At 40.5% G+C, this 58,373-nt stretch overlaps 2 protein-coding genes and 1 long non-coding RNA gene across 6 annotated transcripts; 1 reads left to right on the top strand and 2 right to left on the bottom strand.

Moving 5' to 3' along the window:
- Positions 1–10,285: 10,285 nt before the first annotated feature.
- Positions 10,286–36,011, bottom strand: LOC111933551 (uncharacterized). Of its 4 annotated transcripts, none has more exons than XR_015286480.1 (4): positions 21,576–21,707; positions 18,668–18,825; positions 17,325–17,489; positions 10,286–10,358 (listed from the first exon to the last, which is right to left on the bottom strand). It is a non-coding gene; the product is annotated as an uncharacterized LOC111933551 (long non-coding RNA). The 4 variants fall into 4 exon arrangements; XR_015286478.1 differs by lacking the exons at positions 10,286–10,358; positions 21,576–21,707 and adding exons at positions 15,198–16,649; positions 35,230–36,011; XR_015286477.1 differs by lacking the exon at positions 10,286–10,358 and adding an exon at positions 15,198–16,649.
- Positions 36,012–37,651: 1,640 nt separating this feature from the next.
- On the bottom strand, positions 37,652–40,594 carry BTG1 (BTG anti-proliferation factor 1). Its single transcript, XM_086887770.1, has 2 exons — positions 40,111–40,594; positions 37,652–38,932 (listed from the first exon to the last, which is right to left on the bottom strand). Exons 1-2 carry the CDS (start codon positions 40,256–40,258, stop codon positions 38,568–38,570), a joined length of 513 nt encoding a protein of 170 aa, XP_086743896.1. The 5' UTR covers positions 40,259–40,594; the 3' UTR covers positions 37,652–38,567.
- On the top strand, positions 40,565–46,801 carry LOC111933572 (uncharacterized). Its single transcript, XM_086886288.1, has 3 exons — positions 40,565–41,600; positions 43,822–44,001; positions 44,626–46,801. The coding sequence occupies exons 1-2, from the start codon at positions 40,565–40,567 to the stop codon at positions 43,833–43,835; spliced, it is 1,050 nt and encodes a 349-aa protein (XP_086742414.1). The 3' UTR covers positions 43,836–44,001; positions 44,626–46,801.
- The last annotated feature ends 11,572 nt before the right edge of the window (positions 46,802–58,373 follow it).

The raw sequence follows: 58,373 nt of genomic DNA, 5'->3' as shown, positions 1-58,373 counted from the left end.
AAACCATTCCTCCCCTTCTTTTCCCTTTTACCACCAGCACCTGCCTTGTCGGGATTTGAGAGCCAAGGAGACAGCAAGCCCAGCTGTCACCAAGGAGACGGAGCGTTCATCCAAGGACAGACAGAGCACAACTGCCCCTCTCCCAGCGACGCTGCACAGCCCTGCAGATGGGCAGATCACAGCACACAGGGGATGTCCCCAGGGGCAGCACAGCCAACCCACACACTCTGGAGATAACTCTTTTCCCCCCTAAGTAACCTGAAATCATGGATTGTGGATTATTAGTTCAGTTCCATCTTTAAAACTGGGCTAAAATAATTCATTTAGAAAGATACCTGCATAGAAGTGTGGGTATTACACCAATCTAAAAGAGAAAATTACTGGTTACAGAGAGGAGGAATTAAAGCAGAAAGGAATGAGAACAGGGAAATCTTAGATCAGCTTTGCTCCTGTCCTCCTCAACCTCCTGCTTCTTGTGAGCATCTGTAGTCGCTGTTCCAGGTTAGAAGTTACCCTGCACCCTTCTTTCAGTAGATGGTGGTTTCCTGCTGCAGGAAGTTACAGTTCCCCTTTGACTTCACCAAAATTAATTACCTCTTGTTCTTCACCTGTTTTTAACAAAACAGAAAAATTTTAATCTTGTGGGTATTTTGCTTAACAAAATGGTAGATAGAAATGCTGCCCCTACATTGGGCTGTTTTATCTCCCATGCCATGTAAACAGCAGAAAGAAGAAAGACCAGAAACTCACCAAAAGCAGAGCAGAGTTTTCCTCTTCACCATCTGTTGTGCTCTGCAGTGAGATGGCAGCTGCTGCCCCACTGCTGCAGAGAACAAACCCTCTTGGTATGGGGAAATGCCATAAGGAACTGAAACAGCTTATTCCACTCCAAGTGAATGATCCCACTTTTTTGTGTGTGTTTGGTTGGTTTTGTTTTACTTTCATAGTCTCACAATCCACATATTTAAGCTTAAACTTCACATTCAGATAAACCCTCAGATCCTTTTCATGAAATTTTCTGTTAGATGACAAAATTTATACATTTTCTTCTGATCCAGCTTTATTAGTCACTCCATGCCTCAAGTTTCAATGTCTTGCAAAAGTTCAGAAAATCCAGATTTTTTAATGTCTAGTGAACTGTCTTGGCTTTCAGTTTGATGAGGGGAGATGCACATACTGCAAGCTGAGATTTCCTCACTGCTGTGCCCAGGGCAAATTTGCAGCCCTGAGAATGGCACCCAAGAGCAGGTCCCAAGCTTATGCTTGTTGACAGTGGGAGAAGGCAGTTTTTAGAACTTCAGTAGAATAGCCCAGTCTGAAGCATTAGATTTCCTCTACAAAACTGAAAGCAAGAGCAGTCATAAGAACTAGAAAAGGAACCAATACCATGCTTTGTCCACTTTAGCCATATTATTTACAAAAATGAATATCTTAAGATCAATCAAGTGCCCCATAAATGACCAAATAAAATTGTGTCAGAGAGCAGAGGTGTTCTTAGCCTGATGTTGCCTCAAAATCATTCAGAGAGCCCAAAAGAGGAAATCCCTTCCAAAAGCACCCAAGTTTACTGGTCAGCCATGTCTTCTGTCAGAAACACTGGCATGAGCAGATAAGCAATGGATGCAGTAGTTTTGTCCTGGTGGAATGTGGTTCTCATCAGTAGATGTTTCCCATCAGTAGATCAAAGTCAGTCTATGCCAGGAGTCTCCAACCACATTCTAGGTGAGTCAGTGAGGGCATGTGACATCTGGGGTTGGGAGAGAGGAAAGGGAAAGTATTGCACAGCACCACAGTGTTGTGGCTATTCAGTTGAAACACGTGACAGCTTTGGGGGTTTCACTGAGCTGTTTAAAGGGAGGAAAACAAAAAAGAAAGAAAAAGAAATAAAAATACAAATGGTTTTGATACCTGTATCATGGACATTGTGTAAGAAAACGATTTGATAAAGAGACTGTGCTCTGAAGAGTACCAGACTATGGCAACCACACCAAACTAGAGTGCTCTAAGGGCAGCAGAGATGCCAAACAGACAAGAGCAAGGGAACTCCTCCACAGTTATGCATATAAAGAGCTGTTAGCAAGAGCTCAGGGATGTTTCCTTAGCAAAACAAAATATGAATACCACCCAAACTGAAATACATGACAGTATTTTTCATTCTCACAAGCATGAAAACAAAGGGGTTGGGAGTGGAATAGCCAAGGACATGGAGATGCTTCATAGCCCTGATAAAGGGAGGGCTGGAGAGAGGTGGAGGTGCTGGACAAAAAAAAGCACAACACTGTTGGATTTCTGCTCTGCCCCCAGACTGTTCTCAGTGTGTTGTGAGGAGCTGATGTCTTTACATATGCACGCATTTGGCAGGATGCAAGCATAAATGTTTGGTTTCCAAAAAGAGATACACACTAATTTTGATGTAGATATCTAGGTTAAGCAGTATGAGGTGCGTATTGGTTTTATGGGGACACTAAAGAGAATGCTTAAGCCACAGATCCCATTTTTAGATTGTTAAATTTCAGGCTGGGGAACTCATCTTTAGGAGACCTTATATCTGTCCTATCCCATTAGTGTACTGATAACCTGCAACCTGTTAACATGCCCTCAGGGCATCTCATACGAGGTTTTCAGCTCAGACATGGGGTATTTCAGCTCATGCATTTCTTTGAAATACCCTTCCCTGCAGCTGTCCACAGCCCCAAAAAGCTCAAATTAAACATTGCCTTGGGCCTGGCATGAGCAAGTAATGGTTTCAGCAAGTAAACTTACATGGATTCACAAGACTAGGAGGAACTTACACCAAGCTTATCACTGTTTCTGTACACCCTAAATGCTATGGGCTCCCAGGTGCTGTGCTGCCAGCCCTCCCTTTGCTGCACCTCTCACCATCTGCTCCTCCTGCAGCAGGAGCTGCCAAGTCCTGCGGTGGAGCCTGTGAGGAAGGCAGGCAAGAAGAGTCCACTGCACATGGAGCCCTCAGCAAGGAGAGTATGGTGGTGCATGAAATTACATTGTTCTCTAAACATGTGACCTAATCATATCAGCATGTATCCCACTGCAACAATCTCTTCCTGTTCTTACAGCTCTTAATGCTGCCAGCACTCTGTGCTGGTTTATGGTGGCTGTGATAACACCTGAGGAAGGACTTGAGACAGAACAGTGGTATTCACCCACCAGAAATGGGAAGGAGGCTTGCTCCCTTTTAACTGTAGTTATTGCTTCACCATTGTCTACCCTATTCTTCCTTGAATAGGAATTTAAAAGCAGAACTGAATTTTTTTATACATAAACATTTGTGGTAAGCAATGAGCCACAATAATGTCGCAACCAAAACACAGTTGTTCAACGGCACCTGCTAGTGCAATTACTTTGACACAAAATGTGTTCTTTGCTGTTGTCTACAGGGAAAACCAGCAGCAGCCTGTTACCCTGCAGCTCCAGCTGGCAAAAGAATTGTTACCTTGATCTTGCATCTTATTGCAGCTGAAAATAACAGAATTCCAGTGATTAAACTTGTTTTTCACTTATGAAGTGCATGCTATACCCTGCAACAAGATAACCTTGAGAGGCAAGACTAAACCAAGATGCTAATTTACAGATAAACATTTCCATGGGACATGACTATATGCATAAGGGAAAGCGTGCCTGAGGGCATATTTTTTCCTTTATTTTTCTCCTTGGCTGAATTAGTTCTAGAGAGAAGGCAGAGTCTTAACTATAGTTATCTGTTTCTTTGAATGTTCTCACAAACCCTACCACAGTCCTAAGACGGGGAAACTTCAAAGAAGTGGCTAAAGACAAAAGAACAACTATAAAATTAGAATCTGATCAGAACTCATGGCAAGTTTCACCTAAAATAACTGTCACTGCAGAATGCACAGTGCAGATGTTACCTATATATTCAGGATTCAAGATTAAGGGTTATTTTAAAGAGGTTTGTGGAAAATAACTGAAGTAAGAAAGAACATTCCAGGGAGGTTCTAATTCACTGAAACAGTGAATGGTGGGAAAGATGTACAGGACCATAAATTTACAAGATAGACAGTTTTACGTTGGTTAGCATGGAAGATCAAAAACACCCATCTTCTTAGCAGGTCTACAGGGATCTTGATCCATAGGGACCATGTGAAACTGAAACACTTCTCCACAGTGGGCAGCTGGAGCTGATTTTTATATATGTACAAGAAGCAACAAAAGGAAATAGTCTGGTAGGCATGAACATCTTCCATGTAGAAATGCAGCACAAGAATGGTAATTTGGCTCTGAAGGTGTCTCCACAGTTTTGACACCATTACAGCAATTAGTATAGTGCCTTACAGTCTATACAGCCATGGTAAAGCCAACTCTGTTTTTTTGAATAAAAACACAGAGAAAAGTTGGGAAGCAAGCAGATGGAAGGATATCTGTGAAATTAAAAAGAATGAAAAAGATGCTAAAGTTTTCATGGACAGTTTTTATTATCATGTTATGACTTCAGAGTGATGGACCAAATACTTAAAGTCAATATTCAAAATAAACATGGTTTAAATGTTCTTCTCATAGGACATGTTCAATGACCCACAAGATAAGGTCTTATTTTATGAACTATGATGGAGTGAGGTCTGCAGAGAAAGGGCTCATCCTACCATTTAACAGAAATGCTGGCACTGGTACAATTTGGGTTGCATTCCACAAAATCAAGGCAAATAGCATGAAAGCAGTGTGCTGCAACAGATCTAAAGGAGTATCAAAAGAAATGGCATCTGAGAAGCCTGAAAGTTGACACAAATCTATGTTTAACATTTATTCATGGCAGTAAGTAGTAGACTGAAAAAGACCTCTAAGCTTGTTAATTTTTATATTTTTGTCTATTCTTTTTACCTTTCAGATTGGAGAAGAATCTCAAAAAAAAGGAGCAAAATGCAGAAAAAAGTGACACCTGAGGGGAAAAGATTGTTCTTTGCAATTCGCAAAGCTAACCTTGTCTAACAACAGGTGGGATAAATGTCGAAAAACCCAAAAACATTGTGTACAATGCTAGCAAAAGGGCATTACTCACAGCCTGGTATAAACAAGTAACAACTCTCATCTGGCAACAAAAGCCTTTGCGAAGGGAAATACACTGAAACTCCTGCCATTGATAACTGAGGCCTGTTATGGGAAGTGCCTGCAGGATCCAATTGTGATTGCAGCAGAAGGAAGGGAAATGACATGCTCACGTACAAAAAAGCTTGGAGTCTGAGAATATTTGAGGTACTTCAAAATAGCACATGCTCAGAAATGAAAAGTGAGTAAAAGTGGACAGTGGGTACTGAGCAATTCAGCCACTGAGCTCTGAGATTGCTCCTTACCCCTGACATTTTCATGGCAAAGCATCCACCTTACCATCAAACCTAACACCCCTTTCAGAGGAGGGAAGAGCCAAATCAGGCAATGGTGGTTCAAACAGAAAAAACATAGGTAAAACACTTTGGCAAAATCATAAAAGTCATAAGTTCTTTTTTTTTTTTTTTTCCATAATTCCTGAAAAGGAACTGTCATTCATACAGAGCTTAAGCCACAGCCTACTGAGGCCGAAAGCAGCCTTGCTGAGAGACTCAGTGGGCTTTGGCTCATGTCCATCAGCTAAACACTTTCTCTGGCAAGTCTACACAGTGATTCAGCCCCAAACTGCTCAGCATAGCCAATTTCAAAACTCCTATTCATATTCTAAAAAAGGCAATTGGACGTCATTCCCCAGTCCCAGTTGCACAATTGTCTCCAAACAGGTGGCAGAAACAACATCCGTCACTGGCCAGAAAAAAAGAGAAGGTCTGGAGTCCGTGCTAGAACAAGATTTTACATCTAACATTCATACTATAGAACCAATTTGATGTTTTCCATTGAGATTACTCTCTCTTACTTTAAAGCACTGGTCAGGCTTTTCTCTGGTTTGGTTTTGTTGTTGGGTTTTTTTTTTCCCTCTCGATTTCACTGCAGAACAAATATATTCATCTCCTCTTACAGGAAACCACATTAGCATGTGGAACTGATACAGCAAGCAGTAGCAGGCATGGTAATATACTTGAGGGGCTTTCCATTATGGCAGGAAGAAAGATTCACAGAAATTAAATTAGCATTTTTAGATAAAGGTATTAGTAATAGTATTTTGGATAAAGGAGATTGGAGTACATCTCACAGAATAGAAATTTCTGTGGAAAAAAAGCAGATATTTTTACAGCTTACCCAGGAAGGATGTAAACCAATAGGCATAAAAACACATTATTTGGCCCATTTTTTTGCAAACAGAGCTTTTTAAAAAGATTCTGTCTCCCAACAACTCCCAGGCAATTTAAGGGAAGGAAATAAATCCATATTTTACGAATCTGACAGGGGAAGAGATCAAAAATTAACAGGAAAACATTTAAATAGTGACTATTGACATTACTATTACGATATTTTTAAAACTGAAAAGCTTGTTTGAACAAGGTGTTTATTTCAATATTTTCCTGAATGAAATTTTTACTGCTCCTTTCAAAAGAACATTTTTTTATGCTTTAAAGAAATCCAGCTGACAAGGAAAAAATGTTGAAGATCCTGCAGATTTAATTTTAGGTTTTGAATTTAGCTTAAAATTTGAGTAGCTTCCCTTCTGCTGGACTCCTCACTTCCCCTCTACCTTTTCAGATTTGGGCCAAGGAACAAAATTATCTGTTGTTTGGGCATGTTGTTTGAACAGTGACCCAGGGTGAGCCTGCAATGTGGCGGTACTGCAAGAGGACAGGCAATATCTTGGCAAAGGAAAAGCTCTGAGAGGAGCAGTGCTGAATTCCCTGCTGCCTCGTGCTTGCTGTAAGCAGTGCATGCAGGGTCAATGCCTGCAGCACAGCTCTCTCTTAGGGCAGTGCTCCTCAGCCAATTGCTGGGAATGCTACGGGACAAAACATCACCAGGCCCATGGGTACACACCATCAGAAAATGGTGGGGAACGCTGCCGCACACCACTGCTCTAGAAGCCCCTCGATGAGACAAAGCAAGGAATAAAACTGACTTCCCAAAGAAACAGAAAGCCAAGTTTCCATCATCAGTGAAGAAAATCTGGCCATGCTTTATAGCATCGAAAAGTTCAGAGAGACTTCAGTAGGGACAGGATTTTAAGAGAGTACACACCAGTCTCCCTACTGACAACTTACTTCCTTTTGTTTTGAATGTAATGTGGAAAGTTTTTTTGCTTGCCTTTTTTTGGTTTTTCTGTTTTGTTTTTTTTAAGTTTGGGTCAAAGACATGAGAAGGAAATCTCCCTTCTGTAGTAATTAGTGCATGTAGGAACTTGCTGAGGAAGAAATGAAGTATATACTGGAATATTGCAGCATTTCTCAGCTGCAATTTCACTGTTCACATACCTCAAGCTGAAGAACATAAAGGATCATATAAATATTCCCACTGGCACTGTGTCATTTTTTACCAAGAAAAGCATCTTGAAGAACTTGCCGCGTGTTTGATGAAAAAAATACAAAATTCATTATGTGATACTCATTCATATTTAATAGAGTTTGCTACAACCCTTTCCAAAGGAAGAGGAAAAAACAAAACAAAACAAAACCTAAAAAAAAACCCAAACTAAACCAAAACTAAATCAAAACCAAACGAAACAAGCAGTGAACATGTCACTCAGCAACAGTCCAAGTACTTCCAACTTGAGCTCTGCTACTGCTTGGTTCAATTAAAACAATTGGTTAGATCTGAGAATTGCTTCCTTTTTCCATTCCTCTTCCCTCCTCTTTGTTTGGGAGGAGAACAGGCAGACAGAAAAATTTCCCCTGGTGAACTGTAACCTGTGTTTGAGAGTGAGGCCAAATTATACAACTGAATCAACATACTTTGATCTCTAACTATCACTTCTCTATCTTTTCATCGCACATAGCCCATTCAGCTTTGCTCTCCCATTTTCTCCTTAAAACACACCCATTTGCAAGCTGCTGGGGAGTGCTGACCTTGTCTTCAAGATCCCCCAACATGACAAAAGCCACATTAACCTTGCCAGGGAAGAAGGACAAGGGCAGGTTGTACAGGTTTGCTTTCCCAGGAGAATCTAGACATACAAGAAATTTATAACTGAGAAGTTTAAACATGTTGTAAGAATATAAATATGCTGTGTATATATATAATGTAGTATATATGCTCACTTAATATGTCCTAACAGGAATGCTTGCAAAATGTTTGGCAAACAACCAAATGGTATTAAAAGGCTGTCTTTCCTCACTCCACATTGTAATGTTTCAGTTCCTTGTTGTTAAATGAAATGAATACACCAAATAACAAGGGTTGAAAGGAAAAGGTGTACTGCAGAACCTGCCTAAGCAGGAGCTATATCTGTAGAAAATTAATATCTGAGTAATAGAATGCTTTGATTTTTTAATCAAAGCAGATTATTCATTTTTTCTCCAAAATGAGCGTGTTTTCTGTGTTTTTTTCACAAGCAAGAACTTTTTTTTTCCTCTTGAAAATTGAGTTAGTCTGGAAAAGAAAAATTCACTGTAAAGCACTTCAGATAACTCAAATAAAATCATGTGTATCAATCACAATCCTGATACTCAAGAGTAACAGAAATCTGAGGTGGAAGAAATCAGAGGAAGATGCACTTCAGGAGCCCCTCCAAGCAAATCTAAAATGGTTTGGAAACCTTCACTGATTCCTCCTGCAGTTTGCTTTGGCTGACGTGAAAAAAACAAACACACATATTTTTCATGGAGATTAACTTACATGCTTAATTTTAGCATTTGTAAAGTCAGAAGATTAAATGTGTGCACAAATCTTTGAAGAAGTGAGGCCCAACAACCTTTTGATAGAAAAACAGAGGAATATGCATGATGGTGGATTACATCTTTTTCTCTCTAGATAATATAAAAGCTAAGTGGAGTCTGCAGCACCTTACAGATTAATTATCAATTGCACACAAAGTTTTTCATTCCTTTCCTCATTTATTCCTCCTAGCTGACAGCTGGTAGTTTTACTTTGTTCTTACTTTGATAGTGCAGCTATTACTGGTAATAAGTCCTTTCAAAGACCTGTGCTTGGAGTTCCTTGCAGAACAGAGTGTCTTCCAGTCAATCCCATTTCATCTGTCAGAGAGTCCAGAGATTTTAAGCAACTCACTTTGAGTGGATTAGAGTAACAGAAGTACCCTTGAAGACTTCTTTTGGAGAGGGTAGGTCTACTCTGGAGCACTTATAGCTCAGAGGCACATATTTCCGGAAGAAACCCTGACTTGGTGGCACAAAGGTACACTACCACACTGCTGTAAAAAGGCAGTCAGGATAATTTTAAAAGTAAAATTTAAAAAAACAAAAACAAAAAGCCATTCTGTGTTGCTGGTTTGGGTTTGGATTGGACTTTTTTAATGGACACTAGAAATTACGCTTTTCAGATTTTTTTCCTATGGAAATGAACCACCTAAATGTTGTTTGTGAAGAAGACTATGAAATGCTTTGTAGACTCCAGCAGATAAGATACTGTAATATAGTGACTCACAGATCTCCTGGTGTAAGCAGGCTAAATTTTCATAGAGGCTGCACTTTGAAGTCAGTCCTACAGTGGATGTTGAGTCTCACCCCTGAGAGAAAGAAAACCAAATCATATCAAATGCCATGCACCTCTGACAGACTCAGGCTGGGAATCAAAACTCAAAATGCGTGTAGAGAATGATCCATTGAAGCAAGTCTGTGCACATCTTAGGAAAATAATTTTATTAAAGATATTCACATTAAAAGAACACAACATCCTGAAGTAGAATTAGCATCAAAACCACACAAAGGACAAAGCAACCACCTATGCTTATAATTCAGTTATTAATATAACTGAATAAGCTTCAGTGGCTCAAAGAAACCTGTAAGAGAAGGAAATGGAGCTCTGAATGAGCTCAGACTGCAGTTCAGACCTCAAGAGCTCATCACTACATCACCCTAAAAAAAGAGTTGGACCCACCCTGTGTATCACATCAGCAACCCCAAATGTCAAAAGAATCAATTAAAACATTATAAAAGGTAAGGATGGTAGAGAGAACTAATAAAAGCGCAAATGGAAATGGCAAAAAATTAACAAAATATGAGCAATGGAAAAGACTCCAGAGAGCCATTCAGTCAGAAGGTTAGAAAGTGAGACTCAGGAGAATTATGAATGCTAACGTGCCATTGAAAAATGTGAGGCAAGTACTTTTATACATAACTGGACAGAAATGAAGCTAAAAGAGCCTGTGTAGAACTGAGGGGATAACCTACGCTCTCACTGCAAGAAAACAAAGGAGCAAAGTTAATCCACTGCTGGTAGCTGAAATGTGAAGAAAAAAGAGAAATTGTTACCTGGATTAATTTATCAGGAATCACCCAGGAGATGAACACATCTAGTGTCTGTTATGAAATGTAATAATTAGAAAAACAAAATTCAATAACCAGGGTCCCACCAAGGGGTAGTTAACCTTTCAAAATGGTATACAAAGAAAGAACAATGGTTAACAAGAAAACCAGTTTATTTGTCTTCTTTATCAGTCTCAGTACACATTATGTGGACACAGACATAGACAAATTCAGTATTGGCTAGCATATTATACTGTTACTATTCTTTGCCAAGAAATACATTTTTAAAATAACCCGCTAACTATGCATCAGTTAATTTGGGATTGCATATTTTAGGCACTTAAGCTTTTATGTCAGCAGAGTTCTGCACTTAAACCTTTCCCCACTGAAGCTTCTGTTTTGAACATCCTGTCCTACTCCCATAAAAACAAAATGCTTGCAGAGACCATTGGCTTTAGCTGTCTCTGTGGCCATTCAGCTTCTTGTGTGGCCAAGGTCTTGAATCCTCAAGTATGAGAAACTGAAATGCAGTAACCTAAACTTTACAAAATTACTGAAATTTTCTATGAATAATTGGTCTTTGGGGAACTTAGCTTAATCTGTGGCATATTCCACCCCCTTCGTCCTCCTTCCCACTGACCCCTGATCCCTAAAGAAAATTAAAACATGTATTTAAAATGTGTTAATAGGAAGAAAGTCCCACATCAGAGACGTAAGTTATGTAAGTAAGTAAGATATGTAAGTTGTAGGAAAGCTATCTACCCATTAGAATTAAGGAGTTGACAAAGCAAGAAAATGTAAACAGGCAGAATGCTCAAAAACTGAGAAATAGTAAAACTTTGTAAATCACCAAAATCAAGACAGAAACTACTTATTAATAGCTATAAAAAGGACAAAACTACATTTTGTGGTAGATAAAATGTAAAGGATCAGAGAACTAAGAACCACAATGCCTTGGAAATAAGGAAGCACTGGATGCGTGTATTCATGCCACTGAGCTCCTTGCATTGAAGGGACGAGGCCTAAATATGAACTTAAATTTCATGTTTTAACTCTTGCAAAAATTTTGTCAGGCAAATTGTCAGAAAGCTCAAGCTAGCTTCATATGTTCTGGTACATTAACTTATTTTGTCCTCACAGCAGATATATCTACACACACATACAGACACACACAAACACACACAAAAGGACTGGGTGAAGCGAAAGTCAAAGAATAAAAATATTTTTTTCTGAACTATGGAGGCAAAAGTTCTATTGTAATTCACTTGAGGTTTTGGAAGAGCAATTCATGGGTGGTTAATATTTTGCCTGACTCACTGAGAAGAACTAATAAAAGTAAAAGCTGTGCAGCTGCTCCTTCTAATCTGAAAATAAATCACAAAGGCAGGCACAAACAAAAGGCAGGTGAGTTCTCAACTGAACAACTAGGAGGAGGAAAAACGAGAGGGGAAAATAGGTAAAGTAATCCACCAACTTCTTCAACAAAATTTAATCAGAAAAGTGGCTTAGAAAGGGGCCGCAAATCTACTGGAAACAAAGTTTCAAATAACAAACACCAATAAAAGTACAAAATAAATGATAGCCTCAAGGCCAAAGTCTAGAGATTATCAGAGCAATCAAAACGAGCCAGAAACAAACAATCATAAGTCTGCAAAGCAGTCTGTCAAGCAAACAGCTCTCAAAACCAGATTTAGAAAACAAGCTCTGTGCAGGGACCGGTCGAAGGCTGACTGATGGAGCCAATATTTCTACCCCGGCTGGGATTTCTTGGTGAGTGCCAACCTAATGAAACAAAAAGACTTTTCCTAAAAAGCAAGTACACTTTGTGAAGGTAAGGGATCATAAGCAACAGATCAAAAGTTTGCTGCCATAGCCTTAGCATTAAACAGAGCTATTCCCTCTTGGCACTGAAAAATTCTGGTGACATTGACTTATGTTTACTCTTAGGAAATATATTGGAGCTGTACTGCAGGATACGGTATACATTAGCCCAAGTGACAATAATTAATACACCTTTGGCATAGAGTCAATCAAAATGCACACTGAGATTCAGCAACCTTGCCCTGACTGTGGATCTGGACATTTATCTTGGACAAAGTATGCAAAATGTCCCCTTTTTAACCTTCTGCATTCTCCTAAACCAATGAGATTTGGAGGCTACTACAGCTCTCAAACAATTGTGGACTTCTATATTGAGGATTAAGGTATCACAATGGTCATTTGGTCATACAAGACCCTTGCCTGCAAGATCATAACACCCACAGCAGTAATATTTCAGAATATTTCCATCCCTTGTATCTAGACTGCCAGCAAGTTGAATTTTATAATTGTGTATGAATGTTCCAAAATTTAACTATAAAAAATAACAAATTTCTGCCAAATATTAAAAAAGAAAATATCTCCTTTTTTTTGCCAAAATATTTGTTCTGGTAAATTTTACTTTCACCACTCACTCTTTTTATAATTAGGCCCTGTTGCAAATCTCCTGTTGCACCTCCCCTGCTGATACAGGCTGCTGCCACATTTGGCAGGGGCAAGCCCCAAACTTGCAAAGTCTGTGCTTATTCTGAACTTTCTGGTGACAAATGCCAGCACTGAGGTTAGCAGAACTAATGCATGAAGATGAGTGCACATCTAATCAAGTGTTTGCAGGGTCAGATCCCATTATAATATTATTAACACAGGATCATTTAATGGAGAGACCAGAAATTTTTCTTTGTGTTGGAGGAATAAATCCCGTACTGTTTTAAAGCTCCTGGACAAATAGGGTTTTCATATTTGCCTGTGTCTGCTGTCTATTTTAGATCTTTGTCATTTACCCTGGCCCACATTTAGGCCTGGAGCAGCTGAGAGAAAAGTCTGGATGCCTTTATTTTTTTATTGCCTATGGAAGCGAGCCACGAGATAGTCCTGCCTGAAAGGAAACTAACCCTGATTGCATGACTGATGGGATTGTAGTGTAAAAAAAAAAGTCCATTTTAAAGTTTTCCCAACAGCAGTGTCTCCTGAAGCAGCGTGACCCTGTGGCTTCATTTAACATTTCTAGGACAGAGTCTGCAAGGTTAATGTGTTAAGACAGTAAAAACTTTCCCTTTGCCTTGGGCACATCACTTCTATGCAGCAAGGCAAATAACACCCCACCTACAGCAGCCTGCCCAGAAGCCCGAATGCTGCACAGCAACAAGCCTCTGTTTCTTCCCGTCTCCTTGTCTCCTTGAGACTGACATTGCCTGGGTGCTGAATAGCCTGGTGGGAAGAGTTCAATGCAGGGTTTGCACTTTCCCAGCCATTAGCCAGCTGCCACCGCATTTCATTATCTTAGGGGGTGCTTTTATACATCAAAGGCACTTCCAAACAGTGAGATGAAGTGGAAGTAACTGAGCTTGGTCCACGTTGTAAGTTGTAGAATTATTTATTGTCGTTATTTTTTGCGCCCCTCTCATGCCATCTGGTCCGCTAACTGTAAAGGCTGGTGATAGAAAAGAGACTCAACACACCCCTCTCAATTTCTTGGAGTGAATCCTGCTGAACAACTAGGCCTTGGAGCAACTGCCTGTTGTTATCAGGACTCTTCATTGTTTTGCACAAGGAGCCCTCTAAAAAGCAGGGGGGAAAAAACAAAGGTAGCAGGCAGGATCTCATGTGAAAACAAAGTAAGCAGAGCATGAAAAGCGCCACTGAGATGGCTTTTACTTTGCTTGCTTTCTGATGTAGCCAAGAAATAAAGAGTTGAAAAAGATTTTCTTTCAGTCTTCTAAAGAAGTTTCCTGTGAATAAACCAAGGTAGTGAGTTTTGCATAAGATCGCCTAAAATCACTCTTCAGCTGTTTTAACTTACTTCAGCTTTTGTCTTATTATGGCTTTCTTTTAATGACAAAAGCCCATATGGCTGGTGATTTATTGTACTTCTCCAGCATTTGAAACCTGCTTTCCATTACTGGAAACCTCTAATTGATATATTCACAAAATCTTTGGAATTACATTAAAAGGTGAGGAAAAAGTGCAATCTCTCTGTGTGTCACAGGCTGCTTGTGAGTGGCTTAAACAGGAGTTGTCAGTGGATGTATGATTAAGCTGCACTCTTGCACAGTGGTTTGGCTTTACAGACCACAGAATAAACTACAGCATATTTCTACTTTGTGCCTGCCTGCCACCCAAATGTCCCGCTGCCAGAAAAATAAACTGAACAAGAAGTGCTCAGACTTTCATACTGACATTTTATGACATATAGATATTTTGTCTAATGATTTCTTTTATTTGCCTTTAACCATTAACTTGAGACTTTAGAAATACAGTAGTTTGACTGTGAATGAGTAAGTGTGATTGACTATTCAATTTCAAGGTACTATGGCTTTAAAAATGTCCACTTGCAGAACATTAGTTCTCTTTCTATAAAATCACGACATTGCTTCCCATTTATATTTGCTTACCATTTGTATTTGCTATAGTGAATTTTTGTGTGAAAGGCTCTGATTCTGTAAACCAAGTCACACAGGTAAAGATTTTTCTCACACAGTTTCTAAAGGTGAGTGTGTATAAAGAGTTTGCAGTATCAGAGTCACAAATTTGCGTGCCCTTTAGTAGGCTTGATAAACTTAATTCAATATTGGCATGAATAGGAGCTGAGTAGAGGACATTTAATTTGGTCCTCAAATCTCCTTCTAGTTTGCACTCACTGCAGATGACCTGTAGCTGTGAAATATCTCCCTGTAAGCTAGCAACTAGATTGCTATCCAAACTGACTTGGAAACAGTAGTCAGAGAAAGCAAGCTACTGGCAGCCAACATCAAAAACAAAAATCCCTGACCTTGACTGTTCTTAACACAAAAGCCCTTTTCCTGCTGTTTTTCAATGAATGAACGAACGAGAGCCAGCAAAATATATAGCAGACACTTTCTTCTGAAGAGATAAAATAAATCTGTTTTATTTCTATATACAATCTGCTTCACAAGCACAAAGACAGGAAGCAATATTGGGAAATTCTTAAAAATATGATTTGTGCTGCATAGAGTCTCTTTCTTCTCCTTTATATCACTTAGAACAAACAGTGAGCCAAGAATTTCCTGAACTTTTGCAACTTGCTTGGAAAATATATTCTGCCTTCCCTGCTACTGCTTTATGAAGAAAAGGTTTATTCCTAATGGTATGTTTTGAATTTCACTTAAAATAAAACTGCATCTTGTATACTCTGCTCCAGCTCTACTCCTGCCATGCCAGCTTTTGTTGTAATGGGATTGAACAGGTGCTGTGACACAGCTTTATTCTCAAGCTGCACACAGATAATCGTCCCCATTTTAGAGCGTGGCAGGCATCCCTTCCTGGGTAACCAACCCTGCACCACACAAATGGAGAGAACAGCCACAAACAAATAAGTCCTTTGCTCAGTTTTAGAAATATGAGCAAGCCAGATGAATCCAGCAAGTCTTCACCAGACAGATTTGTGCAGTAGCCCAAAATGAGCTGCCCACAGGAGGTTTAAGGCTCACGGGACAGACGTTTTCATGCAGATGAACTAGGAACTGCTCAAAAGCAATATGGCCAATGCAAGCAGGTTTCCCATCTGTTTCAGGCAATAGGATGGCACCTCTTTTGTCATTTCAATGAACATTTATTCTCCATTGAGGACCAAATGGGTAAAACAGGGTCCCTTGATAGGCTGGATGGGCAGCATTTTACCCCAGTGGCCCCACAAGCTGTCATTTAGGCTATGGCACCTGGACGAGACACAGCTCGGGGAGGCAGCACGCAGTGTCTTCTGCAGGAGATGGGCAGCCAGCACAACTCCACTCTACCAGGATTTTTGGGAGGGAAACAGTGGAGTAGCATGAAGCTGCAGGCCACAGGGCACTGAGCAGCCCTGGGAATAGAAGGAAAGGCTCCAGTAGGGGCTTGATCTCTGGAGATGTGAGTAGTTGGCACTACATTCGTCTGGGGAGTCAGGCTAATTTCACCCTCTGAAAAGCTGGATTAGGGAAAAAAATCACTTAATTAGCCTTCAGGCTCAGTTCCTGACCTGATGAAAGCAGGACCATCTTTCACTGTCCCACTGGAGCAGGCAGCAGCTGAGGACGTGGCCCCCAGCTCTTTCTGCCCTGCTGCAGGCTGTCCCCTCAGCCCCTCACTGTGGGCAGGTGCACTCTGAGGGCAGGCTGCAGCTTGCCAAAAACCTGCATCTCCCCTGGAGAGCGCGGTCCTCTCCAGCCTCCAGCTCCCCTTTGCCGCTCTGCCCGCCTGTCAAATGGATGCTTTTCTCTGCCAGCTGGTTTGGAGCAGCCCAATCTGCTCCTACAGCAAGGCTCTGGAGTGGCAGGAAGGAGAAAGGCAACTGGATCTGGTACTTCCTTGCTGCTATCAGGAAAACAGGAAAAATTAGAAAGAAAAAATGCAAATGGCACTGCATTCACAGGTTACCTACAGGCCTTCTCTTCCAGGGGAAAGGGGAATGTGCAAACAAGCTGCAGCTCTCAGGATTCACTGTCAAAACACGCAGCAGCCCTGGCTGAGAACTGGACAACCAGGAACTAAATGTGATGGTCAGAGGAAAATAGGAGTTTAAATGATGTATCCCATTCACCAAAACCAGGACAATAGTAGGGTCCCATCAGAAAACGTATTTCCTCTGCTTCAGAGTATCTTTAAATACCATGACAGCAAAGACTAAAGATAATAATAGTTCTCACTTTGTTTCAGATATGGTAAAGTAAAAGCAGTTTTCTTCGGATTTATATTTCGTTAAAGGTCACCGTGAATTTTGACTCTCTTCTGAACTGCTCAGCTGTTACCATGCAGGGTCACTGTCTGGACAACCCTCCCAACACACCAACAGCTAATGAGCAGTGACAATAAGTTATGAGGCACAATTCAAGGAAACAAAAAACAAAAATGGAAGGATATGAATTCTACAGAGCACACAAAGAAAAAATGGGTGGGATGCTCATTTCCTCAAATTGTGTACCAACTTCATATGTTAGCTACAAATTATCCCCCATAAAAGGATGAGGGTATCATCTTACATCCCACCTTTGTGTTCTTTTTCCAGCACTCCACTGGGGATCCAGATCTCTGCTTCTTCTGTTTGAAGAACTGTAATGTTTTTACATGTTTTTGAAACATGGAGTGCAGTTGTTGACATGATTCACATGCTGGTCTTGCAGCACAGAAAATCAACAGATGAATTCAAAATGTCTGAAAAATAAAAGAATTACGGTGCAGGCATACACTAACTTACACTCAAATGATAGTGCTTGAACTATATTTAGCAAGACAACAAATAAAGGATGGATTACAACATCATGAAAACAAAACATATTTTTCATATAAAATCTTGCAGCAGCTTTCAGACAGAATTAATCTGCATTTCTGAATGAGATATTTTTAACATATATTTATAAAAGCCCTGGGTTCGGTTTCTTGTTTCTTCACTCTTGTTTCCCCCCAAAAAGCAACACTTTTTTTTTTTGTAACTTAATAAATACATTTTAATCCAGTTGTTTTGTTTCTATGTTATCATTGCTGTCTTCTGCTTTCAATATGATACACACAGTAGCTAAAAATGCTGCTGCACTGTTACACTGTATGCAGTACACAGTGTACCAAGTGCATGTTTATTCTTAATCCTTAGCAGTTCTCAGTCATGAGCTAACAAAACAGCTCTTTTTTTATATTTTTTGATTGTTTTGGGGTTTTTTTTGTTTTTTGTTTTTGTTTTGTTGTTGGTTTTTGTTTTTTTTAATGGGAAAAATATGGAAAAATCCTGTATCTATTTTAAGAAAGTATTTTCTGCTCTGGTATCAAGAGGTTGGAAACATTGGCAAGATGCAGGATTTCCATAAAACAATAAGAAGTGATTCCATACAAAAATACCTATTTACAGATCAAATTTATGCATCTTTCACTTCACAAAAGTGAAATTTTAAGGCAAAATAAATGTGTTATATCTGTAATGTGGCTTTTTCTAAAGAAATATTCATGTGTTTAGGAGACACTAAAAACAGATTACTTAAATTACTTAAATTACTTAAATTAACAAATTACTTAAATATCTCCTGACAATTACAGCAAAGAACATATTTGTTAAATTTTTTTTACATCAAATACACACTATATGAGGAAAAGTTGTACTCTATATAATAAGCATGGGTTTAGGTCAAAAGGCACAATAGCAAAACATGTAGTATAGTATTTTTTCAGACAAAGCAAAATAAATGAATATTTTTTCCATTGTTAGAATTTGACAGATTAGAGGCAAAGCCAGAGTTAATCAAATCTAAAAAGAAATGAAACTGAAAGAGGACACTCTTTAGCAAAGCAAACTTAGTTTGACAGTGTTAAATAGATAGCTGGAATCTGCTGGGAATACATACCTTGGTTTCATCTGATTGACCTCATATCATTGCTATGGTGCATAACTACACCTGACAGGTCATTGATTGTCAGTATGTAAAGCAGATCCTTGGGGAAATAACTTGGCAGAGAGCAGCTTCCCGTGTTTTTCACATTCCCACAGCAAAAATTCAAGTCCCTACTCCAGTATTCACCACATATAGAGAAGAAAGAAAAACAGTGCTCTTACAAAAGGCTTTACAAATGACAAAGATGGTTAGCAACTGCCTCACATGTCAATTAACAGATTTCAAGCTCAGATCACAAATATGACAGAATAATGTTGATTTCAAATTTCAGACTGAAATAAGCAATACATTTTTTCTCTCTTCAGCCCAGCTTTCACTCCACAACTCCAATAACTTTAACACTTTTCATGTTCAGTCCTGCTTGATAATTTTGCCACAAGTATGCAGCGCACACACACGTGCACAATAAAAAACCCCCACAGATTAGAATGCTGTTTATTCTGCTGCCACAAAAGCAATTTCACTCTACTTTGTGTGACCAAATGTACCATAATGTTTTCGTCACCAAATTAAAGAGAGTATGCCTAATGGCTTATACAGTGCTACTACACAAGAACCCTATTCAAACATTTGCTCAAGTCATGCATGGCTTTAGTCACATGCATAATAGCCTACAGACAAAAGACACAAGAGACAAGGAGGGCTTTATGTATCAAACTGAAAGTAGTATTTCCCTGTGCTGATACTATGTAAACATCAGAGATCTGCAGGATGTCATATTAATATGATTTTTTTTATCAGAGAAAAAGAAAGATTAATCAATGTGTATAAAAATTCTTTCCTGCGTCTGGAAAGAATGAACACATAGTCAAAAATGATAATGAGAAATTTAGATGTTGAAAAAACCAAACAAACAAACAAAAATCCAAACAATAAAACAACAACAAACCAAATGTTTTTTTACATGTGTACATGTTTACAACAAACTAATCAATATTACTTAATATAGATCAATCAAAAAGCCTTTTTGTCAGGATATAAAAGAGTCATTCTTTGAGGGTTTTATTAGCTAGATGGACATGCCCACAAATTCAGGAAGAGACATAATTAGGTAAAAAGTCTTTCTCTGTTGAGAGTGTTCAGTGATAGCATACTTCAATGCCTGATGCCTGCATAAAGCCTTGCACATTAGCACGGGGCTACTGCTTTGCAGCCAACGCCACCCATAGGGTGCCACCCCAAGAGACAAGGGTAGGGAGAGAAAAACTGCTGGGCAAAATCACCAATTAATGTAAACTGATGGGACAACCCCTCCTCCACCCCTCACCTTCACAGCAGCCAAAGATGCACATCACAGCAGCAAACAAATGCAACTACAAAACTACGAGTGCAATCGGAGCAATCCGATCACAGGTCAGACATACTGACATACAGCTCTTCCATGAATCTTGTCAGTCAGCAGAGTTGTCTCACTTACAGAGTTGCCTACTCTGCAACACAGGACTGGCTTCAGGATAAACTATGCCATTTTCCAAGCAAAAACCAAAGGACCTGGAAGGGATGCAGTCCTAGGGATCAAGTTCTTGTTTCCATCAAGACAGCTAAATGTACCTCTTCTATTTGGTTCATTTAAGAATGCCAATAAAATGAAATATTCAGAAAAGTTCAGTCTTGGAATCTCTTTAGTAGACAATCTTGCCTTGTAATATGCATTTCATATAAATAGAATACATCTGTAGCACTTCCATCTGTACAGTCTGAAGTATGTTATGAATGAGATCAATACCAATATTTGCATTTTCAAATGGAAATCAGGGTATAAGGAAAAGAGAAGTGAACTAGCCCCAGTCAGTCACCTGAAAATGAACCAAATGCTTTCTAGACCAAAGATTTCTGAGTCCACATATCAAATCTATGAGAATGTGTTCTCTTCCTTAATACCATACAGGGGCACCAGCTGACAAAGACCTCACTATGGCTAAGAGTTGCATAATTCTATTCACACTTACGTGTCAAATGGAAGTTCATTCCACAACGGAAAAAAAAATAGTTAATTTATAGAAATGGAAACTTTGATGGGAATGGTTTTAGTTTGCTAAAATATTGAGGAAGAAATGATTGCTCAGGTCCAGAATAAAATTTTTAGTCAAAAAGAATGAGAGAGCCGTCTGAAATAGTTTCATAGATCGAATCCCCAGGTACAGTGTATTTCCCAATTAATATTTCATACTCAGACAGCCCTAAAAAACAGACTGGTGATGTGAGGTTAATGGAAGAACTGCTTTGGCATATTTATATCTGGTGTGCCTGCAGCCCACAGTGTCAGGAGAACAGAATTTTTGAGGTGATGTTTGTCAAATATTCTTCCAAGTGTTAATTCCAGGTGATCTTATTCACTGCATGGTAATAAGAGGTGAACAAAATCCTTCCTCCAAAAAGAAAAGCTCAACTAAGCAACAAAACAGACAAAAAAGCTGTAAGGCCTTACTGGGTAGGCTGCAGGACGATGCGCCCTTGGGAGGAAGCAGAGCTGCTGATCTGGGATTAGATACAGGCACTGCCCTTTGCAGAGTGTTTTGCAGGATAGTTATCTGGCTGCTGCACACACTGGTACACCCACAGCTATGGGAATAGAGCTGCTCCTACACAATACATATTTTGCTTCTCGTATCTTGAACATATGGCTACAAAACCTGAGCCTTGTTAAGAGACTATCTCCATTTACCACTACATGTAGCTGTATTGTCAACATAGTTTTTCAGACTGTGTACACTAACATTTCTAAAATTAGAGAAAAAACACATGTGACAAGGCAGCACCTACAGATTAACTATACCCTTAGGAATTAAAAATATTAGAAAAGACTGAGCAATATTTGCCTGTGATTTCAAATAATTACTGCTCCCATCCTGAGACCCACCTTGTCAATATTACCTGCAAGATGCTCCCAACAGCCTGCACTGGGTCTCAGCTCACAGTGTGGTTGGGTCCTTTGTACCAGAGGCACAAAGAAAACCTGGCACTCCCCAGTGCCTGTCCTGCCCACGGTTTTGTTTTTGTTTTTTTCCCCAGTTCCTAATTGGGAACAGTTGATCGGTGGTGCCCTGACCAGGCATCAGGAGTAGATATGAAGCAACGGAAGGAAACTTTGACAGAATTCCAGATTCCTGCTCTTTTGTCCTGTGTCAGTTTGAGCAAGGGTTATACCATGTGCAGATCCAAATCCTGACTCGCTCATCAGGACTGACCCTTGGACGAGCCTCACACCACCATTTGCAGGATATGAGCCTATATTTAGTGCTTGGACAAGGCAAATGGAAGTGTGCTAAGGCTTGAAATTAAGGTTTTGACCTTGGCTTAAGATTTGTGACAACATATGCAGATACAGCAGGCATCTCCTTTACTTACCACCATACAAGCTGTGCAGGTATATTAACCTTAAGCTTGCTCTTTTAGTATTGACAGAAACAAATCATTTATGAATAAGTCAAATGTCCCATAAGTTTTTAACATTAAGCTCTATGGAGTGGAAATAGAATCTCTTAAAGCCAGCAAAGAAACTACCATAAGTTTTACTGAATTGATTTTGAGGTTATAAGAACTACAAAATACTAGAAATAGCTTTTTATTTTCTTAAGGGACTTTGAAAAAATAATGAGAATACAGGTAAAATATAACTGAGGTTTTGTTGTTGAGATTTCTTCCTCCCCACTCCCTTTGTTTGCAAAAGAAAATATAGACCACTTAGGAACATCTTCCAGAGATAAAAATTCTTTTGAAAATTGGGATTAAATTGTGTGAATGAATTTGACAGGTGGAAACGAGGGAAAAAAAATCAGAAACATTGAAAACTTTGCTTTCTATATTTGCTCATCAAACCATGTAGGTTTCTGATTGTAGGATGTTTTCATCAAAATGCTGCTAAAGCTTTGTACAAGCAGCAAGAATTTTAATGGATTTTGCTTTTGAGCAATTTGAACAATTTTCTTCCATTGTGTTGTTTGATCCCTAAATATGTAATTTCCATAACTTTGATTATTTACTATGACATGACATGTATGCAGCCCTGAATAGCTAACAAATTCATCTTTACTGTGAGCCCAGTGCAGGAGCAGAATGTACAAGCTGGTTGCTCTCCCTGGCATTCACACCTCTTTCAGAAGTCCCTCACCGCTACCCAAAAGCTGTGCAAAACTCTACAGCCATGCAGAGAAGGAGCATTCTAATGAGCCTGGGCACTCTGATGATGCAAATCTGGTGCAATACTTGTGCTGCTGCTCCCCAGGGCTGCTCCCAAGGCACATTTCTGTGGAAGGAGCCAGAAAAAGGCACAGGATCACGGCTTCTCAGAGGACAAAGCTGCTTCTTTCACCACCAACACAACAGTGCACAAGGTTTCAGGTCCTTAAAGTCCATTTAGTCAAGCATGTCAAACTCTTTCAGTATTACAGCTACAATGCAATTTTTATTTGTAAATGGCTACTTTCAGCATTACAGCAGCAGGACAGACATGAACTTAGGCAAAGATATTTTGTACCAAGGAGCACAGACAGGACAGGATGTCCAGGATCTTTAGCTTCAGCCCCTTTTCCCTCACTGTCTTGCAGGAACTATTTCATAGAGATTCTTTCACAAAAATTGATGGAAATCTCTATGGGTCTTTTATTTAAGAAAATTAATAAAAAGAAATATTCCTGGCAAAGAAAAATAAGGTAATTCTGAGCCACCAAAAGGCTTACACAAAATGTCAATTTAAAACAAAATGCAGCTGCAAGCTCCCAAAATTAACTGCTTCCCAATCATAACAGTAAAATGCAGGGAAAACCATCCTATGTTTATTGATGCAATACCTGCATGTCTGGCCACAGGGATCACTTCCATGGATCTGACTGACTCACAGAAATGCAGAGGTTATACAAGAAGTTAGGTTTAATAATGATTGACGAAGTATACAGTGAAAGACAAATGTTCCTTGTTCATTTAGGCTTCTTGTCTGAACTTGTGTTTAAGCAAAAATAAATTAAAGATGAGTTCTGTAACTGCTTAAATAAGAAACACACCTCACAGTCAGAGAGCTGGATAACCTGTGTTCTCCCATCCCCTACAGCACACCATGCTACAATATTCTGGTCAATGTATAAAGAATGCTAGTGCTTTTCCTTCACATTTATTGAGCTTTTATGCTCGTTACTTGTGGGGCTCTCACCTCCTAGAAGCTTGAGTGTAATCTGTGTTTTAATTTCTAGACACTAGTGTGTTTATGAAAATAAAAGACAAGATCAATCAAACTTCTATCTTTCAATACTATGGTCCATCCTGAAATATTGTACTTAACAGAGACAGTTCAAAGCCATGAGCAATCTCAAGCAGGTAACTTCTTTGCCACTGTGAAATGGCAACTGATGATCTGCACTTCTGAGATGTATTTGGGGTTCTAATACATGTTTAAACATGCATTGAAACATCTGTTTCTTTTAGTCATTCAGTCACTTTTCTGATATAAACTCTGGTTATGTTTTTGTTTCCCTTTTCTATTTACCTTATCCTCTACCCACTAAACTGTGATCTCAAAATGATAACATAACCTAAGCAAAAAAGCAGGCATCAAAGAAATGAAAATATTACTTTTGAAAGGTCACAATTTCAAGAGTATAAAAAGAGCAGTAAAAGCACCTTTGCCTTTCAAGATTCTTTGAGAACCTCTCCCTTTCCTCCAGGCTTCTTATACCAGTTCAGGTGAACATACAAGGCTTCATTTTCAGTGCTTCTGCGTACTCCTTTATGTCTCCCAGAGCAGAAGTTTTCTTATATTTCTTCACTTTCATAGTGATAGAAGAGTTGAGTACACTCAGAAAAGTGGAGTAAGACCAAGTGTTTGAAAAGGCATTGTTTATTGGTACATACAGATTGTTTAATCATGCAAGTATTTTAAAGAACCAGAGCTTAAACCAATTTAGCGAGCCTTGAAAACAAAAGAACAGTCTCTAAAAGTGTATGTATAATTGATAGTATTGGAAGGAGGGTCCTTCCTCTCTAAGAAAAAGCTGATCCCTAAATATTCATATGAAATATTTATGAGGGGTTTTTCTTTTTTGTTGTCAGGGCAGCTGCTTGAGGCAGAGCTTGGGAAGAAAGCACAAAAGAACCTGCATACTGTTAACAAACTTCATACCCACATGTGAAGAATGACTAACTACACAGCATGGTATGCCCAGTTACTCTTCAAGGAATGCAGGAAAATGAGAAAATGGCCAAAATATAAAAACTTAGACATTTGTAAACTCAGTCTAAGGACAAAAATAAAGGATAATTTAATATGTTATTAATTTTTCTATTGTTTCAACCTCTCAGGATATCCAGGTCTCCACATTTCATACATCTTCAAATAACAAACTTACTAACTTATGTTTAACTTAGGTATATTTTCCAGCAAGTCACATGGCCTTGATATGCAGCCATCAGGAAATGGGGGTCTTGATTCCTTTGGTGGGCTGCTCAAAGGATTAAACTCATTGTGAAAAATGCTTCTTCTTCTTCCCAAAAATGCCTCAATTCAGGCATTTCCCAGACTTTCCATTATGTCCTTTCCATAAGGCTGTAGGATTCTTCATCACCCAGTACTTGATGCAGGGAAGGTCCTTTCAGGTGGTTAAGTGGTTTCTCAAACCTGTCCTTTTGATATGCCAACCTGGATAGAGAGCTCTTTCAACCCTGATGTCACCCTAGTGGCACTGCTCAGCCCTCTCCCCAGTTTCTGAAGTCCTTACACCAACATTGACAGCAACATGAGAAGCAGTTTCCCAGCATCTGTCATGTATTTCAAAGTAAAACCACACCTTTCCTTTGGCCAATTGTTACACACCCAAGGGTCTCTCACTTTCTGCCCTAACATTGTGCTGTCAGCTGCTACTCTTGCTCATCTGCCAAGCCGCAAATTTATCCCAGCCACTGCACAGTTTCCCACTGCATAGACAGAGGACCTGTATTTCTTACTCCTGACCTTGAATAAGTTTCAGTAAGGTCAAATATAACATAAACAGACTGATTATAAGCAATATGGACCACTCAGTATCAGCACTTTATTGCCGTTGTTTGTGTTCCTCCAAATGGTGGCACACAGGCATTTTAAGAGCAGAGATTTTATATGAACTTTCAAAACACTATTGAAAATCCTTAACAGCACTTTCACAGTGCTGGTCCCTGCAGAACCTGACTGGAAGCATTTCCATTCAGTGATGAGTCTCCATTGACAGTCTTTCTGAGAACAGGCAGTTCTGCTCCATTTATTGTGTCCTATGATACATTATACAGTTCTTAACAAAGCTATTAAGACTGGAAAAAATACCCAAACAAATGAAAACTCTGTATGTTAGAGCACCGAGGGACAAATCCTCCTCTCTCTGAAATCAAGTAGAGCCTGAGAATGTGTTTTGTTGAGAGTAAGAGCAGACACAATCTAAAAGAATTAAACCACAATGCAGTATTATATTGCCACATTCAAAGAGGAAATTAATTTTCAGCAAATCAACATCCTTTTCTGTAATCCAAGGTAACAATAATCTGTGTAATCTATGTAAAATATTCGTAAACTGAATATTTATCAAATATATAAATATATGTCAAAATATTGGCTGAACCTATCTAATCTGAACAAAAATCTACATAATATGAATGACTAGTCAGCTAAGAAAGTTTTTAGTGTATTTAACTAAAACAATCATTAGTTTTCACAGGTATAGATGAAAAGTCAAGACTAAATAGTAATTTCCTTTGAAAAATCAAACTAGGCAAAAGAAAGTGAGCTGTCATTATTTATTTCTAAGCCTATTACTTTACAGGTGGGATAAATTAATTCCATGACCAGATCAACATATCATCATGCAAAACCTGTGATATTCAGCTGACAGGGGATGTTTAAATATCATTGTATATAATAAAACACAGAGCACAAGAGAAAAACAAAGAGACTGCCTCCTACCTTGTAAAGGAAACACAAGTGAAAACCTAATGAGAAAAAATGAAAGTTAAAGGGCTCATGTGCTCCTGTGAAGATGAGCCCCTGCCTGGCCCCTCTCACCATCACTCATCTTGGAAGCTTTAGCTGACAGGCAAACAGGAGTAGGAGGCTGCTTTATTTACAACACATTCAATGAAAGATAAGGTGGAGCTCAGTGCACCGCCTAAAACAGGGAACTTGTAAGAGTTCTACTGCTCTCTGCTCCTCTACTTACCCTGGCTACTCTTCCTTGTGATGTCCAAGCATCCTCCAAGCCATGAGAAAGCCCTATTTCACATGCCAACTCAACATGAACCTCACCCTAGTTTCATGGAGGAAAAAAAACCACAAAAAACAAACACTTTGGAGAGTGCTAGACATCTCCTAAAGTAAGAGAAGAGGGCAGACGCTGTTGTTTCTAAAATTTATTTCATATTTCATAATGATGATCTTAGAGTTGCACTGGCTCCCTACCCACTTGTCTGGACTTTAGAGCCCCAAAGCTTGGCAACAGCACACCCCTCTTGTGCAAATGGATGTGTGAGAAGACAAAGATAGCAATAATCTGGACCTATGAAAGGAAAATACAAAATACCCAGAATATATGCTATTCTGACTATGGTTAACTGTCAATACCTCTATCAGTGGGTTAGAAAAAAAAAGGTGAACAAGTATGATCTCTAGCTATTACACACAAGTAGTAAGGCATCTTTACAACATCTAAGGTCCTTAAGATCCCCCAAGAAAGCAGCAGTAGCACTGGGGTGGCACAGTTTTTGCAAGACTGCAGAGTACTACAGGCAGCATCTATCACCCAGAGGGGTTTGACTCAAGAAAACAATTGTGTTAAACCGTCAAGAGAGTCCCTCCACCAGGCACCTCCCAGGATGCAGTGAGCATACATCCCATGCACTTTGGTAGCCACTATCACACAATGCTTTTCTACTTCTCTGGGCTTGCAAAGCCACCTGATAAAAGTAAAGACCCTTGTCCCACCCTGCGAATCTGCAAACTGTTTGTTACCAGCCTGCTGCTCCCATCACAACCCCACACAACTGAGCTGAGGCTTCAGTTTATCTGACAGGGCTACAGCTCCAACAGCCACCACCCATGAGCAGGAGCCCAGCTAAATTCCCTGTACACAACACAGGACTGCTGCCTGGCAGCTGGAATGAAAACAAGCTGGTCCAGTGTATTTTGTATGTAAAGTCAGTGTAGCTTATAGGAAAAAAAAACAAAAACCAAACACAAAAAACAACAAACCAGCCAGGAGTGTGTTTAAGTCCTACTGGAGTACTCTTTTCTCGAGGAAGCTGCACATAAAATGTCCAGTGAGCTTAACTTGGTTAGTGATTAACTTTAACATCAATCCAAAGTGAATCCAATAATTTCCAGTTTAGTTTGAAACAAAACATCTGAATTTGGCTCTTGTTTGGTAACTGACTTCTTAAAACCAAAAGCATGAGATGAGGACTAAAATAAATATTTATTTCTTCCTATTCCCTGGCAAAAAGTGTGCATGCCCACAATCACAGAGCACAGGAGGATGCCATGGTGTGAGCCAAACCCTGCAACTTCTCAGAAATAAATTTCCAGCGTTCCAACTACTCGGGAACATGTTCCCGAAATTCAGGAAACACGCTGCTAATTATTTCCTCTAAGGTACTGCAATTCCAGTGCATTTCAAAGTGAACATGTGAGCAGTTATCTACCCTTCACTTGGGGCACTAGGAGTTAGTAAAACAGGTATCTTAATCAGTATACTGCAAGTTAAGTTACATTATGTGTGGGGCCATTCAGGAGAGGGTGAGGCTCACATAACAAGATACAGCCAGTGATATTTGAGCAAGCTCTCGCACACTTCATGTGAAGAGAACCAGTGCTCTCTCTAAGAGTGCATCCCTTCTAGCCTGGGACACTGAAATCCATTTGAGGATTTTCCTATGATGGGTGTGTTTCTTCTCTTCATTGACCATCAGGAAGAGTCTAGGGAACAGGTCTCAGACTCAGGCATGGAAATTACCTGAGAGAGGTAGACAGCAGGACAGGGAGAGGCATTCTCAGCTGGATGCTGAGCACTAAGAGAGGTGAAAAGCCTCACTGAAATTGTTTTCTTCTCCTGTGGATCACTCTCTCCAACTCCTGATGAAAACCAACCAAATTATGTCAATTCAAACAACACCTATGTCACAAGTAGTTCATAAAGGGGCATTGGTTCATGGCTCAAGTATTTTGCAATGACATTTAACACAACCTACCTTTAGACTTTTATTTGATTTTCCACCCTCCAATTTCTCTTTTTCCCTCCTCTCCCTACCATTTCTCCAAAAGGAAGAACATCAGATAAAAAAATCTATGTATAAGAATTCTCATCATATTTCCAGGGAGAAAGACTCAGGGGGCTTTCTTGCCCTTGGTTGTGCCCACCACTTTTTTCATAAATATTTTGCAACAATAATTGCTTAACCATATCATAGTATTTGCAGAAACTTCTCACACATTTTATGCCATTTCAGTATCTTCTTTCACAGTAATAATTTAGGTTCTTGTATACTTGCATGGGTGTACCTCTACATACATGCAGCTTGTGACTGGACTGTTAAATATTTCAAGTAATGTGACCATTCCTGAAAACGGAAGGTGGTGTGCAGAGCCACCACAGGAACAGCCACCCAACCACAATTACCTCCCTCTGAATAACTTCCACTTTAAAGGGTTCTTTCTCTAGAAATCATTAGCCAAAAAGATCTTTTTGTAGTTTATCTTATACCCCACCACCACCACCAGAATAACTGCCTTCTACACCACTGCAGCTGCCCTGGCTGCTGTCTGAATGTACCTGCAACACGGGCAGGATCCACACTGCCCACAGCTGTGTCCAGAAAGCAACCTGCAGAGAGAACCATCACCTGAGAACCTAATCCCAGCAAATCAGCACTGCCATTTATCTTGGACTACGGTAACATTGGAGGCAGTCAAACACATAGCAAACTCAAGGACCATGAGGATGAAGGATAGGTTTGTCCACTGAGTAGTGAATGTGCAAAGCCAGCTCCCCAAAGCAGGGCTGCTGTGCTGCCTGGTGAGCAGGTAACACGAACACTGCAGAGCAGCACCCCACGTTCCCGAAGGTGTCTTAAAAAGTGCTCTACAATGCTTGTAAGGCTTCTAGCAAGCACACTTATTAGTTCAGAAACAAAATTTGCCAGGCTTATTAGCACAGGAGCCTGGGGCGACGAGAGTTAGAATAAATGGAAACTTTCAAAAGCACACAAGAAAGATGTAAGCTAAAACTGAAAGCTTGTTGGGGTTTGTTTCCCCTTGTAAATTCCCTCATTTGTCCTCAAGGACAGCATGTAAACGTGTACATTGCAGCCCATGTGATCAGACACTCTCCCAAGAACTATAAACAGTGTAGCTATGAATCATAATTAGGCTGGAATTGCATTCAGTTCTTTCCCACTGACTCACCATATGGATAATATGTCTGGTCTTTCACCTTTCCCACTTTTCTCCCTCCCCCACAGATCACACATGACCCCTTCCCAAAATTCCAGCACGGGAGCGTTTGCTCAGCACAGGCAGCTCTCGCAGGCAGGTGACAAGAGAGGCTCTCACGTCCAGGTGCTGAGCTCATCCCGCTTCCAACACCCCCAGCTGCCTGCCGGAAGCTGTCAGCTCCCCAGCACTGGGCTCCCACTGTGGCTCAGGCATTTCAGTCTGACGTGACGCAAGTCTAGCGACCCTAACAACTTCAGCTAATTTTGAGCAAGAGTCAGAAAAGCCATTTCTGCCACCCCACCTACCAGAACGGTAATTTCTCCCAAAGTGGAGGAAAGAAGTGGGTTTGGATAGTTACACATCTTAACCCACTGCAGCTAGGTCAGACTGAGCAATACATCAATCAAAGCTTTCATCTTTCATTTAAAAGAGAAAGGTAAAGCCAGTTCCTAGCCTTCACGGTCATAGAAAAAAAATGTGTTGAAGTTATGACTTCCAAATCTTCAAAGGCAGATCGTAAATAAAAGTGCTGACATTTATTGCTTTTAAGCAAATCACATACTGGAGTGTGACTCATGAACATTGGAACTGGCAAGCACCGAGGCAATCATGTTGAGAATGAGATCATGATGCAGTAGGTGTGCAGCATTCTCTTTTCAGCCTATTCACTATCTCTATTCTACAGTAATAAAGAAGAAAGTTTCTTTTCAGTCAATAATAAAGACCTTAATGTGCCTTTCAGGGCCTATGGAAATAATAAAAAGTACATTTCTGCTTCACTAAGAAAGCTTTTGACACATTCTTGATCTCATAAAATACTGAAGGGCATATGACATATTCACATGAATAAGTTAAAAGGCTTCATGGTACTCATACCAGTAAAATTAGGAATGCGCAGAGGCTGAGGTCCTATATTTTAGAACATCGGAACACCAATCTTCATTTTACTGTTTGTAAAATGCTTGCAAAGGGATGTTCCTGTAGAGAGAAGGGTATAACAAAAGGGGCAAGAAAAATAAATCGCATATCTGTTCTGCAGAATTTACCGTGGGGTTACATCACTTTAATAATTCAGGTGACATTTTGTACACATATCAGGTTGGTTTGGAATTAACTTCAACTTCAGTAAACTCTATGAATAGTGATTTCAAATTTGAGTGACATGCACGTATTTTTCTACTGAATAATTGCAGAAACTATCATTTCAGTATTCAGAGCCAGGGTTCTGCTGTTCATGATGCAGGGCTTGTCAATTCTGTAAGCAATAAGCTTTGAAGATAGTCACAGGAACATTTGGATAAACAATCAAGCAGACATATTTGTTCAGCTGTTCCTTCTAAAAAATACTTACATATCTGCGATACGTTTTTCCTCAATTATATTACAAAAGCCTCACCTATGTTAAATGTATGCAGACAACAAAGAAAGAATGATAAACACCATCAAAATTTAAAGTCTGGTGCCTTCATCACACAGACATGGGTCCTTTACAAACATCAAACTAAATTTATCATTTTCTTTAATGTCATCTTGATTCAGGCTGATATTGCCATTTCCACTGCCTCCTTTTTTTTCCCTACAGTTTGATCCACAAACAGAATGACCTCATGCTGCCTGCAAGCGAGGGAGTTAGACAATAGGCTGCAAGTGACAAAGGAAGAGGGAAGATAGGAGTTAAAAATGAAATTATTATAACAAAGGCTACATCTAGAGGTGGAACTGCAAAGTTGGTTAACATCACTAGTATAACTTTATAGCGTTAGATGTGCCACACAAGCACCTTGATTTTATTTTGTGGTGAGGCTATGGAGTTTCTCACACCTGTAAACAAATACCTAACTTACACACTATAGAAAGTGAATGTTACTATACAGAAGCAACTGTTCTGTTGCACCCATCTAGTGAAGCGTGCTAGACTCAAACAAAACGACCTTTGGTTGATTGTTCAGCCACCTGCTCACCAGACACCAGAGAAACCTCTCTCCTATGTTACAAACTGTTGGTGTGAATGTACAAAGTAAAAAAGTATCTTTGCTTTATTTCCTGTCAGCCCAGTATCACACTGATTAAAATGTTGCAAACATTCCTCTAGACAACTATAATTTACTTTAGAACACAGAAAACCCAGGAAAATCTACTCAACTGAGTAGCAAATTGAGTCAAGCTTCAAATTCACATACTGAAAAATTCAAGAGAAAAATAAGAATACATGCTCCTCTTAATACCAGAGTCTTAAGGCATAAAAAGTGAATAGAGGATAATTGCCCCCCACCTATGCAAAATTACAATCTTCAGAATACCTGCAGTGACTTGAATTAAATCACAGCCAGCAGGGAATTCAGGATGACCCACTGAAAAATAGACTAATAATTAAATGTGTGTATATATATATGTTATACAAGAAATCTATATTTGTACCCCATATACATACAAATAAAACTTTGTTTAAACTTCAGTGCAGAGAAGAAATACTATCTTTCAATATTCCTTTTAACATACAAGAAAGTCATTAATTTGTGCACAGCAAAACTCCAAACCCACCAATTATTACATATTCTTACACTAAAAAAAGCAATAATTGAACTTCGTAGAATATAGGAAAGCAAGGGCACACTGTTGGAAACTCTTAATTGCAGCCAATGTCATCAGATGATATCATTGGTACTAGAAATCTGCCTTTAAGCTGATCTGTGAGTTAGAAGATGTACCCAAGCTCCATGTTAGAGCTCCTTAGGTAAGTGCTGCTGCCTGCAACCCAACTGTGAATGCTGGGCAGCATCCCCAGCCCTGACACTGTCATTGGACATCCCAGACACTGCTGCTCTTTGCATACATTCAAAGCTGCTCCAAGAAGACTGAAGTTCTCCTCCCTTGCATCCTTACCATGCTAACGTTTATCATTTCATTCAGTTACATAATCAGCACATAAAACAATAACACTGGATTTTACAGTGCCCCAGAGAATCTGAAAGCTAGATATCTAAAAGATACGATAGGTATCTATCTTTCCTGATGTCTAAAAGGTAAAAGCTATGCCTCTCAAGAAAACATTAGAAGACTTTTGCAAGCCATGATGACACTGTGCAGCTGATCACAGGAATCACTTTGCTCTGCAAAAAACATAAGCAACATTCTCTCAGCCTGGGATTTTTCTCATCCAGTATCATCCTATTTCCCTTCATGATACGTTGTCACCAGTCACTTTCAGCAAAGAAAACATGAAACTTGAAGATGCAGCATTTTACTTGTTTTCCTTAGTTGCGAGTCAATTCTCCTTGCCAGCTTTGCAGTCACAGAATTGCAATACTACGAGGGCAAACATCTGCTGTCAGGCATGCAGCACTAGTGCTTGCGTGGATTTCTTCCCAGCAGCTGGGAGGAAATGCTCCTTCTTGTTTAGACAAAAATATCAAACGGTTAGGAAATAAGGAGTTAGGAAAAGCTGTACACAAGGTTCACGCTTGAGAAACACGAGAGCACAGCCTTAGCCACTAAGAAAATTCCTCTAGACATGAAGTTAACAATAATTTAGATCTGTTCACTTATGGTAAGTCAGCCATTTTACTGTTGACCTACTTTGTATCAGCAATAATTTGTCACAGTGCATTCTCCAACTGCTACTGAAAGAAAGGTTGAAACCATACATTAAAAGCATAGTGTCAAAGCAACTGATGTTAATTATACCCCACAATTCCTATGTTGATGAAATTGTCACTGCTAACTATTAATACAGCATTTATTGTCTAAGCCCAGCTTGCTCTACCAACCCCTGAAAGCCACTGAATTAACATCCTGCTTCTCAGTGTTCACATTGGAATGTAAATCTGAAACGTGTAAAAATAACCTCTGCTATTACACCAAGAATGTGTAAATATACATTCCCTTTTTAGGAGAACTATTTATCTCCAGTCCATACATGTTTCACTCTTTAAAGTAAAAACAGCTTTAATGCTCTTCAGTGAAGTGGCAGCTTTTGCCAGTATAAACTATTTTCCCTTAAAATTATGGCATCAAGTAGAGGAAACTTTGTAAAATGCAGAGTACTACTTGATTTATGGAAATTCAGAAATAAGCTTTACATAGACACACAAAGAAGAAAAGCAGCAATGTTCTTTGTCGTATTCAGTGCTAGCCTGCACAACAACAAGAGATCATATTCTCCCAGCATAAACAAACAAGGTTAATTAGAAGGACACCTTATGTGTATTGAGTGTTCATGTTCCATGACATCTGCTTAATTTGGTGACAGAAATGTTTACAAGCATCAGCACAAACCACCACTCCAGGAGCACTAACTGGATTCTTTATGGTTTGCACATCAGTAAACTGTTTTGTAAGGTTCTACTGCTGTAGTACAGTTCCCCCTGCTACTAAATCATCTCTCAAGCTTTTCCTTTAGCCATTTAAATTGAAGTCAGAAACATACAGGCTTAACAATATTTAGCCTTCAAAACTGTCATCCCTAAGCTACGGCATGAGACATACAACTTGATATGACCCAAGAAAACTCATTTTGTGGTAAATAAGAAAGACTTTCTTATCCTATGAACTGATCCAATATGAGATACAACAAAAGTATAAGCCAGTGATGGTATTTTCACATCAGAAAAGTGGCTCATGTTATTTCCAAATTCTCATGCAAATTGATAGAACAAACCAATGATAACAAAATCCTGTGGCAGAGGCCTGTCATATAAAGATCTACTTGAAAATCTTTGCAGTCAGCAGAAAAGAGAAAAAAATCAGCGTTATTAGCAAACAAATGAGAATCCTCATGTCTCTATTCAAACCTAAGAACAACAGTAAGATCTACAGGAAGAAAAAAAATTTTGGTCCAAATGGCTGCTTAAGCCAGATGTACATCTCCAGAACAAGCAGGAGAAAAACAACTGCAAAGAGAACAGAACAACAAATATCTTACAGGTTACGTGTAATACAACACTTTATAGGAGGAGCATCATTACCAAACATAAAATACAAAAGTAGCATTGAGTGGTAGGATCTGATACCACACAGTAGCACAGTGGGGGAACATGCTGCCAGAAAAATTTTTTAAAAAAACCAAACATTTGCTCACCTGGCATAAATTAGAAAGCAATTGTACACTTATAAAAAAGACATTCACAGAATGGTCAAGTCTGAGCAGACTGGTCCATCTCTCTTAGAAGAGCTGTAACATCAGAGCTGCGTACAGCTGAGACTGCCCTCGGAACAACTACAGGATCCTCAAGGAAAGTCAACTAATTTAACTAACGTGCACTGAGCAAGCAGGTCTTGAATGTGTTCTCATCTCTAACATTTGCATTAAAATAACAGCCTTGCCGGTTTCATAATGGCACCTTAAATGAAATTCAAAAGTGACAAGCATTTAGCTTAGTGTGCTGTTTGTTCTACCTGCAGCAAAACACAGGATTGGCAACAGCCTACTCTTGCAGACATAGTCCACTTCTCTCAGGAGTCCTTATGCCCTGCTGCCACAGTATGCTAAGTACTTTCAAAATCAGACGAGAGCACATTGTGTGCACGTTGGGGTATATTTAAATTCCAGCTGGAATAAATCCCAGCAACTCTAAGGACATGGGTTGTACCAATTACTAGTTACAGCTGCAGTTAAAAATTGTGCCATGAATGAAAGCACCTTACCGTAAAAGGACTAAAATGTTAACCATCTAAAGGAGCAGGCTCACTCTTGGTTCAGTATCACATGCCTGTCTCACAGATGGAACACTTGCTGCCTCACAAAGCTATGCTTAATTTACCAAAAAGAAAGTACTGACAGCTGATGCTTTCATAATGTGCACAGCTCACGTCAAAGACCAACTATACAGCTACCCCTTCTGATGCTGTTCTTGCTGTGCAGCAGAAAAGACTGCAGGCAGCACCACAATATACCAAGCATAGTTCAGTCAGCAGTGAGCTTCATGAAAGTTTAATATAGCTTTAAAGCCAAGCTCAGTGTTTTCTTTCTAGTCAGATACACTTCTGTTGTCTGCGGACACATAACACAACAGAAACGTCTTTGAGTACTCCTACCACTAGAATAAATTTCTTGCTTACAGATTTAACAATTTAAAGTGTCATCTTAAGAGAATTTTTAAGATGTCAAAATATAAGCCTAAACTTTGACTGTATGCGTGAGTTACACATGTACTTTACTATAACACAGGCTCACTCTGAAGCTTTGGTAGTACATCTTTTGTCAGATGCCTACAAAGCAAGGTCATTGAAGTTCACTGCTTCGGGAGCACTTATGCTTCCACCAGCCTATGCCAGAAAGCCACAGTGCCAGAGAAGCCCTAGCAATACTTAGAGGTGCTGAATATTGCCATGCATATGCAGATCATGGTAAAAATTGTATTTGTAAAGCTGAACTTTCAAAAAACAGAGGGAAAGAAATCGGTAAAAAAAAAAAAAAAAAAAAAAAAAAAAAAGCTGCTGGACAGTTCTGTCTTATGTTTTGCTTATACATAACCAGCTATATTACAGATCAGCTATATTACACAGACACGAATTGGAGATACAACACATTACCACTGTCTAATTGTAAAGGCTAATTCATAGTTGAGCAGGAGCTGCAACAACTCCTGGCAAGTCTGATGCTCCGTTCTCCCATAGCTTGCAAGCTTGGCTGGCAAGGAATGACGGGTTTCTTTTCATTCAGAGCACCCACAGCAGTTCTTGTGACTGAAGTGACCAAGGTGGGTAGGCCTTTTATTAAACACTCACAGAACGAAGTACAGGAGATAAGGAACAGAAAAGTCTTGAGTTTTACTCTAGCACTTTAACAAGTGTAAATAGAGCAGTAAGGAATTTCTCTCAAGTGTATCTGCCCGTGCTGTACACAAACGACATTAGTGTGGTGCTTAAGTGAATCACATCTCTGCATCATTCATTAACTATGAATACACATATAAGTATGGGCTTCTCACTTTGCCTCAGCCAACCTTTTAAGTTTGGGAAAAAAGATCAACATACCTTTTGTTGAATCCAATCTTAATGATTTCTAAAGTGAAAGTCTTGCATCTGAAGAAAGCAAAAGGCAGCAAGCTGCTCTTAAGGCTAAGGGACACTTGTCCCAACTCTTATTGTGCAGGGAATCCATCAGGTAAGAACTGTGAACCCGTGAGCAAGTAGGTCAAAATGGACATTTAGGTTTGCTATATCCTTCATCAGGAAGCCAAGTAAACTTTAATCCTCTGGATTTATTCAAGTCATCTTTGGTGGATGTTATTTCTGTACCTTTTCCTCATATCCTGGAATTATTGGCCCTGGAGTTATTTCCACATTGACTGATTTTACAAGGTCTAAAGTGACACATCGTGTTCCCCTAAACTTCCCAAGCATTTATATGTGAGGTCTTCATTAATCCAGGTCTGTACCAAGTGTTCCCTAGCATCAGGGTGCCATTGATGTTACTAAGCCTTTATAGTACCTATTTTGTTTCTACTGTGAGACAAAAATAATTTAACTGATCCTATGTAATCACGACAAGAGATTAATTAAAATGCCAAGATAGGAAACAATTTATTATAGAGAGAAGAAAAATTTCTCATCCAAAATATAGAAATCTGTACAACTTTGCCACAATCAATATACATGAACTGTACAAATTTACACCAGTTCATAATTTACCAAATAAAAGATGACTAACAAAGTTCACAAAATAGATGGTGGTTTGTGGAAAAGACTTTTACCCAATTAAGAACAAGGAAATTACAAACCAGACCTCCACTTTCTAAAAATAAGAAGTTTACTCAGTCTTAGAAAACTACAAGCTAGCAAATGTACAGATAGCTGGCTGGTGCTAACACCACAGTTCAGACAGTGTCTTTATATGGTCTTTTTAAAGCCTGTTGCCACGGCAGATTCTGATCACTTGCTACTTTTGAGGCCAATGTAAAGATCTGACCATTTCCCCAGGTCATTCTTACTATTTTATCTTATGTACATTTATACATATTTGTAAGTGCTAGGTAAAAGTCTGAAAATTAAAATTTCCAGTACTATGGTGTTCATAAGTCTTGTTACTGAGCTGCCAAAAATGCTAACAATTAATAAATGTAATAGTGCAAATTTACTCTGCAAGACCTACTGCAGAGAATCACTTTATAAATACAGATCGGGGTTGAAAATTGGTGTAGAAATTAAGTCAGGTGTCTTGGAGAAACTGACACTTCCTAGATCTTCTTACTCCCTAGCAAGCTGCAATCATTTTGACTCACAGGCTATTAAATCACTGAAAGGTACTGTCCAAACTATGGCACTGTCACTTTAAAATATACCACTCTAACGTGTGCCAGATCTTCACAGCTGTGACATGGTTTAAATTCCATAATCCATCCCCAGAGGTGCCCACCCAAAGTAAAAACCAAATTTATCCATCCATTTTAAGGTGATCCATCCACAGACTATATCTTAACCTGATACAGTCATCATATTGTAGCTTTTGGAAGGGCTAGTTCTGCCCAAGAGAAGTTCCTCCTTACAGCTTATTCTGCTGTCTACCATTTGCATGTTGGTGTTACTTTGGCTACCTCCTGCTGGTGCAGCTTCGTACAGCACACAGATCGAGCCATCCTCTCCAATGCGATAGGACACTTCGTACGGGTCAACCCAGAGAGTGAGTTCGCTCGGAAGAAGCTGAAACAGTTCCTGACTGCTCAATCCAATCCGCTGGGCTGCCTGTCCAATGAGAGGATCCATTTTATGGTTGATCCGGATACATCGGTAACCTGATCCCTTGCATGGCTTTTCTGGGAACCAGTGGTGTTTATAATGTTCTATAAAATAAAAAACAAACATTATCCTCCTTAATTCCGTGTCAAAAGATGCACGCAGCGATTACTGGTCTCTTGCAAATTTCACACCTCAAGATCTTAAAAAGCTTGTTATTTCAGCATCAAATGACTCAAAAAATCATTATAGGTTTTATTTCTTAATGATTTACGTAAGTGCAATGTCCCTTGGGAAGCACTCGTACAAAGTTACTGTTTTGTGCTACTGTATAGACAGCAATATCCACCACCAGAAAGGAGTGAAAAGCAACTTCCTAGCATTCAGAAAAACAAATACAAAAATACAGAAAAGATTAATAATAAAAAAAGAAAAACTCAAGACCTTTTAAACATCCTAAACGAGATAGGAAAAACGACCCTTTCCAGCATCCTTTTGAGATCACACCCGTGCTTAGTTTCTCACATTCTAAGAACACCCAAAAATAACTAGGGAGGAAACTGGGCAGCGTTTACCGACTGACTCAAGCTCTATTTCACCACTGTTCTTCCCAGCCTGTTTTCCATGGCGAGAAACCAAGGACTTACCTCAGGAGTTCCATCCCACCCAAAACGCTATCTATCTGAGGGTACTTGTAGCCACTATCGAGCCCACTGGGAGGGCTCGGGATAACAAAACCCACAGGGCAATGACAGAACGCTCGGTAATTGCTCCTAACCGGGGCTCTGGGGCGGCTAAGAGACGCTTCCAGAAGAAAGGGCAACCAAGACTCATCGTCCACCGATGAATTTTACTTGACAAAAAATAACCCAACTTCGGAGTATTTTTCTTTATGGAAAGCGGGCGGTTTGAGTCCTTGGCGCGGAGCTCAAGTCCGGGCTGCTCGAAAGCTTTGTCTACGGAGGCAAGGGCTGTGGGGGGTGTGTGTGGGGGGGGAGCTGCCTGCGCGACGCCCGAGCCCCTTTTGTTTACAGCCCGCTCCTGCCTCCCACACCCGCCGGGCCGGTTCGGCACGGACGATCCACGCAAGGGCCGAGCCACGGCCGCGGAGACGTCGCCCCCCGCGGAGGGGCTCCAGTCCCTCGGAGGGGCCGATCTCTCCCTTTCCCCCTCTCCGGGCGCCCGCGGAGCGCGGTGCCGCCCGCACCACCGCCAGCCCTGAGCGGGCAGACGGCCCGCGGCGGAGGGGGGGGAGCGGCTCCCGCCGCGCCCACGCCGCCCTCACCTGCCAGCAGCTCCTGCAGGCACTGGCTGAAGGTCTGCAGCTGCCGCTCGTTCATCAGCCCCTTGGTCCGCAGGAACTTGGAGATGAAGCCCACGGCCGCGGCGATCTCACGTATCATGCTGGCCCGGGTGTACAGGGCGGGATGCATGGAGGCGGCGGCGGGCGGCAGCCAGCTCTCCGGGGCGGCCGGCGCTGGGACGGGACGGGCCGGGGCGCGGGGCGAGCGGCGCGGGACGGGACGGGGGCGGCGCGGCTCTAACTGGGCGCGGAGCAGGCGGCGGAGCCCAGATCACATCCCGGGGGAGGCAGCCTCCGCCTCCTCTTCCTACGGCAGGGGGGCGGCGGCAGCAGCGGCGGCCGCGGCAGCACTCCCCGCATTTCCTGCGGCGAGGGGCGAAGGGAGCTACCCGCCCTCCTCCGCCTCTTATAGCCGCCGCCGACCGGAAGTGGCGTCATGGCACCGGGGGCGCGCCGCCGCCAATCCGGCGATCGCACCATCGTGACGGCAGGTGGCGGGGCGGGGCCAGCCGGGGTGGGTGACGTAATCGGCTGTAAACAAATAGAGCCGGGGGCGCGCGCAGGGGGTCGGCGCAATGGGCCGCGTGCCCGCGCGAGGGCCTCCGCGTGCCGGGGCGCGCGCCCGCGCCGCGGGGAGCCGCGTGTGAGGGTGTATGGCGCGCGCCAGTGCGGGGCGTCTCCGCGCGGGTCTCCGCGCGCATCCGCGCGAGCAGGGCGCGGCGCCGGCCGGCGGCGGGGCCGCACGGGAACCCGCGCGAGAACCCGCGCGAACGGGCGGGGCCGCGGCCGCGCGCTGTCGCCGGGGAGCGCGGAGCCACGTCAGCGGCGGGGGCGGGCGGCGCTCGGGGAAGCGGGGGCGGGAGCGGGAGCGGCCGCTCTGGAGCTCGGCTCGGCCCCGGCGCGCCGCGTCCGTGCGCCGGCGCCTCCCCACGCAAGGCCGGCCGCAGCAGGACAGCGGCGTGGGCGCTCCCAGACCGGTGGTTGTTTGTGCCCGCGGGCGGCGGAGGTGATGTGTCTGTGCCCCTTGCCCTTCCTCGGAGCGCAGAGGTGCTCCGATGGCTCCGCGCAGTGCCCGGCGGTCCGGGAGCCGGAGCGTGATGCTCCCTCCCGTTTGGGAACCGCGGTGTCCGGCCGGGGAGCTCCGCGCAGAGCGAAGCGTTTCCCGGGCAGCCGGCGGCCCCGGGCCCTTGTGCCGGAGCGGGGCGAAGCCGCCTCACAGGCCGCCGGCCGCGCCTCGGCCCTCGCTCCCTGCGGCCATGGCAAAGCACAGCGTCCGGCCCTGCCCGCCCGCCCCGCGCGCTCCCATCGCACTGCGCTGGTGTCCTGGCTGGCCTGGCACAAAACACCTGCGGGACTGATGTGTCAGCTGGGGACTGCCAAGAACGGTGTCAATCTCAGGCCTTTCAGTGCTCTGTCTCCCTTTCTGCTAAACAAAAGGGGAGAGGAAAGCAACGGCAGAAGGTTTCCGTTCGGTTAGTTTGTTTCGGTTTTGTTAAAAAACACGGGAGCGTAGCTTCTTTGATAGAAACCTTGTTCTTTCTCAAGGGTTTGTGCCCTGCCCCCTTGCAAAGCTTCGAGTGAAATACAGCCTGATATTTGCATGTACGGTTCTTACAGTCGACGATCAGAAATCAGTCCAACAAAGGCACATGCAACACACCATTTCTTTTTCAATGAAAATAATTCACTAGTGAAATATATAAAAATCCGTGTGTGAAATATTTGAATACAAGATGAAAGTAAGCGGATTTTTTTGCTTATCTGGTGTGAGAGATGTAAATGTACAATGGTTTTGGCCTCTTCTCTGCACATGAGATCTATTCTATCTTAGGCTGCCAGCCTCAAGGGACTCTCTTTGAGTCTATACACAAGGGAAATCGGCAAAACACCTTCAAAAGATAATCCCAAGAGATCAAACTCACAGCTTTACTGCATACTAAAAACGTTGGTGTGGGTTTTAGAGCACAGTCTCATCCATTTTCCCCCCTCCTAACTTCTGAGTATTACATTAACAATCATGAGCTGACCCTCCGTTCTGTGAGAAGGGAAGAGCTGCCAACCCAGCCTGTGCTCTTGCTGCTCCTCAGGTGCCAGCCATCCTTTCTTCTCGGTGCTTCTGTGGCATATGTGAGGTGTATCCAGGGCTGCCATTTCTGCTCTGTTCATAGATTGGAAAGTGCTGTGCTCTTTCCAACCTTGAAGCAGCAGATGCTTCTCTCCCCCTTCACAGAAATGTCCACCATCCTACTGGAAGCTGTTGCTTACCTTGTGCAAAAGCGATGTTTGATTATCGCAATTACACTAAAATAATTACTGGAAATACATCAAAAAACAAAAAATAATGTCATGTTTGCCACCTTTGCCCGGACCTGAGCTTTTTTATCTGGGTCACTTTCTCATCTCTTCTACTTAATTCCATCCAGAATCAAATGCTCAGAAGGTGTTTTAGGAACTCTCAAGTAGGTAAGTGGCCTTATACAGTAGCACCCCAAAACATGAAGTTTAATGTCACCAGCCATAACTGCCACAGACAGCAAGGCTGTTCACATTTGAATCATCCCCCTTGAGTTGTGCTTTTAAGAACATAGTGTGGCAACATGTACTTCATGTCACGGTCAGTTAGAGGGGGAGAAATTTAAAAGATCCTTTTTTATTTATTTTTTTTTCTTTAAAAGAAAAAATCTGGACCATTAAGGAGTTTCTCTCAAATCTCTTGCAAAGTCAATAAATTCAGGACTCTTTAGCAATCAAGTTTTCATAGTTCCTATTGATTCCAAATAACAGCATGTATAAAACAGTCTTCTCTGTGGAAAGGGTAAAATGCTGTGCATACAGATCCAGTGCACTGGTGAGGAATGAACTACCTTGGTGTTCATTGCTTGCAGCCACCAAGCAGTTCAAGGCCAAGGCTTGAGATGCCTGCCAGGAGGATCTCATCCCTATCCGTGGGTGTGAACAAGGTAACTGGAGCTGCTGATGCTGTTTTCCCAGTCCAGACAAGTGCATTTCCATCTCAGTGGTATGACAGGACAGCAGAGGAGCTGCTGCCATTTCCAGCCTCTGAAATTCTCCCAAAGATTCTCATCTTTAAAGTCTGCAGGCTCTTAATTGATGAGGAAGACTTTGGCATGCAGCTCACAGCATTAAGCAAAGTCAACTTTTCTTGATTGGACAGTAAAGGAGAGCATCAAACAAACTAACCATACCATAGCCTTTTGCTGGTTTAGCTTCCTGCCAGTTGCCAGCATGTTTCACTGATCTACCATGCCACTCTGAACTTCAGTGGCACTTCCACATTTTGGGATACACTGGGTTTTTGGTTTTTTTTTTTTTCCTCTGGCCAGTTCCCAGCTGTCTACTCCTGTCTCTGCAGCTCCAGACACAGAGGAGGCAGTTTGCCTGCTTAATAGTGCAAGATGTTTGCTGATACATAAATGGCAGGCTGCTGAAGAGGATAGATGTAAATGTCTGAGAACTTATTCAGCCCATCTGATACTTTAAATGAAGCGGAGGCCCTGGGGAGAAAAACTAAAGAAAAAGTGTATGTGATCATGTAATTAAAGACTGGGTCATAATGGATATGCACAGAAGGGTTGAATTAAGGTTATACTGGCATCTCAGCTTCTAATATTTCCTAACTTTTAAGGAATACAATGCAACCTTTACAACATTTCTTTCATGTTCTTTTGGCAGGATGTGTTTCTTGACATTGGTTTGGAGAGAGCCTAGCACTTTGTGAGTTCTGTCATAATGGAAATAAGCAATAGAAATACACTTTTATCTGCGCCACACACACACATACACACCCTGCAACTATTGCAACATGCTCTTTTCACAGCTTTTTCTGAAGGAAGCTGCTGAGTGTTCTCTATGGTAAGTGAAAAGATTCAAGAGTTCAAAGGTGAAGAATTAGAGTTACTTGATTTTTAAAAAATTTGCTCTAGTCTTAGGGTCTGAATTAGTATATATTTGCTTATGAAAATAAATGCATTACCTATTCAGCATGGATATTTTTTCCTGTTTGAGAACTTATTCTTGACAGCATAAAGAAATACAAGAAAGTGTGAAAGCAATACAGGCTTATTATGTGGTATCTTATTAAAGCCTTTCAGTGTAGAAAAGTGGCAGGTCTCTTCCCTTCCTGTTTCATTTCTAGATAATTTTTTTGCATTGTTTGACATTGACCTAATAAAGAAGTAACAGTTGAGAAATAATTGGTATTTGTTTCCAAAAAGCAGTATATATGCCTTAGATTGGCATAAGCTTTCTCTTACCTGTAAGCTGAAGAGTACTGGTTGCAATACATAAAATACAGCAACAATCCATTCTATGCAGAGTTTAGTTTTAGTGCAGGTTGATGTTATTAAAATGCCACACTATTTTCTTCATTTAACCAGTATTTGAAAATGTATAGGAAGAGATTGCCTCTTTTAGTTTTTTTCTCTATGCAGAAGAAAGCTTTCCATGGGATGCTTAAAACATTTTTCAATGTTTTAGCCCTTTTCAGCCTTTGAATATGCAGTGGCAGCTGTAGTGACATTAAGATGCTGTTCCAGGAGACAGATGTAACCCAGAGTCCGTAGCCAGCTCTGCATGCCATGCTGTTCCTCAGGGGACCCCAAGGCCTCCCACCTTGTTGTGTAAAGTTTTCAAGGAGACACTCCTCAAGCTACAGTGGTGATATGGGAGTCCTCCCTGGAAAAACTTTGGCTCCATGGTTTGGTTGTATCCAGAGACAGCAGCAGCCAGCCCCTCTCATTGCAGGTGAGTTCCCTTACCTGCCTTCCAAGGGGAATGTTGGCCCTAAGGTTTTTTTCTCCCTAGAGCCTTGAGAGCAGACTCTCACTCCTATTGTATTGCCACTAGAAATGTTTGGACTTGAGCTCAGGCTCAGAGCTGGGTTCAGAAATGTGGTATGGATCCAGGGCACTGGCAAAGCAGTACTCTGCAATGAGGAGGGGGTAAGGGCTTTTCAGCTCTGAATGTAAGCCTGTCTCTCAGCATTGCAACACTGCACATAACTGCTGCGTTGGAGCAGTGAGTGTTTCATCCTGAAAGTGTGGGGGTGAAGAAGTCAGTCACATATTCTTCCAAAATGGAGAAGTCTCGCATCTGAAAGGATAAGATAGACTGGTAGGAGTCAGAGAAAGGGCAAAAGTCTGATTTGTGACCACACTGGGAATTTCCCTCTCTCTTCAACATGCTCATGCTCACACGCAAACCCACATGCCTGCAGTCCACATTACTAAATTGGTCTATCAGTCAATGAATTCTTCAAACCACTTCTCACATAAGTAGAGTCCTGTTTAAGCAAGTGGGACTAGTCCTGTAAGCCAGAGTCCCATTCTATAGTCCAGCAGCTGTTTAACAAACATTTCTGTCTCTGCAGGGAGCTCAAGAGGGGATGGAAAGACTCAGAGGGGCTAGGGCAGGCTGTCAGCATTGGCCATAACTATGGTATGTTCATTCCAGGAAATCCATCTCATGATAGCCTAAAATGAAATTTTTGCAAAACTTTAGCAAAACAAAGCAAACTTTGCTTCACTTACTCCATACAGAAAAAGATTTGCACTATGGGAGATAAGCTTGATTTCAAAGGGGAGGCTCACTGAGAAGATATTTCATTGTGGCATGAGCCTCAGGTCTGGCCAGGACAGAAACCAGAATCTGGCCAGGACAGATTCAACAGAAGACTTTTCCTATGCTATTCCTTTGACTTCAGCAAACATGCAACAGCATGCACATGTAAGAGATAAAAAGCAAATTCAGAACATAGTATTCTGTTTTGCTTATAAAGATGATTTTTTTTTTTTCCTGAGTGGGATAGTAGCAGTGTGGCAGCACATGCAACACTTGTTTTTAATAAAGCAATCATAGTTTGGATCCAGTAAAAACAAAAATTTTAAAAAATAATAGAAACAGATAATTTGAAAGCTTGTCAGTAGGGAGAACTCCTCACAACATAGCTATACATAATCATTATTACCCATTCAGATTTTCTTTTTTATAAATTTAGGAATTAAACAGGATAGAATAATCTAGATGACATAAACAGTCATTCATTACAACCCTGAATAGAAGCTGTTAACAATAATATTAAAGTGAAAGTAGCTTGTAAGTGAAAAGAATGATTCAACCATTTGCTGTTGTGCTCTGCAATCAGATGATGTCATCTCAAATTCCAAATTTTTACTTTTCCTGTAGTTTTTTATAGTAAAGCTGGGATAGGGGAGGGGATCATGAAGAGGTTTATAGTTCTCTGCTTCTTAGAACTTTATTTTTTCTGGCCTGCCATGTAATTTTAGGAAGATCTGAAATAGTTTCCAACACCCTTGTCTGTAGTGGCTGCATTATGGGCTCTTGCACTGCCTGGTGACTGCCGTAGCAGCCCGTGTTGGTCAGCACAAGGCTCTCAGTAACCCTATGGTCAGGCAGAGGAAAAACCAGGAAGTTATTATGATACCTTTATTTCCTGACTTTAAGAATTAAAACTTACTGTCTGTAGATTTTAAGTGCAAATTCCATTCAAATACATAAAGATTTTTAAGAAACCAATATGTTGGTCCTGCAAGTATTTTTTTCCTTAGTATTTGAACCTTGTGTATTTTGATTTATAATGTAGTTAAAAATCTAGACATATTTTTAAAATCTTTTAATAAACATCTGAGAAAAATCTTTTTCATTTCTTTTCCAATGATGTCCTGAAAATTTCCCAAGCAGCTTTATTAAGATTCATTATTTGGAAATCAAGCACACTTTTAAATTGGTGGCTTCTTTAGAGCAGTTATTAAGTAATAGCAACAAAACCACCAAAGGTACCTGTCTCAAAAATGCATCAAAATACCAAAACATGGAGACATTGTAATGATAACCCTGGAGATTTTAGGCCATATCTTCAGAGATTACAAAGGATATTACCTACTATGCACTTACTAAAACAGAAAAAAACAGTAAAACGGTGATTACAATATTTAGCTAGACATAAGCACCTGCCTCACTACACTCCCAACATCTCTCCACCAAAGTTGGACATGTGGGGTTTTTGGCTTGTAAATCAAGTGTCTCTGCAGGAGTTTCATTTTTTGCAGGTCTGGCTTTGGAGGTCAAGTTATTTCATTTTAACTGGTTTGGGTTTTTTTTGTCCTTTTATTATGGTCAGTCTATCTAAATCCTACATATCAATGCAGTAAATACTTTGGTGCAAGAACAGGCACTTATGTTTTTCCCCTCATTTTTTTCTAGCCAACACTTGCCATAACTTATTATCTTTACCACTGTCATTTGTAGTCATGGCACTGCTCCTGTTACAGCTTTTTTTCTCCTTGCAACACTATTAACTCAGGCATTTTAATCAGTCTCAAAATTCTCAGGACAAAATTAATATAATTAGTTCTCTAGGATAGATTTGGCAGGGTAAAAGAAGCATCACATAGAGACTCTGTGTTATTACCTTCCTTGGAGCACTGAGAGATTTTCTGGATATTATCAGGTGGGAAAAAATTAAAATCACAGCTACACAGTTCTTACTTGATTGTGTGGCTTTATATACAGTGCTGTTCAATTGCATTTACATGTGAACACTTCACTCATGCCCACGTGAAAGTGTAGTCACTCATCCCTTTAGCAGGTTTCTAGTGCGTGTCGCATGCCGAAAATTCAGCTGTTCGGCCGCTCCCCGTGTGACTTGAATTCTTTCCCCAGATGGGATGAAGAACCCTGAACACTCAATAACTTACTTTCCTGAATTCAGTCATGTGAGTAATGTCCCTGGCAATGATGAGATTATCCTCATAATTGCGAATGAACAGCATTGTGATTTTAGGCCCCAAAGTCCAAGACTTTGAAAGCCAGAGCTCCCACTGATTTTGCTTCTTTCTTAGGCATGTGCTGTAAACTGAGGAATTTGCTTGGTCCTATTCCTATAAATTCCTATAAATTACCTATTCCAAACAAAAAACCAAACAAACAAACAGAAAAAACAACTGAACCCCTCCCCCCCAAAAACCCAACCAACCAACCAAAAAAAAGTTCTTGTTTTTTAATGGTACTATTTTAGAGGAAACAAGAGTTATCTGATCATTTAGACAAGGATCCTTTATAAGCATGCTTGATAACACTAGGAAAGCAGGGAGAGGAGCCTGAATACAAGTAGAGATAGTAATCTAGTTATTTCACCAAAAAAAGAAAGTTTTTTTCCTTCATTTTTTTAAAGGAAATCAGAAACAACTAACTAAAATAGAAACAAAAATCTTGACAGCACAAATATACACCTCTATTAAATTAGGCCATCAGTTCTGACTTAGATTAACCACATGTCTTAAATAGGCATGTGATGAAAAACAAGAAAATCACAGTTTTTTAATTAAAAAAAAGGGAAAAAATAGAGATGCATAGCATCTGTGAATCAAAAAATCCCAGTCTTTTGATCTATGTCTTTTCATTTTCTGCTTCTAATAGCACCTTCAGTGACCATTTTTCCCCCTCATGTTTGTCTCTGATGCATTTTCAGACACAGAGGAACAAAAGCTGCTTGATACCCCTCTTACAATAGCAAGGAGATGTGCCTGGCTGTGTGGGAGGAGCCACTCAATTCTTCAGTGTAGTGCTGGGTACACATGCTTCAAGCAGCATTAAGTGTTCCTGGGAGCAGGGAACAGAGTGTTCCAGCAGGATCTAACATACAGGCAAAGATAGAAAGCCATTTTCTTCACAACTAGCAGTGCATTAATACATGATCCCAAGCTTGCAAAGGACGAACTTACTGTTTCGGAACTTTTTCTTTTCTTTTTCACATCTTAATTCACTTTTAAATTATTTAAGAGGATTCTCTGGGTCTGTTTTGTTGTTTTTTTTTAAACATGATTTTTTTAAAATTCTCTGCTTTATGAAAGCCTGCTTATAAAAAATTACGTAAGAGACATAGCAGTTGCATAACACATCCCTTGAGGAACTTCATAAAATGTCTTTGCAGACACATTTTCCTCCCTTTGGGTTTTTGTGCCCCACAACTCAGCTAGCAGACAGTGGAGAGGGAACAAATAGAAATTCTTTTGAGATAACAGGGGAGAAGGAAGACCTAGAGCCATGTGTATCTACACTATGGAACAGGAGCACAGGGCTGTGCTCTACCAGAAGCAGGTGGAGTCCCACCAGCTGTCTCAGCCCTATCTGGTGCCACTGCAGCCAGCTCATGCCCCAAAATGGTGCTATTTCATACCACGAAACCAACTTGTGCAAGGCCAAGATGGGGAATGTGTGTCACACATTCCTTTCCCCCGTGTAGACATGTCTTTATTGTTTCCACTCAGTTTTGTTACCCTGGAGCTGTAGGATGTTTCCTGCAGAGTCATCTCTTCCCACCAACTCAGAGCTTCAGTCTCATCTACCAGGCAGCATGGTATCAGTAGAGCCATGCCAGAGCAGGTGATGTCACCAGGTGAAACAGAAGTGTTTCACCTAAGATCCAAAAAGCCCAAAACAAAACAAGAACAACAAAATTTCCCAATTTTCCCGCTTGTGTGAAATTCTCAGATCTGTTCAAAGCTATCTCCAAATGTAGGTGCATACCCCTGGATTTTCTATATTGATATCAAAGTATAAAGACAATTATTAGGGATGTCCTGGAGTGATCACAAGAAAACTCCTTCAGTTGCTACAGTCCTAAAGAAAATTACCTGTCCATCATTTACACAATTTCCTACTTTACAACAAAAATAAATTCACTAGTTTCTATAAAGAAGGCTTAGTAATATCTGACATTTCCTGAAGATTGGTCATGTTTTTTGTTCTTAAGGTAGAGGAATTTACAGTAAGAAATAGTGATTTAAAGCTGAATTTTTCATGTACATGTTTTAAATTGCTAGACTAATGCAGTGATTTCAACACAAAACAGCCTTGGAAGGATGAACTGAGCCATACTTCACTGCTTTGTTAATTTATACTCAACATTTCACCCAATGGACAAAAGTACAACAAGGATGAATTTCAGTTGCTCAAGAGAAGAGAACAGTAGTTACAACCCTAAGCCTAACACTGATGACGGTTCAATACATTGGGAAGTTTTGATGATATGAAGAATCACACTTTCTTTGGGTACAGGTGAAAATTTCACCTTTTGTTGGGTTGGAGTGCATTAGATAACTGTGGATCTCAGTTTAATATTGATCTAATAATCTCAAATCTTTTTGACCCTGTGTTTGTAAATACCAGAAACTTGCTTTAGATTCCCCACTCCAGCCATAAAGCAGTTACAGACCACAGAAATGCCAATCTCATCAGTAGCGGTTTTAGAACAAAGGCAACAGCAGTTTTACTGCTCCTGATGAAGGTCAACACTCTTCTTTGTGAAGACAGATAAATCAAAGGTTACCTGTAGTAAATAAAGTTATGGATGGTCACATAAAAATGCAGTAATGTTGCTCATTAACTCCAAAGACTGGAGACCAAACAGTTGTTTAATGGAGGGTGTAAGAGAATTTTACGTGCACTCATTTCTGAAGCGAATGAAATAAAAGTAGTGGCATATTTTTGTTTTATAACTGCCATGCAATATTTCTCCAAGTATTTTTATAGTTATCACTACCATCTCCTTCATTGATGATGTATCAGTCACATAACTCCTTGAAAGGAAGCTGGCCAGCCTATTTATACATACCTTCCTCTTCTGAAAGCATAAGGCAAACATATTGGTGTGCACAAATATCAGCTGTTCACTGGTGCATACACATCCCAAATCCAACATGCTCTCTTCTGGTGTCAGAGGAGTTTTGCTATGAAATTCTGTAGAAGCATTTTTCACTGTGTTGAATGATTTAAGAACCTTGCCTTTAAAATTTACCAAGCCTATTTTGTTTTCTTTCGCTTGGTGGCTTCTAACGTATTGACTGACTTTCATGCTTGTTTTTGTTTTGTTGGTTTTGGGGTTTCTTTCTCAGTTTTAACTGAAAAAACATTCAGATTCTGGGAAATAGATGTGTTTCTTCTGGGAATGAGTTCCTTCTTGTCAATAGCAGAGTGTTAGATCAGGAGTTGTGGAGAGACAGAGACCAGAGATCCTTGTTCAGAACTGTATCTTCTCAGTGGTCCTTTAACAGGTAGCTCTAAGGCCTGTGAATTGAGGATATTTGTTACCCTTTGCACATGATGAACGGGTTTAACAGCTATCAGATTTATTGGAATACTGAAGGGTCACTTAAAAGGTACTTAGACATATAAATTATTGAAAAGCAATTACTTTTATTTCTAGGATGGCTGAATGACCTGTTTTTACCTTGGAAATCAAGCAACACAAACAGCAATGAATATCATCCCTATGCTGATTGGAATTATTTGAACCCCTCTACTAATAATAAAAGGGCTAAGATCCATTTTTAAGAATTGGTCCCAGAGTAGTTAATGGTATATTTTGTTACAAAATAAAAAAAAAAAAAAAATTTTAAAATCTGCAGATTACCATATGGATTACAGCATTCATAAAACACACTTCAACAAACACTTTCTTCAGCAGTTCATTTGCAATTTAGATGCAAAGTGAGTGTTAAATGCTAGAGAAGGTTGAAAATGTTTTCAGTTACCAGAATTTGAAGTTTTTCTGTTAAACTGGGACAATTCTATTAAGACAAATAGTCCCACTCCTTAAGAGGACTTTGCTACTTTTCATTTCATACACACAGGTACTACTTTCAAGAGAACCAAGTATGTTCCCTGATATGAAAAAATTATTAACCTGCCAGGACAGAAAGCAAGGACAATGTATAACTGCAGAGAGTGAAGCATTTCAGATTTATTTAGGTATGTCATTTGCACATCCCAGAGCTCATAAAAGATGGGTAATTGTTTTCGTGCCCACTAAGCAAAGCCTTTTCCAAACATAAAAGAAAATAAAAGTCAGACTTCCTTCAGATTCATGCATGCACTCCCATGCACTTCCTGCTTGGCCTCAGTTCTGTCTCCCCTCCAGAGATGAGGAGACACTGGGCTGATAACCAAGGCCCCTGACCCTCTCTGAAAGAGCCACAGAGGGTTTAGATAATGCAAATATCATCCACAGACTTGTACAGAGGAAAAACCAGGCCAGGAGAGTGTTTTTGTTCCTGTACAATGCCTTTAACCACTGGGTGACTAACACACCTTTAGCCTGTTGTGTGTCTCCTCACCCTGAATTACAATCCATGGCTCTGTCCACAGAGTTACTGGGCCTGTGTGCTGTGACCCAAGAGAATAAAATCTGCAGAGTAAAATTTCTGTCTCTGAGGGCCCAGAACATGCAGTCTGTGGTGTCTGGTGCTGTGGGCTGTATGTGACCCCCTCCATTCTGATCCCTTGGGCTGTACGTGCGGCAGTGGATGGAGCACACTGTGCGTGGTGCCTCACTTGGACGGGGTGCATCGGGCTGCTGGCATGTGTGAGCACACACAGAGGCATCACTGCGGTGCTCCAGTGAGGCCCAGCTGTGGGGAGCACTCTGGACAGCCCCATGGCTGACACGACAGAGAGAAGTCAGCCACCTCAGGATACTTTTGCTGCCTGCTTGTTGCAGCTACACCTGCCAGGGCACTGGTGCAGCCGAGGATCTGGGCTCCCAGCAGCAATCAGGTCCCCCTCGCAGCTGATAATGTGGCTGTCTAAATATATCCATGATTAGGGCTACCCTGCACAGATTAAAGTCACAGCTCTGTATCTCCCAGCTGAGGCACAACAGTTGGCCTGATGACAGCACAAACATGAACTTTATGACCTGTTTTCTCAAACTGTTTTTTAAAGCATGCTTTAAATATACTGGGTCACTGTCTGTTAGAATGGATCGCAACGAATGTAATCCCTTCTCCAAGGATGGCTTCCTTTAATTCTGTGAATTGAATTGGGGTGCAGCAGGCAACATGATTAGGAGGTCATCTCTTTAATGTTTCAGATGCCTCTAAGTGTGCCACCTTTTATTTTCAACAGGAAAAAAAACAAAAAACAACAACACAAAAACAAACAAACAGAAAAAAACCATACAAAAATACACAGCAAAAAGACCCCTACATTTTTGTATAAAGTATAATCAAAAGCTTTTAGCAAAAGCTCACATTAAAGCATTTAATTTTATCACCACTAGAGTAATGATGTATAAGGTACCCTGCTTTGATAATCCCACCTCCTCTTATAGAGAGCCCTCTTTTATCTTCCTTATATGTTTCAGGGGACAGAAATTGATTCTGTGATCCTGAACAAGCCATTCTAATTGCTTGTCTGTCTAGAGCTGAATTTAAGGCATTGCTGCCTTGATAAACAGGAGTCCTTTTCTCTCCCTCAGAAATCCCCAATATAATTATGGAAGATTCAGCTCTTCATGCATTTTTCCCTAGGATTTGACCTGCTTTGCTAGTACGTCAAAATTGACTGCAATTTTTGCATCCAGAGGATAACTAAGTTGCCTTATCTTTTCCAAGTGAATGCAACTGGGAATTTGGAAACAAGGAAAAAAAGACCTTATTCCTTTAATTGGTCACTATTTTAGCATGAAGTTACACACAGGGGAGCCTTGAAACTTCTTCCATGTTCATACCCTTTAATTCAATTAAAGCCCTAAGCTAAAGCAAAGAGCTAGCAGGAGTCAGATACTATTGCTACTGATAATGTAACTGCCAGAAAACTAATGGCATATAAACAATTCAAGTAGCCCTTTTGTTATGAGATTCCCCTTCTGAAGCAGGTTAGTTTGCCTAGGAGATAAAAAAATTATTGATGAATTTCTGACTGACTTTCTCCAGTCCTTGATTTAAAATAGACCACTGGATTTAGGCACTTGAGGTGCAAAGGAGTATTTATATTTTCTAAATGGCCCTCTGTAGTCTGAAGAGATCAATGATATACATTTTACTTGCATTGCCTTCATTTGGAGCCTAGGGGGAAAACAAAAACACAAATAATGGATTGATTTAGATGGAATTTGGGATTATAGTCTGAGGATTTCAGACTATAATCTAAAGTTTGGAGGATGTGTGAGAGGCCATGTAAAGACCCAGTGATATACAGGGTTTCTTCTATGGTCAAAGTATTGGCTGCCAAATGCGGAACTTCAGAGAAAATGGAATTTAGGCTTAAAATCATTAGTGTATTCAAAAGGAAAGATCATCACCCTAATCACAAGACTTAAGCAGTAAATAAAAAAATATACAATAGGAAATTACAACAATATTTCATTGATAAATAAAACACATGTATGTTACTTTTATACTGATGCACATTCACATAGTACCGAATAAAGGACTCTGCAATACCTCTTCTGACCCAGAGGAGGAAAAAAAATACATAACATGAAAAAATACTCAGAAAAATGTCTAACAAATCCTATCCCCTGAAACCCATGAAAATACCTAAATCTGCTGAAAATATGTGAAGAAGTAGATTTCATGATCAAGAAAGATATTGAAATAATTGACACAGTGTATTAAAAAACCTCTATTTTTCTCAGGTGTGTTGATTAATTGAATAATGACCAAAAAAATAAAAAGAAAAAAAAGAAACACTGACAATATTGGCTGTACACATTTTGGATGATTGGACTAAAAAAGGCATCAAATTCTCACCTATCAGGGGAAGTCAAGTTTCAGCTGTCACTCATGTATCTATATACAGATCCTCTCTCACAACAGGGATTTTAAAAAGCAGATAGCTTTATCTTCTCTCACTTTTCACTCTTCAACATTGATTAGGATCAAACTGATCAGAACATTCCCAGGTAAGAACTTGAAATTACTTGAAAACAATGATACATTGGCAAGCTGGTTTGCTGGTCATCTTCTCCCAGAAACTGTTTAGTTACAGAATATCTCAAAATGTGAAGTGGGAGGAACCTTCTCCTTATGCAAACATCCAGCTTCCTTCTTAGGACAGTCGTGAGGTTCCTATAGCTCATATGAGTTTCTTCTGCAGAAGCATTGTATAAAAGGAAATTCACTTCTAGTGTAAAAGCTGGCTCTTGGATTTTCCTGCACCTCCTTAGTATGTCTCTGCTGCCTGACCTCATTAATCTTGTTTTTCATGGTCACTGTACTGTGCAGTTATTCCATTAACATATTATAGTGCTGCCCGAGGCTTCTTTAATGTATGTTCTATTTTATATTTGCCTAATTTATTTAGGCATTTGTAGTGCATTGACCACTGTAGGATTTCCCTTTCTATGGGTAAATGAGGAAAGCATATGGCATGGAACAGTGAGCTATTGACTGTGTTCTTGGGAAGCCTGGTAAAAGGTCATGGATACTCCAGCACAGAAATTCAACACAAGGTCAATTAAAAAAATAAAATAAATAAACCATTTTCCACATAGGGCGAGTTTTATATACATTTTGGTCTATTCATGCCCTGTGCTGAAGGAAGGGATGAGAGAAGGTGCCTACAGCCTATGTATAATAGGTATTTAAATCCCTCAACAAATTTGGGATCCAACTCAAAGAGTAGATGTTGCAGAGCTCATAAGCAGATCGTGTTATGTGGTAATGCAGAACTGTACATTCTGGTTTCTATTATTTTTAGGAGGAACAATAGAACTGGCCAGATTCTGCAAACAAAATAAAAAGCCATGACAAGGCGATAACAGAAATAAGACTTCTTTTCATGAGATCACTCTTCTGTATCTAACATATATGCATACATTTCCTTGCTTGGAAATAAAGATCCTAATTTCTTTATCCCTTTTTGCTTACTTAATGTACATTGTCTCTTTCTTTAGGAAGACAAAAAAGCTCAAGATGTCAGTGACAGAACTTTAAAAGCATAAGAAAGCTCTTTCTAACTACACTTAGGTTTAATGTATGTTGATAGAAGTTGAGAATCACATGTAAATTATTTTGATATGCAAGAGTACACAAGCGTAATCTATTATTAAAAATATTTTTAATATTGAATTTTTTCATATCCAGTCCTTAAAAACATCTTAGTTTTGATATTAATTGTAATTAATCAAACAAAAGGAGAGAGAAAACCTGATGTGTTACTGTTTCATTCTTTCATCATCAGTGTTTAAATTATATTTCATGTTTAGTGGATAATCATCAAACAGTACCTGTAGTACATTCTGAGTTGTTTTCCCTGTTTGAAGAAAAATACTAGGGACTTTTGATGACAATTTTCAGAAAGGGCTGGTGTCTCTGGGTGCCAAATTTGAGACCCTTTCATTAAGAGCTGTTCACATTGATACTGTGAGTAGAGTTTACGCACTAAAGAATCAGCAGGATAGCAACAGTAAGAAAATCACTTACTCTGAATCTAGGAAAAGTAAAGATCAGACAGTGCCTTTTGCTTAAGCCTTCAAACATCCATTCATCTCCAAAGTAAGGCAGGACAGCACTGCTGAAAACAATGAAAAATCCAGCCCAAGCTTGCTCTAAGTACCTGTCACCCCTCTGTTGCTGTCATTACATGTTCAGTTGCTGGAGGCACAGAGCGGATATGCTTTTAGACAAGAGAGCAGCTACCCCTCACAGCCCTGCCTTAGCCATTTGTCCCTCATTAGTGGCATAAGACAAGGCAATTGTAAAAACAGAGCTGGGTTCTGCTAGAAGGGTAAGAATACCCTAAAAAACTTGTTCAGATTGTTTTATGGCAGCAAAGCAGGCTTTGAAACCATTTGCATTACAAAGAGTGAAAGTTTATTGTAAAACCAGTTATTGTTTCTGAGCCGTGGGGAGTATCTAAACAAGGAGAGAAGAGCTGGAGCCAGATGGAGGAGGTTACTAGCCTGTTGCCTTCCTGGCATCTTAGGCAATGCAAAGATCAGATATTTGCTGGGGAGAGGAGGATCCTCAGATCTTCAGGATTTATTTAGTTACCACTTCTGCTCACCCTGGTGCTGAGCACAGGCTGCAAGGGAAGGAAATATGAGGAGGAATGTAGAAGTATTTACTTTCCTTCCCAGATGCATTTTCATCTACAATATCACACATAACTTCATCCTCCCACATGATTCTGACTTCAGTTCTAGGTGGAGCTTCTGGAGGTGAGGAAATACTGAGAAAGTGTTGAAAGACAGAAAGTAGTGTTTACACCATGTATGTCCTGAGGGAACTGAGTTCATCTTCTCATGGCTGTAAAACTTGGGTGCACATCACTGCGCTGTGTGGCACCTACACCATAGGATCATATGGACATGGTTTTGCTGGAGGACTGATCCTTTCCACTGATTCAGGTCAAGAGAGAGAACACATCCTCTTGGGAAGAAGCTCCAAAAAGAATGTAAAAAGTAATCTTGTGTAACGCACAGAGAAAGGGCACTTAAAACCTGTTGTACATGTAGTGCCCCTAACGTGAATGACCAGATCTCCAGAGCAAATCTGCCAGTCCATGATGCCTTCAGTACTTCCAGCCTGAGACAGATTCTGGATGATCAGAGAACCCAAATACAGCCACTTGTCCCACTGATAGGAACAGATCAGCCTTAAGTTCGACTATAGGTGTACAAGTGCATTCTTATAACAGGAGAATGTTATTTATTCAAAAGCTGATGTCCACAAATTACATGAGCACTGGCTGATCCAAGTAAAAAACTGCTATTTGCAAGTTTGAATAATTGCCACATACTTCTGCTGAGAGGACACATCATGATTAAAATTACTTCTTATTCCAGCAAAATTACTTCTTATTGCTGCTTCCAAACAAGCTGAAAGGACGTTATTAGTGCAACAAGCAACAACTTCAGCTCCAGATAGGATACAGAGAAACCAACTCTGTGATGAAACACAGGAAAACCTGTATAACTGCATACACTGCACAAAGTAAATTAAGAATTTGTACCTCATTCACATAATGCAGTTGCTCATAGTAGGAAGCAGACAACAATACAGTATTCACTGAAGCTTTAGGAAGACATTATTTTCACTCTGCTTACAACAGACAGTTGCTATCAATGGCCTGAAGGAAATTGTAGGTGTTAGCAAGTCTCACCATTGTGGATTGAACTGCCAGTTTTGTGTCATAGTAAGGTTGTACATGCTTGCCTGCACATCTAAATGTCAAACTCCTTACATGCATTGCAACTCAACTGGGTCATAGTAATGAGATATTCAGAAGTGTGTCTTTAGATACTCTCTCAGCCAAACCAGCTTTAATCTAAGTCTTTCCTCAGCTGCATTCTCAGTAACAATATATCTGTACTTCCCTCTTACCCTCAGAGTTGTCAGAGCTCTGGCTTGATGGTCTGAGATAAAATGTGTACACACACATTCACATGCAAAACAATACCAGCTCTTATTTCATGAATG

The sequence above is a fragment of the Cyanistes caeruleus genome, chromosome 4 (assembly GCF_971803275.1).
Source record: "Cyanistes caeruleus chromosome 4, bCyaCae1.hap1.1, whole genome shotgun sequence".
NCBI classification, from domain to species: Eukaryota; Metazoa; Chordata; class Aves; order Passeriformes; family Paridae; genus Cyanistes; species Cyanistes caeruleus.
Note: the sequence above shows the minus strand (reverse complement) of the source record. Positions and strands in the feature narration are given on the sequence as shown.

What these genes read in the sequence shown, in the direction of transcription:
- BTG1 (XM_086887770.1), bottom strand. Translation starts at nt 40,258, where the DNA reads ATGCATCCCGCCCTGTACACCCGGGCCAGCATGATACGTGAGATCGCC. An exon ending in CCTGCAGGAGCTGCTGGCAG is followed by an intron (nt 38,933 to 40,110) that starts GTGAGGGCGGCG and finishes TTTATTTTATAG; the next exon opens with AACATTATAAACACCACTGG.
- LOC111933572 (XM_086886288.1), top strand. Translation starts at nt 40,565, where the DNA reads ATGGCACCGGGGGCGCGCCGCCGCCAATCCGGCGATCGCACCATCGTG.